This window comes from Mirounga leonina, unplaced genomic scaffold (assembly GCF_011800145.1).
Source record: "Mirounga leonina isolate KUSES-001 unplaced genomic scaffold, KU_Mleo_1.0 Mir_114, whole genome shotgun sequence".
Classification (NCBI taxonomy): domain Eukaryota; kingdom Metazoa; phylum Chordata; class Mammalia; order Carnivora; family Phocidae; genus Mirounga; species Mirounga leonina.
In genome coordinates, this window is record NW_023270265.1 from 47,631,066 (window position 1) to 47,700,887 (window position 69,822).

General features: G+C 46.5%; 3 protein-coding genes across 9 annotated transcripts in view; 1 reads left to right on the forward strand and 2 right to left on the reverse strand.

Moving 5' to 3' along the window:
- The first annotated feature begins 1,573 nt into the window (after positions 1-1,573).
- EDRF1 (erythroid differentiation regulatory factor 1) lies at positions 1,574-43,032 on the forward strand. Of its 4 annotated transcripts, none has more exons than XM_034985915.1 (25): positions 1,574-1,800; positions 2,834-3,042; positions 4,873-4,939; positions 5,596-5,721; positions 6,655-6,779; positions 7,019-7,175; positions 10,522-10,623; positions 10,891-11,012; positions 11,714-11,825; positions 14,577-14,724; positions 14,801-14,909; positions 15,203-15,314; positions 16,962-17,222; positions 19,813-19,884; positions 20,161-20,311; positions 22,330-22,518; positions 23,111-23,377; positions 24,663-24,881; positions 26,855-27,078; positions 29,206-29,364; positions 29,524-29,673; positions 30,880-31,033; positions 32,669-32,784; positions 33,675-33,826; positions 42,198-43,032. In XM_034985915.1, the coding sequence occupies exons 1-25, from the start codon at positions 1,693-1,695 to the stop codon at positions 42,352-42,354; spliced, it is 3,768 nt and encodes a 1,255-aa protein (XP_034841806.1). In that variant the 5' UTR covers positions 1,574-1,692; the 3' UTR covers positions 42,355-43,032. The 4 variants fall into 4 exon arrangements, with proteins under 4 accessions (XP_034841806.1, XP_034841813.1, XP_034841812.1 ...); XM_034985921.1 differs by having other exon boundaries at positions 1,693-1,800; positions 23,111-23,311; XM_034985922.1 differs by lacking the exon at positions 10,522-10,623.
- Positions 43,033-44,711: 1,679 nt separating this feature from the next.
- On the reverse strand, positions 44,712-51,589 carry MMP21 (matrix metallopeptidase 21). The gene is made up of 8 exons (XM_034987393.1): positions 51,428-51,589; positions 51,088-51,226; positions 50,575-51,048; positions 49,581-49,720; positions 49,170-49,311; positions 48,026-48,283; positions 45,336-45,508; positions 44,712-45,082 (listed from the first exon to the last, which is right to left on the reverse strand). The coding sequence occupies exons 1-8, from the start codon at positions 51,587-51,589 to the stop codon at positions 44,783-44,785; spliced, it is 1,788 nt and encodes a 595-aa protein (XP_034843284.1). The 3' UTR covers positions 44,712-44,782.
- A 7,552-nt stretch (positions 51,590-59,141) lies between these two features.
- UROS (uroporphyrinogen III synthase) overlaps positions 59,142-69,822 on the reverse strand; it is a 31,080-nt gene continuing 20,399 nt past the window's right edge. For all 4 annotated transcript variants that reach the window (XM_034985927.1, XM_034985928.1, XM_034985925.1 and 1 more), the window contains 5 exons: positions 68,551-68,625; positions 63,615-63,695; positions 63,171-63,256; positions 62,143-62,241; positions 59,142-59,438 (listed from right to left, as the gene is read on the reverse strand). In XM_034985927.1, coding sequence (XP_034841818.1) covers positions 59,304-59,438; positions 62,143-62,241; positions 63,171-63,256; positions 63,615-63,695; positions 68,551-68,625 — 476 coding nt within the window. In that variant the 3' untranslated portion in view covers positions 59,142-59,303. The remainder of the gene's footprint in view (positions 59,439-62,142; positions 62,242-63,170; positions 63,257-63,614; positions 63,696-68,550; positions 68,626-69,822) is intronic.

A 69,822-nucleotide genomic window follows, 5' to 3' on the forward strand; every position in this document is an offset into this window, starting at 1 on the left:
GATCCTGGAGTCCCCGTATCGGGCTCCCTGCTCAGCGGGGTGCCTGCTTCTCCCTCTGACCCTCCTCCCTCTCATGCTCTCTCTCTATCATTCTCTCTCTCTCAATAATAAATAAATAAAAATCTTTAAAAAAATAAATAAAAGTCTTTAAAAAAAGGAAAATAATGCATATTTGTTTTTTAAAATTTTATCATTTAACATCATATGTACAATGGAAATGTTCTTGAACATTCCTGAAAAAGAAGTTAATAGCTGCACAAGTTAATGGTATTACATACCAAAAAAGACTTAAACATCTTCCTAAAGCTAATTTAAATTGTGCTCAATTTTTTTACTACAGTATTACCTTGCAAAAAAAGGACTACAAAATACAAACAAAAAACGATAAAAAGCAAAATCAATACGTTGAAGTGTCTACAAAATGTACTATTAAGTATAATTCATTGTTAAATATTATTCATAAGAATGTTTCGTTACATTTGAAAGCAATTTGTAAATTGAGCTTCCTCAGTCACAAGGATGTCACAAGGACGTGTGAATATGCACATAGTGAGTTATCAGGGCCAGATGTAAGTTACAAGTTGAGATAGCCAAATACTGTAAGGCAAAGTTAATTTTTCAAAAACTTTCCAATGTTTTACCACAAAACAAAGCAAATTTTTATGAAGGATGTGGCTGCATTTAACTATGCTTGGTAAGACAGTAGATGCGGAGTCTGAGCAGAAGCGAGCCTAGCATCTCCCAAGCCTTCACACGGCCCTGGCTGTTTCTCTACTTCCTTACAACTCAAAGCACTGGCATCAGCTCCTGGAAGTCTGTTAGAAATGCAGAATCCCAGGCCTATTGAATCAGAATCTGCATGTCAACTAGATCTCCAGGTGTTTCCTCTGCACAAAACGCTGGAGAAGCCCCAGGACCACCCAGAAAGCCCTTTGCTAGCTCCCTAGGACCTGACAAGTAGCAGGCTTTCCGCAGATGCTTCCCGAGGCACTAAACAAACCCTGCACCTTGCAAAACCCTGTGGAGGTGAGGCCGCCGTTGAAATGCGTCCTTCAGTAAAGGCGGGGGGCCGCGGTTCCAACACTCCGGGCCGCGGGCCCAACCTCGCATTGTGATGCGGGGGCAGGACGCCGAGCCCGGGCGCGCTCCAGTCTGCACTGCCCCTCACCTGGGCACCTGATCTCTGCCTTCCTGGGGCTGTGAGCCCGTCTGTAAGCCGGTGGGGGAGGCAGGAGCACTAGGACCTCGCTACTTTATCTCACTGGACCCGCTGGTTACACGGACTGCAGCACCTCCCCGCCCGCGCTGCGACGACCTCGCCGAAACTGACACCCCCGAGCCCTAGTCGCCAGAACTGTTTGCCAACAAAGGCCAGAGGCGTGCAAAGGGTGGAGCCTGGGAATCAGCTACCGCGAGACGTGGTCCCCTGAAGAGGCTCCGACATGCGCAGGCGCACTACACCGCCTGCCTCCGCCGCGAAGGTGGCTTCCACCGGGGAAGACGGGGCCGGGCCTCTGGCACAAAGATCGCGAGATTTGAGCGCGTCGCCGCGACGCCTTCCGGTCAGAGACCGGAAGCGCAGTGTACGGGGCGTCTCTGGAGCTTGCTTTGCTGTGCCGCCGAGCCGGTGGGCCCGGTTTCTGTCGCGGCTCCTCGGGTCCCGTTCCGCCTCGCCTACCCTGGGCGGAGGTGATGGGGGACTCCAAGGAGGCTGGAGCGGAGTCTCCGCCGGCCGGGGCCGCCGCTCGAGGAGGGCTTAGCCTCCTGTCTCAGGGAGAATCCGAGGAACCTTCTGCACAGGTGAGTCCGTCCTGGGGCGGGACCTGCAGGGCTCCGGGGGCTGCGGGCCCGCTCCGCGGGGGAGGCATGTTACGGTTCCCGGAGGCTGCTGATGCCTTCTCTGCGTCTCCCGGACAGTCCCCCAAACGGAGTGGAAGCCTGTGTGTCTGTGGTCAGGCATTCGGATATTTGCATCCAAGTCACTCGTTATCAAAAGCAGTTCTGGCTCCCCCCTCGGTTATAACCGACGGGCGAGTTAGGCACGATCTGGGCTGTCGAGGAGCGTACATGTGAATATGTGGTTCCAAAATGTGGCACAGTCGTGCAAACCTGGAGGGAAAGAGCGGGTGTCAGCGGGGAGCTCACCGAGTTGGGATCGAGGTAATCCTTGAAGGGTTCATAGTGTTTCCCGGGCCGAAAATGGACTGCGTGAAAGGTTAGGATAGTGAACTCGGACACTGAGCTTCCTTGGGGGAGTGCAAGTGAAGAGTGTGGGGAACCCCCAGTGCCTTCCTGTGAAGGTGAAGGTTCAGGGTGTGTAATGAACCGACGAATCAATTACTAAACGTTTGCTTGAAAACAAGCCCCAGGGGCGCCTGGCTGGCTGAGTTAGTGGAACGAAGGATTCTTGATCTCTTGGTGGTGAGTTCAAGCCCCACGTTGGGCGTAGAGTTTACCTAAAAAAACAAAAACGTCCCAGATATCCTACCACGAACGACTTTCTAAATGATACGTTACTGAAATTAAAAGAATACATCTTTAATAACAAGCAGAGGTTTTATCAGATTTTGCATTTTGTTAATGTGATTCTGTTGACTGTCCTTGGCTTTTGCTTGTCCAAACATTGTACTTCTTGACTCATGTTTTTCTTTGAAATTATGTGAAAAAGAGCTAAGTAAATGCGGCAGTGTGTGGTGGCATTTATTGCTATTAGAATAGTGTAGCATATATTCTTGTGAAGTCTGATGTGGTGGGGTTTTTTTTCCTTTTTATAAAGGTGGGATTTTTAATTCCTAGTAGTGTTATTAAAAGTTTTGTTCAATGTGTTAATTAGGGATCAGCTTTATTTCTTGGAGGCAATGAAGTGAAGAGCCGAGCTGTGGTGAAATACTCTTCTGCCCCTCCTAGAACAGCATTTGCACGCCTTGAAGAGAAAACAGACTTGAAACTCCCACCTGCCAACTGGTTACGAGAGAGTGCCAAACTAGGGCCAGCAGGAACTACCATTCTTGGCAACAGTAAGAGAAGCAAGCCATTTTCAAGGTAAATATTAATCAGTGGCATTTTTACTTGTCTCTCAACGCTTCCCCCCGCTCCCCCCCGCAAGCCCCCAGACTCTAATGTTTGCTTTTTTGGTTTAATTGGTAATGCTTATCATCTTGGTGAGATTTCTCTTTAGAGAAAGGTTGTATTTGACTTTCAAAGTCCTTTCCGAGTAGGATTCTAATATGAAGACATCAGTTGCGTATACTTCTTTCAGGTCTGCATCATGTTATTAACAAAGCTGAGTTTGACCACTTAAATTCAGTCAGCTGTTTTATTTTTAGCCAATCTACATACCTTTTGAGTATGTGAATACAAAGAATCAGGGTGGCACATGAGGAGGAGAACCCTTAACACTACCTAATCTGCCCTGTAGAGGTTTTCATTAAATGGTGGTGGATGGTTTCATCTGAAAAAGCCTGATGTAGAAACCCACCATGTTGGGTGACCTACACCCTTGACTGATACTTGCTGAGACAGTTGCTGGAAATTCTGCTGGTGGTATTTAAGTGTGAAAGAGTGGTCTGGGTTTGTACAGAGAAACATATGCTAACATTCATATTCTTTTTTTTTTTTTTTTTAAAGATTTTATTTATTTGACAGAGAGAGAGATAGCGAGAGCAGGAACACAAGCAGGGGGAGTGGGAGAGGGAGAAGGAGACTCCCTGCCGGGCAGGGAGCCCAATGTGGGACTCGATCCCAGGACCCTGGGAAAATGACCTGAGCCGAAGGCAGACGCATAACGACTGAGCCACCCAGGCGCCCCATAACATTCATATTCTTGTAGACTACTTAATGTGTAGGATACTCTTTCTTTCCCTCTCTGTGACTGAACCTAAAATATGTCCACATAACCAACGAGAGCCATAAATACGTTAAAACCTAATGATTTAGTAGTTTAGAAATTATCCTAATGCCTCCGAAGGTAAAAGTTGTATTTGCAAAACGTTGTTTGTAGCATTATTTATACTAGCAGAAAGTTGGAAATAGTCCAGATATTCTCTTTTAGAAGAATGGCTTAATTATATGTCAACACAAATATTATGAAGTGATTTAAATTTTAGTTATATTGACTATGTGCAAACATGTGCTAAGTACTTTATATGTTTAGCTCATTGAATTCTCACAACAACCCTTTGAGTTAGGTTCTGTTAACTAATTTTCACATGGGAAGACTGAGGCTTAGAAAGCGTAAGTAACTTGCCTAGCCTGCATGGTAAATCATCAGAGCATCCTTTGAAGTGAGGCAGTCCTAGGTAAGTGTTCTGATCCTCTGCCACTTACTAACTGAAAAATGGTGACATCAGCTGCTTTTCAGGCTTAGAGATTGTAGACTGCCTCACGTGGCACCTGACACAACATTTTTTTTCTTTTCTCCTTTGGGCTGAATTGGGGTCATGTTCTTTTTTTTTCCCCCCCGAAAAAGTAGTATTGTGTATCACTAGCAACACAGTCCTAGAGACTAAAATCCTGATAAGAAAAATACAAGCAGAAACACTTATCTCTTTACCTAAAAAGTATACTATCTTGAACTGCTTTCTCTTGGAGATTTTTTGGGGGATTTGTAATTATAAAAAGAAAGTAATTGCTATTAATTGCTTCTAATGATTATTACTGTATTTTACCCAATTTAAGATGTGATTGATTTAAGTCTTTGTACCACAAAGAAGGAAAAACTATTTAATTCTAATGGTGATAGGCATATTGATTGCAGAGATGTAAGAATATGGAAGATGGGTATCCTGGAAGTGATGGGATAGTGTATTCTCTTATAAACTCTACTTGTATCATTATGAGCATGACCTTTGTGGCCTTTGTTCCCTTCATTAGCTTTGGTATGGCGTACGACTTTATTGATTCTGTGGGAAATGATGTAGACGTTGTCTCTGACTCTGAAGTAAGTGTCCTTATTGGTGAATGTAATTGGGGTGTTTGTCAGGGATTTATAACATGCTCTATTCTGTAGTCTGGAAAAATTGCTGATGAAATAAGATACAACTGTCTGATTATCGAATACCCTTTCTGTTAGTAAAGTAACACTCTGCCGCATCTCCTTTCAAAAAGGAAGGAGCGACACCCAAAACACTGGCAGTGGTAAATAATTAATATTGATGGCTGTGTTTTAATAACAGCAATTATTATAAGTCATTAAAATGTGTGGGATGACTTATATAATGTTACCAGTTGAGAATTAGAAATGATGCTTATGGCAAAATCTATTGCTCCTTAGTTGGTCAGTTTTATCTGATATGCTAAAAGCCTAGGTCTGTGCAAAAGTGACCTGTACGCACTTAACTTTAGGAAATTCCATTGTGTAAAAATAAATCTTTGTCCACCATTTACATTAACATAGGATGACAGCTAAAGTGTAGGTGATCCTGGTTTTAAAGTTTTATCTTCACGTGTTTGTATTTAGCTATTTGTGTACAGTACAGTTACCTTAGGAAAATAAAGTTTATTATGCTTTAAAATTGAATGAAGTTAAAATTTGAAAGAGTTCAAGTCACACTAAAACGGTCTTTTTTAACTATTTTTCCTCTTAATTTTTTAAAGAACATAAAAAAGCTCCTGAAGATTCCCTACAGCAAGTCCCACGTAAGCATGGCTGTACACCGCATAGGAAGGACTCTCTTACTCGATGAGTTAGATATTCAGGAACTCTTCATGAGATCATCTCAGGTGATACTTTTTGTGGAAAAACAACCATTAAAGCACTCTTTTAACAACCTAAGGGCACTAGCAATATTGTTTCAAAGAAAGGCTGAAGGGGAAATGCAGTTCGGCAACTGAGAAATGAGACGTTTTGTGGAATATAAAGAAGTTTTAATAACAAAAAAATAGAAAACAGAGTGAACGGGGAAGAAACTTACTTATAACCAACAGCCAGGATTCTTGCAAAGAAAAGGATGAAACCAATGAAGAAAGTTGTGAAAAATCAGAAATCTAAGGGGATAGTTAAAATTTTTGAAAAGTCCTTTGATGTCTCCATTAAAGAGATTCTCATGAAACATAACTGCCAGGAAATGTGAAAAATGTTAGAAATTATTCCTATGAATACATAGTTATTAGAATTAATTGGTTCACTTAAAGCAGAGCTTCTCAAACTGTTTTGGTAAATGACTTTCCCACCCTCCCATGTGACGTTGGTGGATACTTTTTGAAAAGTGTAACAGTAACGTTTCAGTTTCTCAAGGCTTACTCTCCATTTCTGTACTTGGACTGGGGACTGTTGGCAGTTTAGTGTATATTATGCTTGCCACTGGTCAAGCTCTTGAGATGTGACAGTAAATCACAGTCCTTTGCTGGCAGCTTACAGTTTTGGCATTATATATCTGGTATATACATACCCAGATAATTTCAATATGGTAGGCGTATTGGGACTTACTCCAGGTACTAAGGAATGTGGTAGAAAGAAAAACCACTTCTCTTAGCCTGGCTCAGGGAGAAAAGGAAGACAGATTTCCCAAAAGAGGTGATAGGACTGAGTCTAGAAAGATAGTATTTGAGTATGTGTTTATTAAATAGTATTTATATTTTCTGTAAAAGAGGAGTGGGTAACAAATTGTTTTGATTACAGGTTTGTTGTATTTATAATTTTCTTTTGTTACTCAGACTGGTGATTGGACATGGCTGAAAGAATTTTACCAAAGACTCATTGATCAGAAGTGGCAAAGGAAGAAAAAGAGCAAAGAGCACTGGTATCAGAAGGCTATTCTTTCCAAGTTTTTATATTATAGGTACTTGGCTACTTGATTATTTTTTATCTTAAGGAAAATGAAATTCTGTTCTGAAATTTAATTTTAAGCTAATAAAAGTAATTTAAGTTTTGCAACTATTGATGACATTTCAGTGTCTCCTATTCTGTTTTAAATAAGATTTATGGTTGATTATGGAATTTAGCTTTTAAAAACCGGTAGACTATCACATAAAGTTAACTTTAGTAACAGTGTGATATTTTTATTTCTGATTTGGCCAGTATCAATGGCGATGGAGCCGCTCAGCCCGTCCCATCTGCTGCAGAACAGCAGGAATCCTCCAGTTCAGATCAGACAAATGATTCAGACGGGGCTTCGTGGCCCGCCCCCTTTGAAATGCCTTCTTCAGTTTCTGAAGATCCCAGTGCTTCCAGTCAGGTTAGTTAGTACTTAGATGTTAATTCAGTAAACTCATTTAAGAAGACAAAACCAATGATCTTGTTAATAAAAATAGAACAGGAGTCAAAAATACTCTAATTATGTCTTATAATTAATTGGAAAAATTACTTTAAAAAATTTTTCAAAATAGAATTTATAAAAACTATGAATAGCTAGATTAGATTTTTAAAATTAATTCGAAATATTTAAAGATTTTTATTAGCTTTTAAAATAGCTTACCAGTATGTTTATCAATACCGATTATCTCCTTGAAGTCATAAGAATATTATGTGATATAGTGATATAGAATATTTTAAGCTTTAGACTTGCAGTAAATGCTTATCAAATATTGAGACTCACAGGCCTGTTTGTAATTTAATACTGACCTTCTTACCTTAATTTTTAGATTGTTAAGCCTAAAATTGCCCTTAAGATTTTCTGGGTGAAGTTCCTGAGACTTAACCCACATTAATATTATAAAGCTTTTAGAAAGGAAGAGAAAGTAGTATGTCTGTTTTGTCTCTTGTATTCTTGGGTTTTTTTCTTATTTCTTGTTTAGTTTATATTATAGAGCTTTTAGAAAGGAAGAGAAAGTAGTATGTCTGTTTTGTCTCTTGTATTCTTGGGTTTTTTTCTTATTTCTTGTTTAGTTTACTGTGTCTATCAAAGAGTAAAGTAACTGCATCTATGTAAATTTATGCATGTCTGTTTTTAGGAAAACATATTGACAAAGTCGAAGAAGATAAAAATGAGATCTTTGGTAAATTGTGTTTTTCCTCTTGCTATGTGTTCTCACATATTGAACATTATTTGTCCAGATTGCTGCTATCCTCCCAAACTACAGGGTTACAGGAGGGAAATACATTTAACTTGATTTTAGTTTTAATACGTTTTAAGATAGAGAAAGCTCATTAAGCTATGTAATGAATTTAAATTTTTTCCAAAGTTAGGAAAGTTATAAAGAAAAAGAAGTAATTTGCAGGTTCACATAGTGCTAACCTCCAGGAGGGGGGGTGTTGTGTGACTGAGAAGGGGCGTGGGTGCTGGGTGCTAGCACGGACCAGTGTCATGACCTGGGTAATGATTACATGGATAATTTGCTTTGTAATTAGTCATTTTACTGTATGATTTCTTTTATGCATTTTCCTATATGTGATTATATTACATTAACGGAGTTTTAAAAAATTCATTTAGTATTCCTTGACTTCAAAACCCACACATTACAAAAAGACCACATAACAGAAATAAGAATCTCCTGCCACCTCTCTGCTCGTCTCCCAGCCTTATCATTTTGTTCTTACCTTGTTTAGGGCTTGCTGTGAAAAATCAGGGAGGCTGGAATCTGTAGACTTGTATTTGGAGGAAGTAAACCGGCACCTATTTAATGCCTCTTATGCTATGTACTTTAAGCCATGTATGTGTATGTGCATGTGCGTACGTATACATTTTTTTCATCCTTGGAGCTGTACATGTATTAAGTGTTGATGGTACCATTTTGTAAGTGAGTAAAGTTTATAAAGAGTAGATGTTTGCTCATGGTCACACTGCTGGTGAAATCTGAAGATTGAAACCTTGAGCTTTCTGACTTCAGAGACCTGTCCTGACAAGCAGTACTCCGCTGCATCCGTGTGGTCCACACGTTAGTTTAGAAGGGCCGTGTACGCAGTAGGATTGTCATAGCAGTGCCGTGGTCCTAAGCAGAGCTAGCCTGCCATAAAAAAAAATCATCTTTGACAGAATATTTTATGTAACATTATACTGCCTAAATTTCAAATTTAGAGATTGTTGTGCACTCTATTACCTCATGAATTCTTTTTTTTTTTTTAGAAGATTTTATTTAATTTTTTTGACAGAGAGAGACCGCGAGAGAGGGAACACAAGCAGAGGGAGTGGGAAAGGGAGAAGCAGGTTTCCCGTGGAGCAGGGAGCCCGACGTGGGGCTCAATCCCAGGACCCTGGGATCATGACCCAAGCCGAAGGCAGATGCTTAACAACTGAGCCACCCAGGCGCCCCTTCCTCATGAATTCTTATTCCCAAAACTAACCTTGCTGGTTGGAGGCCTGTGTTAAGCAGTGTTAGAGTTTAAATAGGTGTCTGTGGTTGGCCTTGGAGCCAGACTTTTATTGATAACATTATAATCCAGAGCCCAGACTCCCACTAAAGCTGCTACCTCGCAAATACAGTTTAGGGATTTGGTCCACAGGTTGGTGACTTGTCCGTACAAACAAATAAAATAAAAAAGCTTGAAGTTCTAGTGGGACTCTTTAAGAAGAGTACAAGGCAGAGCAAAAGCACTGGAGATTGTCCCCCACCCCCACCGTACTTGCAGTCGAGTGTACTCACTTCACAGGCAGGGGCTGAGCTTATTAGCATGCACATAGGTTGAGAAGTAAGAAATTTATGGAATAAGCTGTGCACATGCACATACACATACCGATCTTGGGATTAAAGGTTTAAAGTAATGTTTCTTAAGACAACTGTCCCTAATGGTTGGAAATTTGAGTGGTAGATTGAGTTTACCCATTATCAAATGTTCCCCTTCCTCAAGTGTTTTCTAGAATATATTTCACAGAATGTATTAAGAATAAAACGTGTTCCAAGATTAAATAAGTTTGAGAACATTGGATTTTTACAGAGGGGAAGTTGATTTTTCTACTACAGAACCTTTTAGAGGCTTTTTTAATGTAATAAGCATTGTTACTGTCCAAAAGCAAATCTGTGGTGAGCAGTGGGTTTCAAAGCTTACCCTGGACGTTCTTCACTGAGTACCTCAGGGACTAGTGTTCTGTGAAGCACATGTCAGACAATGGCAAACGTCGGGGCTGCTCTGATGACCGATGTCTCAAGAATAATATGGCTGAGGGGTGCTGGCTGGCTCATTTAGTAGAGTGTAGGACTCTTGATCTTGGGTTTGAAAGTTTGAGCCCCATGTTGCATGTAGAGATTACTTCAAAATCTTTTTAAAGATAAAGGAAAAATAAAAAGAATCCGGCTGAGGTTTCTTAGAAATTTTTTTAATTCAGCAGAGACGGGGTGGGCTGAAATAGCAGTGGTATTCAGATTTATCCAAAAAGGAAAAAAATGAAAACTTTGAAAGCTTAAAATAATCTTTAATCTTTTTTGAGTATGATCTAAATGTGATTAGCTTATTCGAATAACTGTGATAATTAAGAGCTGAAGTAAGCCACACATTAATGAGAGTTCATGATTTGCACATTAGTCCTAAATTCACAAAAGTAGATTTGAGGTTTATACTTTGAATGTTTAGGGGATACTCTTGAAAAGTAGGCCATTTGTGAGAAATTACGGCAGCAGAGTCACTCCTTATCCTTGCACTTTTCACAGGGAAGTGAGCCTCTTGAACCCTCATACATAGTGGGGCATGTGGCCTCAGCACCCAAAGAACAAAACCTGACTACTTTATTCAATGACGGGGAGAACAGTCAGGTATGCTTTCCGTGGTGTCCAGATTGGGACACCTGATCCCCAGTCTACTTTGTCATTTAAAAGCTAGTCTGAATTGGAATTTGTAGGGAAAAAAGTCCATTTGATACTGAAAATCACTTTCTAAACATCTCTGTGATCTTATAGCTCTTTGACTTTACTTTGTCTCTTTGTCTTTCCTTTTTCTAGAATTTCTGTGAATCATGGGGGGAAATTATGTATCTCCTGTGCATTACATAATAACCTCTCCTATTTTATTTTTAATCAAAGGGTCTTAAAAATGATTTTGTTCGGAATATCTTATGGACATTTGAAGATATACATATGTTAGTTGGCTCCAACATGCCTATATTTGGAGGAGGCAGATATCCCGCAGTCAGCCTACGTCTCAGGTAAACCAAAATGGTATTTCTTTAGAGTCAGTGTTTTATCTGCTTTCACTTAATCTGTTAATCATCACCTTTATCTGGGTTTTTCACCTCCCTCCTCCTCCCCCCCCCCCTTGATACAGCACAGTAAGGACGGGGCTATTATCAGCAAATGCTGAAAGCCCTGGGGCTGGCTTTGCATTCAGGACCTTAACGAATGGAGTCAGAGATCTGTTGTACCGGCTTAATCTTATGTCTGAATTCACAACGAGTGTGAATATAATAGAATTTAATTAGTTAAGGAGATGGTTTACCAGCTTCTTGTTAACTAATTGTGAGCACTTCTGTTAGTGCTCCAGCTGTATGTGTTCCTATCAGCCAGTGTGAGCTACAGCGTGGGCATTATTATACGTGGTGGTCAGTCTTTCACCTCAGGTTGTATGAGGAGCGTGCAGTAGGCTCACAGTAATCTGCTATCCTATTTCCTTCTACTCTTACTGGAAACTTGTATGGATTCCAGTTAGGAACGCAAGCAGAACTTACGGAAAGATGGTAAGAACACACCACGTGAGCTACATGTGCATATTTCATCAGGAAATAAAGTTCATACAGCATTTTTCACCTAGGGGAGAATAGATTAAAATGATTAAATGGTGGAAATAAGTCTCAGATGGTTTATTATGGAACATCTTAAACTCCATAACACTAGAAATGTGTATTTTTAGGGACAACAACAAACCAATTAATGTGCTAACTGGAATTGACTATTGGTTGGACAACTTGATATGCAACGTGCCGGAACTTGTGATGTGTTTTCACGTAAATGGAATTGTGCAGGTAAGTAAGGTACAGTGTGACTTCTCTAATTTTCTCCCAAATGAAAATCAGTGCAGAGTGCCTCACCAAAGTTTTTGAGGCCCTTAAAATTCTAGGCTGTCTTTTTAACAAGGAAGATTGTTGTGAATAAACTGAAGTTTGAGTGTTTTCACATTTGATTGGGTAATATCAGAATTCTAGATGTTACAGGAGTATAATTGTACAGGTCATTTGTGGGAAGTTCATAAATATACTGCAACCTACATTTGTAGCCATAGAACTCTGATTTTAATGCTAGAGATTCATAGTAATTAATTACCTAAAAGTGTCTATACAGTGGAGGTATCCATTTAGTATACAAATATCTACAGGGTATATGCAGAGTCTTAGGGGAAGGTTACAACAATAACGTGTGAAGTCAATAGTTTATATAGCATATTGTTATTGAGCTTGTTCTTTTTGTGAGGTACTTTATCCTCATTATAAGTATTGAGGGAAAACAAAGAATAAAGTTTGGTCACTACCGAGGAAGGTAAAATACTAAAGGGAAATAACAGGTGCAAAGAGAAAGATAGGAGACCATCTGTTAGAAGGGCAGGACACCCATGTAGGTCTGGGTGGTCAGGGAAGGTGAGATCACTTCTGTTTTGATCTGAAAGAGGCTTCTGGAAGAAGTGGTCTCTCTGCTGAATTGTGAATGATAGCCTCTCCAAAAACAAGAGATGAATGTTAGAAGACTAGTGTTAAGTAAATGAAGGGATTGATAACAAATGCATCTAGGGACACAAGATTCATGTAACAAAATAGCAAATAGATTAGAAAAGCCGAAGTGAAATAATGGAGAATCTAGGATACCGAGTGTGGGCTTAGTTCGATTGGTAACCTGGGATCTGCGAAGGCTTTGCATCTGGGAGGTGAAATTCATTGTGTTGGAGTCTTAGTTTGGAGATGGTTTGTAGGATAGGCACGGGGGGCTCGGAGACAAGAAGCCTGGGGAGGGAGTTACTTTTGCAAGTAACTTGATGGACTTAGACTGTAGAGAAAATACTAAGAATCGACAGTGATAAGAAGGAGCTAGCGTTTATTGAGTGCTTGTTTTTTCCGGATACTTTGCTAAGTGCTTTATATGCATTACTTACTTGATCTTCTTAGCTGCTGGAATACCAGTATTCCCTTTTGATGAAGAGGGAAACTTGAGGATCAGGGAGCTCAAGTGAGTCGCCCAGGGCCCCATTGCTAGTAAGTGGTGGTGCCAGTATTTGAACCTGTATCTCGCTGAGGCCATGCTTCTAACCATTGTATTCCAGCCCAGTGATTCTTTTATTTATTTATTTGTTTGTTTGTTTGTTTGATGGAGAGGGACACAGCAAGAGAAGGAACACAAGCAGGGGGAGCGGGAGAGGGAGAAGCAGGCTTCCCACCGAGCAGGGAGCCCGATGCAGGGCTTGATCCCAGGACCCCGGGATCGTGACCCGAGCCAAAGGCAGACGCTTAACTGACTGAGCCACCCAGGTGCCCCTCCAGCGCAGTGATTCTAAACCTTCAGTGTTTATCAGAATCACTCGTGGTCTCTAAAAAGACAGTTTGCTTGGCTTCCTAGTGTCTCAGGATAGGTGGGATCTATGTATCTGTCAAAGAAAGAAAAAAAAGAAAGCTTTGTAGATGATTCTGATTCGCACTCTTGGTTGGGAAACACTGTTGTACCATTACCCTAAACAGCAGCATTTAATGAGAGGCTGTGGCCGGAGGGGGTGGTTACAGGGCATTCCAGGGCTTAGGCTCTAGAGTCGCAGTGAAGTCATTGCCAGAGATGTGGGGACATTGAACTGGTTTAGGCAGGGAAGGTGATCAGTCTTCATCATGTGTTCCATTTGAGGAAAGCATTGAAATGTCCATGAGCAGTTTGAAGTTATAGGCCTTGGAGAAGATGGGGCTAAGAAAGAACCTGAGGTCCATCTCCCTGGATACTGTTGGATGTCATCATCACGGGAATCTATTCAACTCAAACGTTGGAGCCTTTCCCCATGTGGGTGAAAGGGGAGGGGGGCCTGAAGAGTGCAGTAGAAAATCCAGGATTTTAAGGAAGGAATTATGATGTGGGGCTTTAGATGAACCGAGAAGGAGGAAAACCAACCTTAGGAGACCATTTGGTCTTATTTTCCAATCGATTTGGAGTTTCTTGTCTTAGAGTTTTCAGAAAATGTGGTCGGAGACATTTAAGGAAGTGTGAACAGAAGACAAACTAGAAAGAAATTTGGAGGTACTTTAGAGGTCGTGGCAGTGGTGTCCATGTGGCCTCTGCTCTTGCTGCTGCCTCCAGTCCCCGTCTCTGCTTCTGTAAAGGAGTCGTGTCCGTAGCTCAGGGGAAGAGTAGTGTCTGCTGGAGGGACTTGCCGAGGGAGTCTGCTGTCTGGGGGAAAAAGGCTGGGTGAAGTCTGCCTTCATCTACCGTCCTCCCAGGTGAAAACCACCGGGTAGAACGGAAGGTAGTATATGCTGCAAGCCGTTCCTGTGAGAACAGAAGCAGGAGCGTGCCTAAATTTGTGGCTCTGAATTGGTGGTGATTCTGTCTTGAGACTCGTTCCTGTGGTAAGCCGACGGCATTGCTGACAGGTGGGTCGGGTTCCTTTGGAATGTTGGAGCAATAAAAAGATCGAAAACCAGTGGGTTCAGCTCTTCGGGGCTGCATGGATCTCTGATGGTAGGATTTATATACTTGGTTCCTTTTTAATAAGAGAAGTTTTCTCTGCAACTGCGTTCTATGTTTTACAGAAATATGAAATGATAAAAACCGAAGAGATTCCCAATCTGGAAAACTCAAACTTCTCTACGAAAGTCATAAAAGACATAGCACAGAATATTTTATCATTTCTAAAATCTAACTGTACGAAAGAAGGACATACCTATTGGCTGTTTAAAGGTAAATTCCTTCCTGAATGAACAACAATAATTGATTTGAGTGACCCTGGTACACTAAGGTTTGTTTTTCTTTTCAGCAAGTGGCAGTGATATAGTGAAGCTTTACGATCTCACTACTCTTTGTGAAGAAACTGAAGACAAGTACCAAAATCCGTTCACAATGCCGGTGGCTATTCTCTTATATAAGTGAGTGCTTGAAGAAGTAGCCTTATTTAAAATTTTAAAGTGCACAGCCACACTGTCTGGGTCAAAGCTTTTAAATACCTTTTAGGTTTTTGTAGCTTAAGAAACAAAGTATGTACATATGTTTACAGGCTGTACCAGAGTCAACCTGGGGGGGGAAGTAAATACCATATTTTAAAATACAGTATTGTTTCTTACATCCCTCATTCTATTGGAAGGTGAGAAGGGCATGCTTGTACTTGAGTCTTGCAGAGAAAGAGGAATGGGGTGTAAAGTTGATACAAACATTTTTTTAGGGTTGCTTGCAACATGATGATGAAGAAGAATCAAAATAAGAAACACTACGGGACTATTAGAACATTGCTTCTTAATTGTGTTAAATTGTTGGACAAAAGCAGACATCCTCAAGTAAGATTAACATTTATATGCTCTTTAAAAATATTCTAGCATTCTGAAAGATTGTTAACTAGACTTTAAAGCCTCTTAATTCATAGTCTGAACCGCCCTGCCCATTATGGTAGCCAGTAACCGCTTGTGGCTGTTGGGTGCTTACAGTGTGCTTAATTTGAATTGAGGTGTGCTTTAAGTGTAAAGTACACATTGAATTTTGAAGGTTGGGTGTAGATATTGCATGTTGAAATGATATTTTGTGTTATTGAACTAATATATTAAAATGAATTTCACCAGATTTTACCTTTCATAATTTAGCCACAAGAAATTTAAAATTTCATACGTGGCTGGCTGACATTACATTTCTGTTGGATAACACTGTTCTATAATTCTAGAACTCGTCATTTTAACAGTGGTGCTGTTGTTTTCCTTTGTCTTAGCACTTCTAGAAGGTGGAAAACTATTTTACAGTATTTTTTAAAAGATCCATTTACACAAACAGGCCTTGTTAACACTTTGTTGTATAAATAAGGTTCACACTCTGTGCTTCTTCAGTATATAAAGCATCTCTTAAAATAATCTTTTAGTCATGTGCCCCACAATTTTATACCACCCTTACCCTCAGTTGTCTGAATCTGACAACTCCTTTTTGATGTAATGCTAGTTGTATTCCATTTAAATTAGGAAAGGCATGGAGCGGGACGCCTGGGTGGCTCAGTCCTTAAGCGTCTGCCTTCAGCTCAGGCCATGATCCCAGGGTCCTGGGATCGAGCCCCGCATCCGGCTCCCTGCTCCGTGGGAAGCCTGCTTCTCCCTCTCCCACTCCCCCTGCTTGTGTTCCCTCTCTCGCTGTGTCTCTCTCTGTCAAATAAATAAATAAAATCTTTAAAAAAAAAAAAAAAGGAAAGACATGGAGCATATGCAATGTTTTTTTTAAAGATCCAAGTTAATTGTAATTGCAGCCACATCTAGTTGGATATAAAAGTTTGTTCTAGAGACCATACCAAGAGAAAACGCTTTTTGAAGAAAAATGGCAAAATAATTTCTGACTTCAATATCTAATTGCCGATTGAGGTGGTGGTATTTAGTGGAAATTGAATAGTTTATGTGAAAGTTAGGAAAGGGTGTTGAAACTATTGAATGTCCGTGATCAAAAGTAACAACAGATAATAGAGTAGAATAAATAATATATAAATGCTAATTTTAAGAGATGCCAGGATGGACTTTTCCTTCATTAAGCTAGTGGGGGTTCCCCCCCCGGAACCAAAGATCATGTAATAGATATCAGTTGCTTATCAAACCCTTATTAATTAATAGCTTGTAAAGAGAAATTCTGGTTTCTCAGTTAATATGGAGTGTTGTCTTGCTAATATTTTAGTTATGACACTCCCTGTGAAAACTTTTATTTCCAGTTGCCACCGTTTTTTAAGAACAGGGGGCTGGGGATGGAATAATGGCAGGAAATAAACATAACCCATGAAGATTTTATGGAGAACCTTCACAGTTTTGATAACCTTGACTTGAGAACAGTTCTGTGTGTATTACAGTGTGGAAACAGCCTGTTTGCAGACCTCCTAAAATTTGTTAGTACAGTAGTAAAATTTATTCCACTTTAGAATGCTCAGTTTTGATGACAATCACATGTATTTCTTTTTTTTTTATAAGATTATTGCTTCAGCCAATTACATGCTTTCAGAACTTTTTCAATTAGATGAACCTAAAAAAGAAGAAAGTTCAGAATCTCCTTTAAATGAGAATTCTGATGAAAGTTACAGTGAAGAGGAGGAAGAGATGCCGGACAGCGATGAAAATGGATCCTATAGCACCAGTTCTGATCCCTCAGATGATAACAAAGCAGTAGCTATTATTAAGTCTGTTGGAGAATTGTCAGTTCCAGAAAAATACAAATCCATTCATCAAATCCGAGTAAGCATGGTAAAATTGTATTAAAGTTTTATCAGTGGAAAAACAGTTATTAACTGAATACAGCTAGCCTCTCAAAAGATGGCATTACTGGGACGCCTGGGGGCGTACTCCGACTCTTGGTTTCAGCTCAGGTCATGATCTCAGGGTCTTGAGATTGAGCTCCGTGTCAGGCTCCGTGCTCAGTGCAGAGTCTGCTTCAGAGTCTCTCCCTCTTCCTCCACCCCTCCTGCTTGTGTGTGTGCACGTGCGCTTTCGCAATCGCTTGCTCACTCGCTTTCTCTTTCAAATCTCTAAAAAAAAAAAAAAAAAAAATTCAGTAGATCCTTCATGGTCCAGGGCCTAGTAATCATTAGCTTTATGAATACTAAAACCTGTTTTATAATTGCCCCAGGGCAGCTGATCCACATGCAAACCAATGGTAGATGATGTGTAAACCACACATCAGTATATTAATTTTTATGTAGGAGATTTTCCTTTGCAGTGACCAGTTTATAGTCCTGTCTCCTCACCGGGATATTCATTCTCAGTTTTTGGGTTACTGGGAAACTGAATGTGTAGATTGCTTGGTAAATGTAGAATAAGAGCAGACAAGGGGTGGCTTGTTGATCCATTTGTGGGAAGCTGGTACCTTATCCCGGTGCTACAGGACAGCACTTTTCAGTGACTGGGCCATATCAGCTAGATTGGACACATCTCTAGCCTGGTCAAAGTCAGATAGACTCTAACCACTTCCTACCCTTTTAAGTTCTGTTGACATGGACTGCACTGACTATTCTTCTCCCAATTGGTCATTTGCAGACAGTAGAATTACGTTTCAGGGTGCCTGGGTGGCTCAGTCGGTTAAGCGGCTGCCTTCGGCTCAGGTCATGATCCTGGAGTCCCGGGATCGAGTCCCGCATCGGGCTCCCTGCTCAGCAGGGGGTCTGCTTCTCCCTCTGCCCTCTTCCCTCTCGTGCTCTCTGTCTCTCATTCTCTCTGTCTCAAATAAATAAATAAAATCTTTAAAAAAAAAAAAAAAAGAATTACGTTTCAGTTTGCTAAATCCTAATTACTTTCCAGTCCTACCTCCCTGTGATCAGATCCAAGTCAGCCTTAAAAGACTGGCTATTCCCGAAACTGAATATAGACATATATACAGATAATCTCTTAACGTAAGCTCTGAGTTTGACTTTCAGATGGAAACTTTATATCCAGATAGATTTTTAGAGGACACCTCTGTCGCCCAAAAACATTGCTTATCTTTTTGACTCTTCACTTTCCCTTGTCATTTACCATAGCCACATTGCCTTTTTTCCTGCCTCATGCTCATCAAGATCATGCCCATGTGAGGCATCTGCTGTTGCGTGTGCTCGGCATGTCCCAGAAGTTTTCATGGCTGCCTTTTTTAAACCTAAAATCTTGATGGAAATGTTGCTCCTTCTGAAGATTTTCCCCTGACCACTCTAGCCAGAGCATGCTGTATTTTTATCTCCTTCATGGAGATCATAATCTGTATCTAAAGCTTGTGTTTGTTTCCCTTCATGAAAACAGAAGCTCCCTGTACGTATAGACATTCTTGTATCTCCCATGTTGAGGACACGTAATGGGTGCTAAGGAAATACTTGACTAAATGACTCCAGGACAAGTTCTTAACTGTCCATCTGAGTTTTAGTGCACTTTCAGCTTGAACCCCCCAGTGGAATTTTAAAAAAAAAAGTTTTTCCTGATTATAAACAAGATTACTGATGGCAGAAGTTCTGTGTATTTGGGGAACTGCATTGTAACACAAGACCCTAGATTTATGGGGCAAGTAGATGACAAAGACGTAGTGGTATGTTAGTTTACAATTTTTTACAAAGATGGCACTTTTTATCAATATCTGAAGCACTCAAAAAATGCGGTCCTATTATTCATATAAACAGGTCTTTTGTTAGCTTTGCCTTATTAGTGTACTTTTGAAACTACAGTCAGCGTGGCTTCAGCACCTCATTTCCAGCTCAGTGACTGTGCCCACGGACAGGTTACTTAACATCTGTGCTTGATGCACAATGAGAACAGTCATTCCAGCCTTGTAGGATTCACCGAAAATGAACTGCCTCGCAGAGGCCCTTACACATAAGATCACTTAGTAGATACAGGTTGTTAACTGGTTCTGCTCATAATTAAGCATATAACTTGTGCAAATTATGCAGTGAGACCATTGGTGATACTTACTGCTAACTTGATGATACTGTTAACTGTGTGTTACCAAGTATCAGTGCTAATTAGGGATTAAACTCACCTATTAGATTAGGTATACATGTATCTAAAACATTACTCACATTCTTGTTTTTTTCTCATAATAGAATTATTTTTAAAACTTTAAGAATTTAAAGTAACATATACTTTGGAATATCTTTTTATGAGGCAAGGTTTTTGTGGATGCTTATGTCACTTTTATCTGCAGTGAAAGCAGTACATTAACCTTAGTATCAGTTACCTCACAAAGCTGAATACACAGCAGATTTTGAAATTATTGATGTGTAGAGTTTTAATAATTCCCAGGAGCTGAGAGCTGTGGAGTTTGTCACGTGGGCAGCATATTAATAGTTTTAAATGTTTGTTTCTGAAGCCCAGTTGCACGTTTCCAGTTTGCCATGACACAGAGGAGCGCTGTAGACTCGTGCTTAGCTATGTTCTGGAGGTAAGTCTTAATTTTGTCTTCACTGTTTCAGTAAACTTATATTTGGTATGCACATAGCGCTTGTTTATTGGTGTCTAAACATTATTCTGAATGATTCTTTTTTTCCCCTTTAAGCATAAAGTGAAAATTAGTTTTTCCCAACCGTTTCAAGTAAAATGTAGTCTTTTCAAGTCTGTTTTCAAAATTTAAATACTCCTAAATGTGTTCAGAGCCTTATATTTAGTTTCTAGTTGACCTTCAGTTATGCGTATAGTAAATGTTTCTCCTTTTTTAAAGGGGTTAAAATCTGTGGATAGCAGCATTAAAAAAGAAAGCGACCTTCCTGCAGCTGACCCCAACACCCCAATCCCATTAAAATATGAAGATGACTCCACAAGGGGGGGTCCTGAGGGTCTGGAGAAGCAGATGGCCTTGTTTTTGGACAAAAGTAAGTTGAATTGATGTGCAAATAAGGACTTTTCTATAGAATAGTATATTAGTCCTTTATCAACAGCAGACTTATGTCAATTAAGGCATTCATTGAAAGGAATTCAGAAGGATATCGTGTGAATGGAAAGTAGGGGAAAATACCATTTCATTCAAAATATAAAACAAAGGATAATTTTGGCCCTTTATAGATATTCCTAATAAGTTCCGCTTCTTCCAGTTCCCTGCAGCGAGCTAATGCCCTCAGCTCAGTGCCCTCAGCTCAGTAGGGTTCTCATAAGAAATTACTGCTTCAGTAAAAGCAGTCGTGTGTTTAAGAGCAGACTTCGGAACCAAACTGCCTAGCCTCAATCTTGGCTTTGCTAAGGCAAGTTCCACGTTCTTGAACCTTATTTTTTTTTTTCCACTCTCAAAATGGAGACAATAGTGCCTACTTTAAAGTTTTTATATGGATTAAATGAATTAATATGTGTGAAGTACTTAGAACTGCACGTAATAAGCGCCATGGGATTGTTGGCTTTTGTTACTGAGTGGGCCTTGAATAAGCTAGAAAGGTCGCTTATGAATTGTCTAATTTGTTCCTCAGGAAAGTCACTTCATGAAGAACATGTGGACTTTTAAAAAATCACTTTCAGTTGCTTAAAAAAAATGTTTTGGAAGCCTGTATGAAATACCAAGAGCTTTCCTGATTTTTCTCTTCATGAATATAAGTTGTATGTGGGGGGAGTAAATTTATTGCCCTAGCATTTAAGTACTGCTTCCTGTGTGCCCGGCTTCAGCCTTTATACTGTGAGGAGAACACCAGGACTTGAGACATCTCTGCCTTTTTTATGGTATTCTTTTTTTTGAAATGCCTTTTCTCTCTTTCTTCGTCCCCAGCTCAGCTGTTGAAATCCTGCTGATGTTCAAGAGATTTATGCTCACCTCTCTCTCTAGTCAGAATTGATTCTCCTACCACTTTGTCCTTGAGCACTTAACTGAAGCCTGCCTTATGTCATAGTTAGCTGTGTTGAATGGTTTTATGCACACACACCAATACAATTGTGAGCAAAAATTGTGTCTTATTCAATTCTGGTGTTCTCACCAAGCCTCACACACAGAGAATGCGTACAATAACAGAGGAAAAAGAAATACATGCACAATTAAAACCATAAGAGAGATTATAAGTACCTTTCATTGGTTTGAAAGATTCATGTTGTCACTGATCAAAAAATGAGAAATCTTGAGGCTCAGAGACTGGGGAGGAGGATTCCCACAGCATTTTGTTCTTATCTCTGTCATTGCACTTAATAATAGATTTTGCTGTGGTTTGTGTTAGCAGCCTATCTTTACCTCTAGTGTGCGAGATCTCTAAGGATGGAGAACAAAGAATTTCACGTCACGGTTTCTGGTGCCTAGCATAGTGCTTTGCACAAAAGTGATCATTTGTTAGATGAAGAAGGTAGTAGTAGGCTGGGCTTTATTAAATAAAGCCTGTTCCTGGTGGAGGAAACAGTTCACTAAGAGAGGAGGTGGGAAAAATAGGCATCTGTGCGGGCAACAAGCAGTAACTTGACTTTGGCTGATGAGTAGTAAGGGTGGAATACTGGGGAGGAAGACAAAAATGTCACCTAGGAAGTGGGCTAAGATGCTTAGACAGGACTTAATAAGTGGTACGGAGCCATTTCAGTGTTCTAGAACAGGGGTCCCACTATAATTAAAGCTTGTTTAAGGAAGGTAAACCCCCTGGCAGGTTAATACATAGACTGGAGAAAGGACATGCCAGTCATGAGTTATGTCAGTGACCCTGAAAGAGCATGACAGAGTTGACGGCAGCAGGGAGCAGAGAGCCTTCAGAAATCCCAGTGAGGGTCTATTGAAACACTGCCATTTTACTCTGTGGTTAAGTAGTAAAGCACAGTATTTACCAGTCTTGTAGCCATAGTACCTAAGCCTGGACTGTCTGTCAAGAAACGTTATTTATAGTGAGACTTACATTCAAATAAAATGTGCTTCCTTTCTCCTCCTCCATTGTCATAGTGGGCTCCCTTCAGAAGGGTAATTATTCCAGTCAATCTGGAATGATCCCTGGTTCTTGGCAACATAAAATGAAACTCCAGCTGATTCTCAAGTCATCAAAGGCCTATTATGTTTTGTCTGATGCTGCCATGAGTCTTCAGAAATATGGAAGAGCGTTACGATACATTAAATTAGCTTTGCAGAGCCACGGTAAGTCATTGTAAAAATTAATACACTTCATAGACATTGGGAGGGGAGAACAGAAAAGGCATCTGAATCACAGTGAAGTTTTATTCCTATTTCTGTTGTAAAATTTAACTTTGAAATAACTTTTTCCAGTCTTGAGTGTGTTACTTCGTATTTTATTTTCTGCTCTGGTTGATTATCTCTTCCTTTTTTTTTTTTTTTTACTTTACACTTTTTTTTTTATTCTTATGTTAATCCCCATACATTACATCATTAGTTTTAGATGAAGTGTTCCATGACTCATTGTTTGTGCACAACACCCAGTGCTCCATGCAGAACGTGCCCTCTTTAATACCCATCACCAGGCTAACCCATCCTCCCACCCCCCTCCCCTCTAGAATCCTGTTTGTTTTTCAGAGTCCATCGTCTCTCATGGTTCATCTACCCCTATCTCTTCCTTTTGAGATACATAAAGCCATATGTGATATCTGACATAATATAAATGTAGAATAGATATAGTGGTACAAAGCTTTCAGCTAGTAACAAATTAATATTCACTGTATTCATTAATTTCTAATACACCGGTGTCTTTTTCTCTTGCACCCCTTCTGCCCAGATACTTACTGCTGCCTCTGCACCAACATGCTTTCGGAAGTGCTGCTATTTCTGTCTCAGTATTTGACGCTCTGTGGCGACATCCAACTGATGCTGGCCCAGAATGCAAACAACAGAGCAGCACATCTTGAGGAGTTTAATTATCAAACAAAAGAAGATCAGGAGATACTACACAGCCTCCACAGGGAGTCCAGTTGTCAAGGTATGCCAGTGAGACCCAGCATTCGATTCATGTGGGGATTATTCCGTCCAGCTTATGCTTATCCGGGTATGTCCAGGAAAGTGGCGAAAATATTAGTGTTTTGATATTGCAATTTTGTTTCATTGATTGCTTCATTTTAAAATTGAACATGATCCCTCGTGTATTTGTGTGTAAAATGATTTCAAAGTATTTCGTAATTACTAATTATACAACTAGGACTAAAGATAAAATAAGCTCTAAGACAATTGTGTTGACTTTTTTACTCTTGTCTTTTCGTGAGGTTTTCCTAGGTAACCTTGTAGTCAGTGAACCAAGCCATGGTTTTCTTTTGGAAAGGAATAACAGTTGGTAAAAGGGAGTGAATTACCTTCTGAATGATTTTTGGGGGCCCAGATCCAGAACTTTTTTAAACTTAGTTCATGGCTGACTGTCTTACTGAATATATTACTTTGTTTTAGAGTTGTTTGATTTTAAAACTGGGAGATAGAATTAGTCCACAGCGACTATATCCTTAGTTACGGTTGTAAGCTCACTGTGGTCAGGGTGGTAAATGAGCTCGGAGATCCGTCCTTCTATCATGGCATTGTCGTATTTTGCTCTTAAAGCGTTGATGTTATTTGATATCCACCTCACCAAAATTTTTGGACATTTACACATCTGGAGAAGTACATTGGGGAAACGTAGTATTTCCTCACTTTGGCCCTCTTTCTTCCTCTTCTCTCTTGAGTTTCTCAAATGATCAGTTTCATCAAGTTAATTTCATTTAAAACACTTCTGTGTGAGAGTGACATCTCTCGTGGATGCCAGTGTTAGCAGCAGGGGTGTTCCCTTTTTTCCCCCTTGAATTTTGGGCCCTGCACCTGAGTTTACTCCAGTCCCACCAGATGGCCTGTTGGAGTCTTTGAGAGCTTATGTAGCAGCTTCTTCAGTGAGGTAAACGGACATTGCAAACTGTAAGGTACGTAAGTAGCCTCTTGTAGCAGTCAGCTCTATTTCAAGAACTATTTCCATTAATTAAAAAGGAAAAAAAATGTTTTATCTCGTATCAGTGAACTTCAAGTCTGTACCAATGAGCAAGTGTGCTTGGTAAAATCCAGATCATGGAAGTTGTTTGGTATTTTTGGTCAGGAAAATATTTCTTTATTAAAACATTAATATCCCAGGAAAACATAGTTTTCTAAATTAAAAGATCTTTACTTTAAAACGTAAAATTTTAGATGTATTGATTAAATCCTAGTAGGATTATACCATTTTGGATTTCTTTACTGTCTTAAAAATAGGAGATTACATGGATACTAAGGAAAAAGGGTTCTCGGGACTCATGGTGATGTTTCCTTCTTTTTCTTTCAAGGGTTTGCATGGGCAACTGATTTGTCTACAGACTTAGAGAGTCAGCTTTCAGTCAGTTGTAAATGTTACGAAGCTGCTAATGAAATCTTGCAATTTAGTGACTTAAAAAGCCAGAACCCAGAACACTACGTACAAGTATTGAAGAGAATGGGTAACATTAGAAATGAAATTGGTGTGTTTTACATGAATCAGGCTGCTGCACTGCAGAGTGAGCGAGTAGGTGAGTATCTCTTTGGAGTCCTCTCTTTATTGCCTCTTCTCTTAGAAAATCATGCTGATTTTATGGTCTGAGCAAAGAATTGTGGCACTTGACTTGATGTAGAAAGGGGTGCTCTGTTGATGAGTCTTTTATTCTTAAGTTCTTGAGAAATAAAGATAGGAAAATACATTTCCCTTTGAGATTCATCATTTCATTGTCCTCCATTCTCCATCTGATCAGTTCAGAAGTGAAGCGCACAGCCAGCCTGTGCTAGGCTCTGTGCTGCATGTGTAATTGACTAAAACATAGTCCTCTTTCATGTCAGGAAGCCAGAGAAATACAGATCTTTGGGGTGCCGGCCTGGCTCTGTTGGTAGAGCATGTGACTCGATCTCGGGGTTGTGAGTTAAAGCCCCATGTTGGGTGTAGAGATTACATAAAAACAAAGTCTTAAGAAAAAATAAAAGAGGGGCACCTGGGTGACTCAGTCATTAAGTGTCTGCCTTCGGCTCAGGTCATGATCCCAGGGTCCTGGGATCGAGCCCCACATCGGGCTCCCTGCTCCGCGGGAAGCCTGCTTCTCCCTCTCCCACTCCCCCTGCTTGTGTTCCCTCTCTCGTTGTATCTCTCTCTGTCAAATAAAATATTTTTTAAAAATATAAATAGAGAAATACAAATTTTTGAAAAATGCCATAAGCACAGATGCAGTACAGTAGAAGAGTGGGGAAAGGAGATGTTTATTGAAGTTGTAAGGCTTTTTGAGGGCTTTTGGAAAGAAGGTGTGGTTTGAGCAGATTGGTGCATGACGTAGGATATCAACAGGCAGATATGGGCAAGGGTGTGCTGTCCAGACTGAATAGGCAATATTGAGAAGGACTAGAGACGCAGCGTCCAGTGGACTGTGAGGGTAGCAGCAAGTGGTCTTTTGTGATTCGGGCAGAGGATGACGGATTCAGCTGGGCCTGTGTCAAGTTGGAGATACGGGTAGACATGTGAGTGGAAGGTCTGGCTCAGTTGTTGGTTAGAAACCTGTACTTAGAGCTTTTGGGGTTAGCAAGACATAGGTTGGGGATCACTCAGATGATATAGGGAGGGGATAGTTAGATCCATGAGAATGTTGGAAATGTCAAGACCACCCAGCGTAAGGAAGGAATAGGGCGCAGTAGTATGGAGGACAGCGGGTAATTTGACGAAGTGTGCGTGTGCCTGGTTGTTTGTGAACTGTGCTTGGCACTGGGGATACAAAGAGGTCATGCTTTTTAAAGTGTTTTGTTATGTAAGAACCTGTGCTTTTGAGGTGTCTCTGGAGGGGGGAGTCCTTGAAGGAGCACGCAAAGTGGTAGAAACCTAGGAGAATTAGATACAACCCAGATCATACCTCTTACAACTCCATGGGACCACGTGTTTTGAATCTTTATAAAATAGGGCTTTGCTCAGATGTTTTTATTTGCTTGTTTTCATATCAGTTTATAGTGAAAGAGGGCCATGTTTGAGTATTGTATGAATCTGCTCAGGCTGCCATAACAATACCACAGATCGGGTGGGTTAAGACAGAAATCCTGCTTCTCACAAGTTGGAAGCTGGAAGTCCAAGATCAAGGTGCCAGCAAGTTTGGGTTTTTCTGAAGCCTCTCTCCGTGGCTTGCGGATGGCCACCTTCTTGCTGTGTCCTTACCTGGTCTTCCCTGTGCGTGTGCCCCTTGTGTCTGTTTCTCTTAGAAGAACACCCGTCATGTGGGATCCGGGCCCCATCTTATGACTGGTCTAACTTTAATTACCTCTTTACAGGCCCTGTCTCCAAATACAGTCACATTGGGGTTAGGGCCTCGCCATGAGTTTGAGGGGGGTATGATGCAAGCAGGTCACTGCGATGGCTGCACACAGCTGGTTCCTTAGCTGTCCTGTCCCTGTCCTCCTGCCCTTGTCCTTTCCTGGGACGTGCAGAGGGTTGACACTGATGTCTGCTTACATGTGTTTTTTTCTCTTTTTGGTGCAGTGAGCAAAAGCGTGTCTACCGCGGAGCAGCAGTTGTGGAAAAAAAGCTTTTCTTGTTTTGAAAAAGGAATTCACAACTTTGAGTCGATTGATGATGCCACGAATGCTGCCCTTCTGTTGTGTAACACGGGGAGACTCATGCGGATTTGTGCGCAGGCGCACTGTGGTGCCAGCGATGAATTTAAGCGGGAATTCTCACCAGAAGAAGGCTTATATTACAATAAGGTAACACACTTGCTTGCGTGTCGGACCTCATCCATTTACACCTAATTGCCATTTACCTTTGCCATCGCTCCCTGAAAATATTATAAAGCTAACTAGAACTGTGGTGATGGCACAGGAAGAGACAGAACACTCAGAGACCGGCCCGAGAATGCGAGAATGTAGTGTTGAGGGTGGCATGTTGAAAAGATGATTATTCAGTGAGTTGTGTTGGCGTAAGCAGAGGAGACATCAGGTGGATTAAAGGCTGACGTGGAGAAGGGTAACTGAGAAAGTGCCAGGAGAAAGTGGAGGAGAAGCTTTGTGTGATGAGACCAGCACAACACAATAGCAGGGGTCACAGAGTAGACGATGGATACATTTAAATGTGTAAAAATAACAATTCCCAAATGCACAACAGAAAGCAAAATTGAAAAGCAAACCCCAGTCTAGTGAAAATATTGATAACACAGAACAGATCAGAGGTGGATAAACCCTTCATATATGAAGAAGAGTTAAGAACCATTGAAGACAGGGGTGCCTGGCTGGCTCAGTTGGTAGAGCACACGACTCTTGGTCTCCGGGTTGTGAGTTCGAGCCCCACGTTTGCACATAATGCTTACTTTAAAAATAAATAAATAATCACTGGAAATAAACTGCCACAATAGACAAAAGGGCAAATAATCTTTTTTTTTTTTTTAATTAACATATAATGTATTATTGGTTTCAGAGGTACAGGTCTGTGATTCATAATACCCAGTGCTCATTAAGGGGCAAATCCTTTTTTTTTTTTTTTTAAAGATTTTATTTATTTATTTGACAGAGAGAGACACAGCGAGAGAGGGAACACAAGCAGGGGGAGTGGGAGAGGGAGAAGCAGGCTTCCCACGGAGCAGGGAGCCCAGTGCGGGGCTCAATTCCAGGACCCTGGGATTATGACCTGAGCCGAAGGCAGATGCTTAACGACTGAGCCACCCAGGCGCCCCAGGGGCAAATAATCTTGAACAAAAAATTCATACACATTAAAAAAAAAGTGGTCAATATGTAAGAAATTTTAAATTTTTATGAAATTTAAAAATTGAGTTTCTTTTGTTTATCGAATTGCCAAGTATTTTGGCAAGTGGTAACATCCAGTGTTGGAACAAGAGCTCACCTTTTTTTTTTTTTTTTAAGATTTGATTTATTTTGAGGGGGGGCAGGGAGGGGCAGGGGGGAGGGAGAAGGACAAGCCAACTCCGTGCAGAGCCAGCGGTGGGGCTCCATCTCAGATCATGACCTGAACTGAAACCAAGAGTCAGATGCTTAACCGGCTGAGCCACCCAGGCAACCCAAGAGCACTCCTTTAACAAGTACTTCACAGCTATGTGAATACTAGTGAAGAATGTTTGTGGCATAGGAGATTTTTTTTTTTTTTAAGATTTATTTATTTATTAGAGTGCGAGTATGGGAGGAGGAGGGAGAGGGAGAGAGAGAACAAGCAGACTGACTACCTGCTGAGCACAGAGCCAGATGCAGGGCTCGATCTCACGACCCTGAGATTATGACCTGAGCTGAAACCAAGAGTCAGATGCACCACCCAGGTGCCCCATGGCATGGGAGATTTTAAAATCCTTTTTATAGTTTTTTTAAGTTTACAGATACACAGAAAAATGTAGATGATACACACAAGAAATGTAGAAATTATTGCTAGGTGATGGAATTAAATGTGATTTTATTTGCTTAAATATAATGACCATGCCCTTTAGGCTGGAGGTGGGAAAGGGTGGAAGGGGTTGCTTTTTACAGTCAGATCCAGCAATTTTTTATCCTTGGGCTCATCAAGTTAGTTTTTTCTAGCTTACTAGTTATATAAACAAATTTTCATTTAGAAAGGAAAAAAAACCAAAGGAAATGCATCTTCGTGCATGAGCATGAGTCAGAAGGCACTAAGGCTTATGCTGGACTCGCCCTGGAAATGGGGAGGGCTTGCAGTCCACTTGAACTGGCTTGCCTCATTGCAACAGTTTCATTGATACGGTTTTTTCCTTTCCTCACAATATTGCCCTTCTGTAAATTGTTCCCACACCAAATTAACATCTGGGTGATTTTAAAGTATGTTTTATTTTCATATGTTGTTGGCGTATCAGAACTGGATCTTTCCCTCCCTCGCAGGCTGTTGATTACTATTTGAAAGCTCTGAGGTCACTGGGGACACGAGACATACACCCGGCTGTTTGGGATTCAGTGAATTGGGAATTGTCCACGACTTATTTCACGATGGCAACTCTACAGCAAGATTATGCTCCATTATCTAGGAAAGCTCAGGAGCAGGTAATAATATTTGCGGGGCTATAAAAGAAGTCTTCAACTTTATGCCTTTAACAGATATTGAGCATATTTTCCATAACAAGCAGGATTTAAATATTTTTATTTAAGATTATAGGCTTGTCATTTTTTTCTCCTCCCCCTTAAAAAAAAAAAAAAAAACAGATTGAAAAAGAAGTCAGTGAGGCTATGATGAAGTCCTTGAAATACTGTGATGTGGACTCAATCTCTGCTCGACAGCCTCTTTGTCAGTACCGAGCCGCAACCATCCATCACAGGCTGGCATCCATGTACCACAGTTGTCTGAGAAATCAGGTATTGCCATTCCAAACTTAAGTTCAATGCCAAGTCCATTTAAAAGTGTCTGGTTGTTTTTCTTATATTTCACTATCTATTTAAATGCCATCTATTCTGTTAGCTGCTTTAGAAAAACTTGCAGTGTAGGTGATTTTCCACTCTCGCCTCTGCTGCATATTTTTCTCTACAATAATTGATTGGGTATTATTTTGTGAAATTACTTATCTTCTGTGCGCCACCCCCTCCCCACCAAGTCTCCCTCCAGACCCACCCGGAGTAACTACTGTCCTGGATTTTCCAGTATGTCCGCACCTTTTCTGTTTTACCACTTAAACATTTTACCTGGTGGTGAACTTTATAGGAGAAATCATACTGTACGTATTCTGTGGTTTATTGCCTTTCACTAGACGTGGTGTTTTTGAGATTCCTCCTGGTTGGTGCATTTTCTTAGTTCACTAGTATTCATTTAATGAATATATCACAGTTTATCCATTTTGTGATTTCTGAACTTTTGGATCGTTTTAGTGTGAGGCTATTAGAAGTAATCTGCTGTGAACAACCTTGTACATGAATCCTGGTACTCAGATGCATGTGTGTCTAAGAATAAATAGAGGCCCAGGTTGAAGGTACCTTCCTTCAGAATGGTTGCCTGGCTTCTGCCAAGGAATCTTGTGTTTGAAGTTTCTCAGGAATGTTTTTTTGTTCGTGTTGCTCTTTCCCTTTACTTAGCTCAGGACCAAGACAACTTACCTTGCAGTCCCTTGGGTATGGGCCTTCTTCTGGGTGCCCTTATCCTGAGAATACTGTCCTTTGAGGTCCAGCTTAATCAGAGAGGATTTCTTTTCACTTTAAGCTGGCCCCTGGACACTCTTCCCCTTGCCCCAGGACATCCTAACCAAAATTCAGGCTTGCCCAGATGGCCTAGTATCCTCAAGGCAAAAGCAAGCTTTAGCATTCCAAGACAACCCAATGGGGAAAGAATTGTTTTTTCAGCTGATAGTGCCAGGACAGCTGGATGTCCACATACTGGAGTTGGACTCCAGCGCCCCATATACAAAAATTAACCAAAAGAGGATTAAACAACTAACTGTAAGAACTAAAACTATAAGACTTCTAGAAAAATAATGACACTAAATAACATTTAGTGATCCAGAGACTTGGTTAAGTAGTTATAGTGAAACCCAGGCTTTAAGATTTGTCTTTTTATTTTATTTTTGATTCTAGGTTGGTGATGAACATCTTAGGAAGCAGCACCGGGTGCTGGCAGATCTTCATTATAGCAAAGCTGTTAAGCTTTTTCAGCTTCTCAAAGATGCTCCCTGTGAACTACTTAGAGTACAGTTAGAAAGAGTGGCATTTGCAGAATTCCAAATGACCAGTAAGTCTTAACTTTTTCATTTTACAGATCTGTGTGCACTGACTTCGTGTTGGATTGTCTTAGAGTGAGACAGACGTGGGGATCTCTCTTGAATGTAAATAATGTTGTTTTCTTTTTAACTTGCCCATAGTTAACGGCTTTGGGTAGGGGCCAGGAGAAGTCTCTATACTTCTTGAAGTTTAGAAAATGGGTTTGATTGTGTTCTGTGACCTATTTATGTTCGTAGAAATACTGAAATATAGCCCATGCTCTCTTACTTGGAAAAAAAAATATGACCGGTCACTTGAGGCCATTAGAGATATAAATCACATGAACAACATAGAGAAGCAGTGGTCCCATTGAATTCTTTTAAACCTACAGTGGGTACTGGCAGCTGTAGATTACAGAACTAGAACTGTAGATCCTGAGCAAGGTTAGAGCTATGCGGGAAGGGAAGGGAAGGAGGCAGGTGGAGGAGCTGGCTTTGTTAGGGCAGGCCACAGCAGGGAAGGAGTCGCTGCCCCACGCTGAATGTGTTTGCCTGAGTTCTCCCGCTCTTGCCCACCTGCTCCCCTTCTGCAGCAGGGGTCTTTGGAGAACTAGCTCTCATGTGGTAAAGAAACAAACATTTCTTTGAAGTGCAGCTGTTCATTTGATTTTATTTCAGTTGTTTTCTTGTATAAAATTAAAATAAATGTAATACTTAACCAGGTAGATGAGACTCTTTCAGTAGAGTATCCCTGAAGGATGCACAAGAAAGTGATAACATTGCTGTCTCTGGGAGCCAGGAGGAAGGCTTTCACTGTTTTCTGATTCAGATTTTGTACATTTTGAGAATGTATTACCTATTCAAAACAGTTTTTGAAAATACTTTTTACTGGGACACCTGGGTGGCACAGTCAGTTAAGCATCTGGCTCTTGATTTTGGCAGAGGTTGTGACTCAAGTTCATGAGATCGAGCCCCATGTCAGGCTCCACTCAGTGTGAAGTTTGCTTGAGACTCTCTCTCCCTTCCCTCCCCCCACCCCCACCCAAGAAAAATAAATCTTTAAAAAAAAACACACACACACAAAAACTTTTTACTGAAAGTATTTTTAACTTTTTGCCAGTGTATACTAGATGGCAGGATTAACAGTAGCTCTTTCTGGGGGGTGGGTTTTGGGTGACCTATTTTCATTTGCATCTTTGAATTTTCTGCCATGTTTGAATTCCTTCAAGAGAGCAGGCATCATTTTCATAGAAACAGACGGGAACAAATTTGCTAAGATGATAAGTATGGTTAATTTTCCTTCTAAAAGATGTTTAAAAATTGAGTACCTGAAAAAAGTAATGTAAAGATTTGGGGGCTTTTGGACCAGACTTGTCCCAGCTGGTTTCTTTGACCTTACATTCCGGTCTTATTTCAGATAGGCTGTGTTCTCACCCTGACAGAACCAAATGGTAAGGCAGGGAGACAATTGTTACTTATTGTTTTGTAGACTTAATATTTTTATTTAGGGATAATTATTAAAAGTTGAATTTTAGAAAATTTGTTGAGATTCTCGTGAGCTACTATTATAGCATTTGAAAATCCGTTTTCATTAATACATTGACATTGGATGGGTTTCTAGATTTATATTTAAAGGAATGATCATTTTTGTGTTTTTAACACTCTAGGTCAGAATAGCAATGTTGGAAAATTAAAAACACTATCTGGGGCACTTGATATAATGGTGAGAACTAAGCATGCATTCCAGCTCATCAGAAAGGAGCTTGTAGAGGAATTTGACCAGGTAAATGGAGAAAATATTTATCTTTGTTTTTTGTGTGTCTTAAGCTAAATGGTGAACATACATAGTGAGCATGTGGGGTATATGTGTGTGTGAGGTGTATGATGTGTGTATGTGTATATACGGACATATATACATATATGTGCTTTGCATAAAACCCATTAACAGTGATCTAGTATATTTTCTTGGTGGGATTATTAAACTCTTTAAGTTGGAACTATATCTTTTATATTAAAATTTTTTGTTCTTTAACCACATAGAGCTTAGTAAGACCCCAGTAGCATAACATCTCTGTTGTGTATTCCTTTTGCTTTTTTTGTTCTTTTTTGTTGTTGTTCTGTTTGTTTTTAAGAAAGAAAGAGGTACATAGCTCTTTTATAATTTCTACTGAACTGCTGCTGGGGAGCAGTTGAACAATGAATAGGCTTAAGCTCCTTGGAAAGCAGTTCTAGTTTGCCTGGCATTCCAGCGTTCATGCTGCCTTCTGCTGTTGCTGGAAGCTTCCCTGAATCCCCCGTGGTCCACCAGCCTGTTACCTCTTCCAGCCCCGGTTTGTCCAACCCTGTAGCGTGCCCATTTCCATCTTGCTCCTTTACTGCAGTGTTGCAAAGTGGGAGATTTCCATTCGGGATTAATTTCTTCTATGTAAGTGCCTGTTAGGTGTGAGGCATTTTTCACAGGTTTTAGTCTATCAGAGTGATCTCCCGGGTGGGAGGCTCATCACATTTCAACAGGCTGTGCCTGGAGGAAGACAAATGACCTGGGGTTTCCTTTTGTTGGTTTTGTTTTTGGCTAATAAGTTTATGGGGTGAGTGCAACTGTGGTCCCTTCACTTCACTATGAAGCTGTCACTCTCGGGCAGCTTGGGTAAACTAACTTCTTGTTGTTTTCAGCCTAAGAGTGATGAGTCCACTCCAGCTGCGGATTCCTCTCCTAGTCTTAATCGAGAAGAAGTGATCAAGCTCCTCAGTATATTTGAATCTCGGTTGTCATTCCTTCTCCTTCAGTCCATCAAGCTGCTGTCTTCAACTAAGAAGAAAACAAGGTAAATCCAATGGTTCTTTGTGGAAATTTCTTTTCCAGCAGCTTAACCTGTAGAAAGGTAATAATCTCTACTGACCGTATGAAAAGATAGATAGGTTGTATTCATTCTTGTCTTTTATGTGGGTAATCAGGGATTTTAAGTGGTGCTCTTTCCTGACTTGGTAAATCAGATGAGACTCCTCTCCGTGTGGCCTACTACGTATTGAAACTATAGAAACAGGTCTTGCTTCCTAAGAGTAAATACCCTACTGGTTATAATGTTTTCCCTGAGTGAGATGTGACTGACCCTGGAATGAAGACCTCGACTGTTTCTAGTAACTCTCCATTGTCTTTAATGGGAAGGCAGGAGTACAGTTTTGATATTCAGCACCGAATACACTGATAGGAAGGAGATGACAGAGTATTGAAATCTCTGTAAAGCCCAAGAACTTAGTGAAGAGAAAAGTGTGAGCATCTCAGCAAAAAATGTTCTCATACACCCATAGTTCTTTTGTTTTTGCCAGAGTTATTATGTTGGCATTATTAATTTAACTTAAAATTCTAGTAGTAGGTACTAGATCAGGAAGGTAATATAAATAATGTCTTCCTTTTTTTAAAATATAAGTACAGTCTAGCCATCACCCTACACATACATTGTTATCAGTTATTCTGTGTGTGTATTTTATCAATTTATAATCTTCAGGTGCTTTCTCTCTATATTTGTTTTAGTTTACATATAGTAAAATTTACTTTTGGTGGTGTATAGTCCTTCAAGTTTTGAGAAACACATACAGATATGTGTCTCCTGCCAAAATCATGACGCAGAACAGTTCCATCACTCCAAAAATTCCGTCTTGCTACCTCTTGGTGGTCAGCCCCTGCTCTGCCCCAAATCCTTAGATCTCAGGGAGAAAGCTTGCTGTCTTTTACTAGGAAGTGTAGCATCAGCTGTGGGTTTTTGTAGATGCCCTTTATCAAGTTGAGAATGTTCCCTTCTATTCCTAGTTTTTACCATGAATGGATGTGGAATTTTTGTCAGTTTATTGGTACACACATTGAAATGACCACATGGTTTTCCTTCTTTAATCTCTTGATGTGCTAGAGCTCGTTCAGGTTTTTTGAATGTTAAACCAGCTTTGCATTCCTGAGATAAACCCCACTTTGTTGGCATGTGTCATTCTTGGGTATCCCTGGGATTCCGTGTGCTAATACGGTGTTGAGGATTTTTGTGTTTGTTTGTGAGGATGGTTCTCTCCTGTAGTGTGATCACAGTTCTGGTCTTGTAGTGGTTTTGTCTGCTGTCAGTACTAGAGCTCTGCTGGCCTTATTAAATCCCTTTGCAAGTGTTTCCTCTTCTGGTTTTTAGGAGTGTAGAGTTATTGTTTCTTCCCTAAAGGTTAGAATTTACTAGTGAAATTATCTTAACCTAGAGTTGGCTTTATTGAAAGTTTTTCACAATGAGTTTAATTTCTTTTCGTAGATAAAGTTGACTTTTTCTTCTTGAGGAATGAAAGTGTATTTTAGCTGTTGTCAGATGTATAGGTTCACAGTGTTCCGTATTATCCTGTTAATGTCTTAAGGTGTTTGTTGTGGTAGCCCTCTTTTCATTCCTGATATTGCCAACTTTTGTCTTTTTTTTTTTTTTCTTGGTTAGTCTGATTAGAAGTTCATCAATTTTATTGATCTTTTCAAAGAACTGGTTTATTCAATTTTTTTTCCCATTTTTCTATTTTCAGTGTCATTGATTTATACATTTATCTATATGCCTTTCTTTCTGCTTATTATGGGTTTCTTTTACTGGTTTCTTTAAGTGGAAGCTTAGATTATTGACTCGAGACCCTTTCTCTTTCCTAATATAAGCATTTACTACAAATTTCACTCTGCTTTTGCTACATCTCACAAATGTATTTTCTTTTTCTTTCAGTTTAATTTTAATTTTTGATATCCCCTGAAACAACTTCTTTGACCCCTGTGTTATTTAGAAGCATGCTGTTTTGGTTCCTAAATAGTGGGACTTTCCAGGTAATCTTTATTATGGATTACTAGTAATTCCATTATGTGCTGAGACCATAACTTCGTATGATTTCTCTTTTTTGTGTACGTTTGTATTATGGCCTAGAATATGGTTTGTCTTTCCATGTGCACTTGAAATATATGGGTATCCTGCTCTCTTGGATAGAGCATCCTGGAAATGTCAATTAAGTTGGTTTATAGTATTATTCAGGTCTTCTGTATTCTTACTGATTTTCTACTTGTTTTATCAATTACTAAGAGAGGAGTGGAATTTTCCAACTACAGGTGTGGATTCGTCTATTTTTCTCTTCGGTTCTGTCAGTTTTGTTTCCTCTGTTTTGATGTGGACACATTTAGATGCATACACATTAAGGATTGGTCTGTCTTGGAGAATTGACCCCCTTACCATGTGATATCTGCTTTTTATCTTAATATAACTACTCAACTTTCTTTTGGTTGATAGTCTTTTTCTTTCTTTTGACCTAACTATGCCATTTTAGTAAAAGTGAGATTCTTATAAATGACATATACCTGGGTCTTGCTTTTTTTAATCCAAACTTACAATTGGTGTCTTCAGACCATTTACATTTAAGGTGATATAGTATAGTTAGATAAAATCTGTCCTCTTGTTAGCTGTTTTGTCTTTTTTGCCTTCTCGAGTTAATTGAACATTTTCTATGATTGCATTTGATTTCACTATTGATTTATTATTTATACTATTTTTTAAATGTTTTGGTGGTTGACCTAGGGTTTAGGTTTACATCTTTAATCAGAGACCACTTTCACGTGATATTCTGTGGCACCACATGTTGTATGAAGACCTTCAGATAGTCCCTCCCAGTTCTTCCCTCTCTTCAGTTGTTACCATTCATTTCACTTTTACATGTTACAAACACAATACACTACTACTGTTTCTGCGTTAGATAGTTACCTTTTAGAGCAATTAAGAATAGAACAATTTATTTTTATGTGAATTTATTTTACCTTCATTTATTCCATTTCTAGTGCTCTTCTTGGTATAGATACCATTTTCTGTCTGGTGTCCTATTCTTTCTGCATGAAGAACTTCCTTTAACATCTACCAGCAAAGAATTCTTCCATTTTGATTGTCTGAGAAAGTCTTTATTCCTCCTTCAGCTTTGGGAGATGTTTTAGCTGGGTATAGAGTTCTAGGTTGACAGACATTTTTGTCCCACACTTACGGGATGTCCCTCCCTTGCCTTCTGGCTTGCGTGTTCTCTGACAGGAAACCTGTTCTGATTCTTACCTTTGTTCTTAGGTATATAATGTGCCTTTTTTCCACCAGCTGCTTTCAGGGTTTTCTCACCCCACCCCCCAGCAGTTTGAACATGATATTCTTGGGTGTGTTGTGATTTCTCCTTCCTTCCTTGGTATTTTTACTTCTTCTGTTCCATTCTCTCTTCTTTCTCTGTGGTTCCAGTTGTACCTATGCTAATCTATCTTTAAGTTCACTGATTCTTGATTTTTGTCACTTACAGTTGAACTTGTCAAAGGCATTCTCTATCTCTGTTTACTGTGTTCCTCATTTCTGGTATTCCCATTGGGTTTTTTCTGTAGGTTCCATCTCTCTGCTGAAGTGACCATTCTGATCTTGCACATTGTCCACATTTTCCACTTGAGCCTTTTAATGTATTAATCATTGTCATTTTAAATTGCCGATCGGATAGCTCCACCATCTGTGTCATATCTGACTCTGGTTCTGTTGATTTTTTTCTCTTGGTGTGTGTTGTTTCCTTACCTTTCTACATCTCGTAGTTATGGGAAACTGGACATCTCAGCCTGAGGGAAGTAATTTTTGTGCCTGGAAAGTTCTTACACCTGTCCCATGCTAGACCTTTAGTATGGGGGGTTGAGTTCATTTTTCTAGCCTGGAGCTGAGCTGTGGTTGAGATTTTTTTTGTTGCTGTGGTTACTTTTCATGTCCAGCAGCCTTCAAGTTCCTCAAGCAGTGCCTGTGCTTAGTCTGGAGCAGGTCTGCAGAGGGTTTTTCTGAATGTCTCCTCCGCCTTTAGTTTTAGGATTTTCCTAAGGAAGGTGTGTGGTACCTGAGAGAGGGTCTGTCTTCACACTCTTAGAGTTCTCTCAGCTATAATTCCACTCCTGCTTGTCCTTCAGTGCTTCTAGCCTGCTAGGGAGGGGAAGAGGGCGGGCCAGGCCTTCTCAGTTGTTCTAAGCCTCAGTCTTAGGCAGACACTGGGTCCCTGAGGGCCAGGTGCGTGGCCTTACACTGCTCCTGCCCCAGCCCCAGGGTGGAGTGGTTTCTTCTGTTCACTGCTCTGTGTTGACTTTGACCAGTGCCCTAAGACTGCCATAGCTTGTTGCCTTCCTGTCCCTCGACTACACCCTACAGTTAAGGCTTTCATTCCTTGGAGAAAAGGGTCTGGGTGGGGTTGCCTGCCCTTCGTAGCTCTAGCTAGTCCCCTTGCCTAGCCTGCACGAAGGTTGCTTTCTTTGGGCTCTCGCCAGATTTTTATGTGAGCGTCTGGTAGGGTCTTTGAAGAAAAGCCTACCAGACAAGGTAAACTCATCCTATATCTGCAGCCCCCTTCACTCCCTCACCAGCCCTCACTCAGCCTCTACCAGCTCATTAAATTCTTAGCAGTATCTGGGTATCTGGCTGCATCTGCTGCAGACGAGGAAGTACTTCGCTATCTCCCTGTCTGTCCTTAGTTTGCAGACTCAGTGCTTACCCAGCGACCCCAGCTCTTTGACAGATTCATGCAGAGTCATGTCCTTGTAGTTTGTCCTGCTTTGTATTGCTGTGTTTGTCAAAACGGTGGGAATGATACTTTTTCCTGCTGTCTACATCTGAGAAGAAACCCTCTCCAGTAACGCTTTCAGATAATTCTCTGTGGCCTGTGGAGAGCTTTTGTTTGGGGCGGAGCACTCAGTCTTGGGTGCGCTGCCATCCCAGCTGCCGTCCATCCTCGGCGCGGCTCTGCATGCCGTCCCCGTACGACCAGGGCATATTGGCACGTGCGCTGTGTTCTGAAGAACCAGAGAACTAAAAGGCACAGGTCGTGCGGGTCGTGACACGCAGTTGAAAAACTGACGGCTTGTCCTGTTTAACAACAGCGGGTAAATTTCAAATTTTTTTCTTGGTTTCCACAAGGTGGCAACATAAACATAGGCTACGCGAGAAAGAGTGATTCACTGATTTGTCACAAATCGATGGTTTGAATACTTAGCTAACAGGTGATGGTTTGGTCTTACAGTGTCTTTTATAAACATAACTGTCGGGGCACCTTGGGTGGCTCAGTCGGGTAAGCATCCAGCTCTTGGTTTCAGCTCCGATTGTGATCTTGGGGTCGTGAGATCAAACCCCCAGTCCGGCTCTGTACTGGGCCTGGAGCCTGCTTAAGATTCTCTCTCCCCGATCCCCACACGCTCGCACACACACTCTCTAAGAAATTAAATCTAAAAAAAAAAAAAACCGTCATATATATGACTTAAGGAATTTTTATTTTAGTGGAGGGTCTTCTAACCTGTTTTTTCAGGTTATTAATATCCTCTCGAAAAAAATGCAATCTGAAGTTTTCATGCATGATGTGTAAAGTCCTGTTTAGCTAATTTGTGTTCATTTTTCAAGGTTTATTAAGTAAAAAGACTGTTAAATGTGATATTTATGTTTATACAGTTTATATGTTGATAGGCTTCAAAACAGAGAGAAACTGGTTACTGAGTGACTGTGTCTCCTGTGTCACTAATCACACATGAAAACATGGGATTTTATCGTGAGGAGGGAGGCCTCCTGCGCTGTCTCACCATGAGCTGTGAGCATTCCTGTTTGGAGTAAAGGGAGATCAGAACTAGACTTTTTTTTTTTTTTTTTTAATTTATTTATGTGAGAGAGAGCATGAGTTGGGGGAAGGGGGCAGCAAGAGGGGGAGAAGCAGACACAGGGCTCCACCCCAGGACCCTGGGATCATGACCTGAGCCTAGGCAGACGTTTAAATGACTGAGCCACCCAGGCGCCCCAGAACTAGACTTTAAAAGAGAGGAAATAGTATGTTTGTGTTTTGTTTTGATTATTCTCTACCTACCACAACCCTGCCTTAAAAAGAAAACAACTTAGTAATTAAAAATCTTAATTTTCTTAGAATCCTCTTATGACAACTTCCTCGTATGACAACCGGTGTTGTCCTGCTAGAAATGCTTGTTTTATCTGTTGGGTTGTGTTCTCTTTTTGGATGAAGAATTTATTTACTCTTGTACTATATGTTAGTACTCACTGCTTTAGCAGATTGGAACCTCTTGACCTTTTTTGATGGCTTTGGGGTTTCATAGAATGAAAAACTATGAAAAATAGAAGTAATCTCTGAGGGTTTGGAAAGCCCTTGACCATAGTGCAGAGAGCAGATCTTTTAGCTTTATGGGCTGTTCCTGGCCATTTAATATGTATGTTTAATATTTGGTTAAGATTATTAAAAGGAAAATAGAGGAATGTTAGTTGCCTTTGGAAAAAAGATAAGCCAATGAAATGTTGAGACCTTTCTTGTTAGAGTTCATGGTTCAATGAAACTGTTGATGAGAGTTGATTAAGGATGGGAATCATTTGTAGAAATTGGAAGATGGGGCACCTGGGTGGCTCAGTCGTTAAGCGTCTGCCTTTGGCTCAGGTCATGATCTCAGGGTTCTGGGATCGAGTCCCGCATCGGGCTCCCTGCTCAGTGGGAAGCCTGCTGCTCTCCCTCTGCCTGCCCCTTCCCTGCTTATGCTCTCTTTCTCTCAAATAAATAAATCTTTTTAAAAAAAGAAAAATTGGAAGATGGAATATTTAAGATTCAGAAATAGGATCAGAACAAATCTCAGAGGGTTTTAAATTTATGATCCCAGCAGCTATCAGTTATCTTTAGGCCCCCAGCTAAAATAGGGTGTCATTGTCCCTGAAGAAAAACTCATTTTTGGAGCACTGATTAAGTACTACTGCCTTCATTTGTCAGGAGTTTAAGTTTCTTATAAGATTATCAGAGGTTTTATAAACGTCAGCCCCACCCAGAAATTAAAACACCGTGCTCTTAGGCCCAAACTGTAGACAGTGAATGCATTTTGAATGATCACTTTTACTCTGCCACAGGTGGTTTGAAAGGAAGAGAGATTTGCCTGATAAAAGAAGTAGGACTAAGAGGGAGAAGAGAAATGGGTTTCTAGAGAGGGGTGTGCGGGGTCCCCCGTGGTCGGCCCCAGCATGGACAGGTGGGTCCTGTTGAGGCCTCCTAGCCCGAGCCTTGATGTGCGCCAACGGGAGTCTCTAAGAAGGCTGCTGGTTGGCTCTCTGGCCGGCCGGACGGGCACTCAGGCAAAAGCAGAACATTTGTACATTGGTGAATGGAAAGAACATAGCATTTGAAGTCAGAATATAATGTTTTGACCTCAGTACAAATTATTTAGCCCTTCTGGGCCTTGGTTTTTCCATCTGTAAGGTAGGAATATTCTAAGTCCTTGCCCTTCTGAGGCGATGGTTGTCACACGGCTCAGATGCAGACACGCACACTCGGAGATGATCCACTGTCCACAGGAGCCGGTCCCGTGTGGCCAGAGGGTCTGTATTGCATCTGGACTCGTTTAAAAGGGGACGGGGGGGAAGGATGCTAGAGGCTAGAGATGAACTGCCATGTAATTACTAATCTTTTCTACTAGTAACATAAATATAATCTATTGATCTTTCCTGTGGGGGACCTATTTTCAGGACAACTGAAGTCTTTGTTAAAACAGTTTTTAAGTGGAGTATGTCTAGGACCCTGCACTCAAGGGGCATTCTTCACACGATGTTGCATGGACAGTGTGGATACGTCAAGGTAGAGTGGCTCCCAAGTCTGGGGTCTGGGCTTCAGTCCGGTGCAGTTCTAGCCCCACGGAGAGCATCCCCATATTCAGGCTGGTTGATCTGAGGGTTGTCAGGCTCAGCACAGAGAAGGGAGGAAATACTGGACAGCTCTGTGCCGTACTTAGCCTGTCTCCGCTGGATTTTCTTCACAGCGTGTCTGCTCTGACACGCTGTTTCCTTCTTGTTCAATGCACGGCTTCTCCCCTACTCCTCCCTCAGTGGAACGCAGGTGCCGAGAGGGCGGGGGCTCTTGGTCTGGTTTGTCCACTGCCAGGAGCCGTTTCCAGTACACGGGACGCACTCGGAGACTCAAAGAGAAGGAGCATTGGTTCTAGTTGATGCAGTGAAGTAAACGTCCACAAACAGGCCTCTAAGCAATAGATGCAAGAAGGTTAAGTATGGAATAAACATGAATAGAACACCTGCTTCCCTGTGAAAAGTGACGGGCTATTCCTATTTACTTTTTTGGATTTCTTCTTGAATTGGTGGGCATTGCTGTGTACTTCACGTCTTTGTTTTTGTTTTAATGCAGCAGTAATACTGAGGAAGATGTAGTCCTCAAAACCAACAAGCAGATTTACTCGCAGCTTTTGAGAGCTATTGCTAACAAAAATGCAACTCTTCTGGAAAGAATTGACATTCTCATCCATTTGCTGGATCAGCTTGCTCGCGGCAGCGGCGTGCAGTGACTCGTGCCCGAGGCTCCGGCTGAGGAGATCCTGTCAGTGCCTTCTGCTCCCGGGGGCTCGTTTGTCCATTCGGTGCTTCGTTTCATTAAATATGAGGGAAATCTCCACCTACAACAGGCCCGGCAGTGGAAACAGTTCTCTTTTCCCATGACAGACAAGTCATGGCTGAGTTCTTTGACTTTTTCATTGGAAGTGCTAAAATCAGAATCAGACTTGGGGCTCCCAGCATTTGTTTCTTTGCGAAGTACACGGTACCTCAGTGTTAACAGACTTGCTGTGGTGGCTGGTACACTTGTAGACATTTTTGAGGTATGTTAAGCTACGTGGGTTTAAGATAATAATTATTTTGGATGATGTTACTTTGGTCAAGGGAACTTTTCTCCAAGTGATTTTAGTGGTTCACATGGGTTAGAGAAATGTCCTGTGCATCTGCAGCATCTCCTCAGTTGCACAGAAGGAAGCCTGTCCTCCTTCAGCTTCGGTGCAGGATTTGATGGAGACTGGCCATTGTGCGAGTTTCTGTATTTAGTGCATGTTCTGAAAGGATCCGCTTTTCTTTGACTTTGTATGACAGTTGATCAAGAATAGGTACTATCCCCCCCTTTTTTTCCATTTTAAACTTGAAACTGTGAATAAGGTAAGAAAACTATTTTGAATAAATAAATTATTTATTTAAAATGTCTTCGTATTTTTCCATTTCACGTTCTTGACTTTGAGTTTTGATTTGAACTGGTTTAATGAATGAATTTTACAAAGGAAAGATTAAAACATTAAAAATAAAATTGTGCCACTCACTAAGTTCTCACTAGAACGTCACACTCATTTCTCGCCCCTTTTCCTGCATGGCTCCTGTCTAGTTGCGTACACATGGCCTCTGTTTTTTTCCGTGCCTACATACATCGTGCAACGCTGTGCTTGTCCTGTCCTACTAAAATCCGTTTCGAGGAAATGGAACAGAAATCAAGCATACGCTTTCCTGTCAGGTGGGTGGATGGGACTTAGGTGCATGAGGCCTTTGTAGACAGCCTGCCCTGCCTCCAAGTCCGCTAGCCTGGCCCCGAGGGCCACTCCGACCTCCTTCATGCCATCGGCAGACCCCTTTCCCTGCAGATCCTGCAGAACCCCTCCATTCAGCAGCCACACCTCTCTGGAGGAATCTGAACTATAGGGAAAGTTGTCTGGAATAAGCTTGTTTTAAGCGGAGTTTTTACGGAGTGCTTTCTCATGCACCAAGACTTTGGGGTGTTTTCCTTGGCGGTGTGTTGACACCTGTCATAGCTCGGCAGAGCTCCTCCTGGCCGCTGGCCGTTTGTCCACTTCCTTGGGACAGATTTGCATCCATTTTCAAAAATCATTGAAGCATTTAAAGTTTTGACTAAGTCATGAAGCCGGTGCACAGACTCAGTCTCCTGTCAGGACAGCGTTCACTCTGCTCCCCCATCGGCAAGCGCTGTCTCCGCTAGTTAAACCTGCACGCTTCCGTGGGGAAGATCTGACGCTGAAGTAAGCTGGCGTCAGGGATGTCGCAGCCCCGGTCTTGTTCTCTGGCCTCTCCTTGGCTGAACAGCCTTTTCGTCCAGAGGAGTATTTGTTTTTAAGCAAGAAGATACCAATTCTAGCTGTCTTCCCTTGTCTGAGCAAGAATATGAACATCCCTACAGGGGGAGAGAGGTCTTTTTCAATGTTTTTGTAGTCTGACTTTTAAGTTCGTGCTGCTTAAAGTGCTCGTGTCTTAGCTTTTACTTGAGAAGAATTGTGCCATCTGTGGCCTGATCACCGAGATGACTTGTTTTGCAGTTAACTTCAGGGCAGGGATGGAGAGCAGGTTGCCTGGGCACTGGGCTGGAGCGAGGAGGCGAGGGTCGCCAGCAACCACGGCATCTGACTCTGGGAAGGACGCAAGTGTGAACTTCAGCTTCCTCGACTAGAAATGTGCACAGGAGTAGGTCCCCTGGCACTCTGCCAGACTTGTGAAGCTCGAGAAATACATGGGAAAACCTTCTGTACACAGTCATGTATTAGAAAAATATAAATTATGACAGGAATTGTGGAATGTAGTCAATTTGAAATCTGTGACCTTTTCCACTGAATGCCCCCAGGGAGCTGCGTTTCCTTCCATGACTGGATCCTATGGCTATAGCTACGCTTCCGTCCATCCATGAAATTAGGGGGCGGGGGTGGAAAGACAGGGATTCCTCAGGATTCTTTTTTTTAACCTTTTCTAAAAGATTGGCAAAATTATTCAGTGGATTTTTTTTTTTTGCCTGAGAAATTCACTTTCAAATCAATTATTTTAAAAGTTCAAGTAATGCTTTTCCCACCGGGTTTTAGCCTTATTTGGTTACTAAAAATCTGGTTTGTTTTCTTTGTAAAAGAAATCAGACTTTCTCTTAGAAATCCTTTGACTCCCGTTTGCCCGTTTTTCTCATTACATGTTCAGGGTGGAGGTATGGACGTCACAAATGTCAAACCACCGCTCTGAAATCGACTGCTTCGGAAATAAGCCATTTGAAGGAAGCCAAAAATGCTGTTGTCTGTCCCTGTCGCTAACTACTTTCCAATATGCATTGCCTTTGAAAAAGAAAATGGCGTTGTGTGCGTAGGAGTAATAGGCTGAGTCTATATTCCTGAAGGGATGGTTCTCTGGCTCTATTCCCGGAAACACTTCAGTGATCTTCATCGGATAAGAATCAAGTACTTGATTTCTGTTGACATCAAATGCAAACACCTGCAAAGCAAGGAAGAGAGTTAAGGCTGGCTTTTCTGAAAATCATTGATTTTTAGGTTAATTTATAGGAATGAGGTAAGTAAATCTGTGGCTTTGCACCAAATTCTCTGGGCTTGAAGTTCTTCATTTTCCATATGATGGGATCTGCCATGGCCACCGAGGTCTGAGGCAACTAAGAACAACTTTTAACTAAGACCTTGAATTTCACGTAGGGGTGAAGAAGCAACACCAGGCTGGAAAGCATCCTACTTACGAGGGACTCTTTGAAGAAGTAAATTAACTGCTTTCTTCGGTCATAAAAGGCAGTGTCCAGGGGACTTGGGATGCCAGGAAATCCTTCTGAAATCAATTTGGGGTAGCTTCTTCCTTGTTCATCTTCTGTGTAGGCCTGATCCTTGTCACTGTCATATCTCCAGTACTGATTTCCTGAGGGCCAAACAAAAAATGCTAATATGGTTTATTACCATTTAATTATAGCAAACCATGAAGAGGGACTGCTTTCAACATAGATCTCAGCCAACCACGATGTTCTCCTGTGATCCCAGGACAAGGCAGGACCTCAGCCTCTAAGCAAAGCCTCCATTTAGATGAATGATTCCCCAGGTCTTGAATTACTTCTAGATAGATCCTGGCAATCACTGCTGCTATTGAAATGTTGGTTGTCAGGGGCGCCTGGGTGGCTCAGCTAATCATCTGCCTTCAGCTCAGGTCATGATCCCGGAGTCCCGGGACCCTGGGGTTGAGCCCCGAGTTGGACTCTCTGCTCAGCAGGGAGTCTGCTTCTCCCTCGGACCCTCCCCTCTCTCGTGCTCTCTCAAAAAAATAAAATCTTTAAAAAAAAAAAAAAAGAAAATGTTAGTTGTCTTCTGTCGGGCACTCCAGCCCACTGGCACTCATCAAAAGCAAAAAGCAAAAACGAAAGGACAAAAATCATGTGGTCTTTTTCACAGAAGATTCTTCTTCTGTTTCTTCCTATATAGTCTCATGATCTGCCTTTTACATGTTAGAGACCCATGGGTTGTCCTGAGTCATTTTCCTACCATAATCAACCTAAGCCCTCTTTTTACAGAAAACAATCCTGAGGCTTATGATGGGGTTTTACTTTTTTTCAGGATTTTAGAATTACATCATTTTAGAAAAGAGCTGAAGTGGTCCGTCCAGATCACAGCCCAGGTGGACCCGGTGCAGGCCCCTCTTCCCATGTTCCACTCACGTGATTCCACCCACTGCCCTCTTCCTAATGTCATGCTCTGAAACACCACAGGATTATTCTAAATTCTCCTTAATAGTTCCTAATCCTGACTATTTGGCATATTGTCAGCAGAAAATAGAACAAATCCACGGGGTTAGATATTTTTGTGTTCACAACTTACACCACGCCACAACCAGTTACACTCCTTAGCCACCAACCATGTGAGCTCCCTCTCCCTCATTCCCTCCCCGCCCCTCGCCGCCTCCCCCTGCAAAGGTTTGCCATCGAGAAAGAACAGTGAATGACGTGTGTCCAGCCAGGGGGTGCAATTCACTCTAACTGGAATACTTTTTGAATTCAAAGTATTCACACAGCAAGTTAACTTTAAGATGTTTTTAAAGCTCCAAGAATAAAATACAGCCATATGATAGCAATCCCCCACGATGACCTAATTCTATAATTAAGAGTCTTTGTTGCCAGTATAAATTCTAGTCCAGGGCTTCTAAAGCACTGAATGTTGTGCTTCCAACTCTGAAAGATCTAAACCAGACAGGTCCACCCTGGGCAATTTCTTTATGTAACTGAACCAAAATAATTCTTCCTTTGTGTGATGTAAGGAAAATTAAGACCAAATTCATACGCAGGTTTCCTACGGCCAAATCTGCATGCAGCATCTTTTTGGTTGGGCTCTTGCCTCACTGAGTCCTGAGCGGTTTCAGACAATAGGGTCGTATTACTAGGGAGCTGGGCAGAGACAGGGCGCACCCCTTACCTCTCGGGCGAAAGTCTGGGGAAGGGAAAGAAAAAGCAGCCACCCAGAACCTTGTTTGTGGTTAGGCTCCACGCATTTGGTTTGCCAAGGCAGCCAGCCTCCGTGACGGGCACAGAGGTTCTGGGCCAGGTGGTCTGTGAGTAAAGCAGCAGCAAGAGAGTCTTGGCCGGCCTGCTCTGCGTGTCCCTCCCACCACCGGGGCCCCCCACCTCAGTTTCTGCCTTCCAGCAAAACACTGATCCTCCCTGCTTGGAAACCACCGATTCCTGCCTGCCTGCTGGATGACCTCCAGCCTCTGAGCACAGAGGCTCTCGGTGCTCAGGGTGACCCTGTCTTTCTAACCTAATCTCGCCCCGTGTGAGTGCCCTGTCACACCTCCACGGGCTCAGCTGTCTCTCCCATCTGCGTTTTCACCCTCGCTCACCCTAAAGCTTTGCTTCTGCCTCCTGTGTCTCACCGCCCCCTCACCCCCATGCGCACCTCCCCCATCACGCTATTCCCGGTGTCCCTTTCGGGGCACCCGGGGTCCTACGCATCCTCTGAGGCTGGGGCAAGCCCTGAGTTCTGGGTGGCTCCAGCATCTGGTTCCAGGGGCAGTGGTCACCTTGTCCGCTCTTCCTTCCCTTCACCACATAATTCTAGTGGTCAGCTTCTAAGGTCTTTTCTCTCCAGAACTAGTTAAAACTTCTCTAAGGAGGGCCCTTTCTTACGCAACCACCTCAGGGCCTGGCATAGTTGGTCTACTCATTCATTCACTCATTCATTTGTTCCTTTGACGAATTCAGTGCCTTCTTACAGAGATCAGGGGATGCAACACAGTCCCTGTGCTCACAGAGCTCACAGTCTGACAGAACAGACAGAAATTAGGTGAGTGATTGCAAGAGCATTATACTAAGATTCTTCGGTATGGAGCTCAAAACATTTGTTCTGAATGCATCTCTGTAATAAAAGATATAGAACCGTCCCGAAGAAGCTCTACCTTTAAAAAAATAACGTTCGTCTCTTCTCCATGTCCAGAGGTGGACAAAAGCGTCGATGTTTTGTGTTGGGATTCCGTGCCAGCCACGGAGGATTTGGATAGGATCCCCGTAGCGCGTCCGGTTATTTCGATTTTCGTAAAGCCAGTACCAGCTCTTGCGGAAAAAGTAGGTGCTAAATCGCATCATCACGGCTCCATGTTGGTTTCGCTCTTTGCGAATCCAGTCAAATGCAGTATCAAATGATCCTTCACATGAACCTGAGAAAGAAAAACAAAGTCCAGCCCCTGGTCACCTGGTGCAAAAACCAGCAGTCGCTATTTTCACATGTGACTCGAACAGAGACAACTGCGAAGCTGGAGTGTTCTGTCAAGCTGTCTCAAAGCAAGATGCCCCCCAAGACTGAAGTAGGCCTACCCAGCCGAGCAGGAGGAGTTGGAGGGGCCCCGGGAACCTGCAGCAGTGCCGGCTCACGTGGGCCGTTCTGGCTAATCTTTGTGCAGAAGATTACTCTCTTGAGGTGTCTCGATTTGGGATGCTGGGTATGTGATCACCCTAAATATAACTAATGCCTCTTGATGGCTCGTCTGACTTCATGAGAGGCAAGCAGTTTGGTTCTGGGCACACACAAGAGTAAGATTTCCTCTGCAGGAAAGAAATCCATCCTGGCATTTGTCACTCTCCAAACGTCCGGAGAGCATCTTCGCATAGAATGGCTGGAGTGGAACAGAAATGGTAGTGCTCTCCGTTTTAAATGGAAAAGGGGAGAGTAGCTTTCTTTCCCCTCAGCCTCAACGCTAGGTCATTAATCACTTCCATTAAATAATGAACCGTTAACACTTTGGCCTGAACAACTGAAGAGAGATTAAAGTTGATCCTGGCAAGGCTCCCGCTGTTCTTTGCCTTGGGACGGCAGGGAACTTCTCCCAGGGGCTTCCAAGTGCCTGCGGCGCCCACGGGAGGCCACCGCCTGGGTGGCCCACTGCGCTCTAGGAAACCACCCTGTTACCCTCCGTCCTCCCAGGGACATAACGTAGCGCAGGGAAGAGGGAACATCCACGGGAGTGCTTTGCTCTGCACCGGTGGCTACCCTTGGGGCACGGCCACCTTGAAGGAAGAGCTCACGATCTTCCAGAACAGTCTTACCATACAGCTTTTGAACTGCTTTTCTGTCTGACCAGTCCAACTCAAACACAGGCTCCTGGGGGATGTAATTCGGTTGCATTATGGATCCTGTCCTGTAGGTGTGAGGCAAGCCGAGTACGTGGCCAATTTCATGGACGGCCACCTAGAAGGGAACACAAACCACGCGTGCGGTGCCAACCCTGGGTGTCTGGGAGTCACGTGGACCCCCCCCGCCCCCGCCCCCCACTCCAGGGGCAGGCCTGTGCTTTAGGAGGAACGGCACTTGTTAAGGAGAAGGGGAGCGATGGGGAGACTCGGGGAGCTTTCTCAGAAGGCTGTGGACACTGCCCCCGAGAAGCCCTGGCGTTCTGCGCTCCAGCCCATGCTGCGTGCCCTTTGCCTGGTCCCTCCGCACAGCTGCAGACCACTTACTTTGAGAAGGCTGATGCCCGCGTCACTGGTGGGAGGTGTGAAGTGTTCATCATCGTCAAAGTGGATGTCGCCCAGGCGCCAGGCATGTGCAAACTCCTGCCCGCTGCCATCAAAAACCCGAGGACAGCCCAGGTGCCGGCCTGGCAAGGGGAGAGGGAACACGGACACCCGAGGGTTCGCGGCCTCCGGGGGCTCACAGTCCAGGAGCAGAAGCAACCACTCCTGGCTTGTGCAACAGTGTGGTGTCGAGTCTGAACACCTGGAGATAGCTGCCTAGCAAACCTGTGGGAGCCCAGAGGAAGGGGCGGGGGGTGCCATCCAAAGGCTGAGGGAGGAGACAAGATCTGAGCTGGATCCTAACAGCTGAGTGGTCAGGACATGAAGGAGGTGCTGCGCGATGGTCCCTGCCCTGTGTACGGTTTTCAACAAGCCTCCTGTGTAGGGCTCACAGCAGGACAGTCAATCCAGTCAGACCAGCAGGGCAGGCGTGAGCATCCCTAGCTCCCAGACGGGGTGCAGAGAAGTTACCCTCTCCAAACCCACCCAGCTAGGAGGTGGTGGGGCCTGCTGGTGGGGCCAGCAAACCACCACGCGCTAGTTCTCCCCAGGAGTGGCGGGAAGGGTGAGCCAGGCCTGGCTCGCGCCCTGCTGGGCTCGACGGGGTCCCTGCAGCAGGGCTCACTGGGCTGATCTGCTCAGAGACAAGCGGAGGGCCCGCACGGATGTCCCCATGTGACCGCTCCCCGGTGGGCGCAGGGAGACCCGCCGTGCCCTTCCCAGTGAGTGGCAATAAAGCAGCACCTACAGAGGGTTTGCCATCCGCCCATGCCCCTGGCAGGTGCCACCTCGGACACCCCGGAGGCTTTGCAGGTGACCGGGGCGGGGTTCCCCCCGTCGGCCTGTTGGCCCCGGGGCTCCCAGTGAACCGGGCCCGCCGCCGGCCGTGCGGGAGGGCAGTGGGGCTCAGCCCGCCTGCAGTCTTCGCCCTCCTCACCTCGTCCGAAACCCAGCTTTATGTCCACGGCGGCGCCGGGGGCGGCGAGGTCCTCCCGGAAGTCCAGCGGCATCACCTCGCTCCACATCCGGAAGGCCAGCCTGAGGATGTGCCTCTGCTCGCCCACGGCCAGCTGCCCGCTGGCGCCCTCCCCCAGCAGCCGCCAGGTGAGCGTCCTCTTGGCGAAGGCCCGGGTCCCCCCGCGGGGCGCGGCGACCTCGGGCTGCGGGTCCCCGGGCGGCGGCGGCGCCCGCAGGAAGCGCTTGGGCCGGGCGCGGGGCGGCGGGCGCGGCGGGGGCCCGGGGGCCGGGGGCGGCAGGGGCCGCGTGTCGGGGACGCCGCAGCGCGGCCTGTTCATGGCCGCCAGCGTGGCCGCGTCCAGCCGCCCGCTCGCCGGCAGCGCGTTGACCCTCTGGAACCTGCGCACGGCCTCGGCCAGGGCGGTGGCCCGGGGGCCCGCGCGCCGCGCGTCGGGGCTGCGACCCCGGGGCCCCGGCCCGGGGGGCGCGTCGGCCCAGCCGTACTTGGACAGGAATCGCTGCGGAAGAGAGAGGGCCCGACCCGCGGGGCGGGGGTGGCGCGCTGAGCGTGTGTTTGCGTCACGTACTAGGTTCCCGCGGGAGACTGGACGCGCCAGGCCCGTAGGCCCTCCCTCATTTCTAGCGGGTGGTTATCGTTGTCCGGGGGAGGCCCCTCACCTCAGGCGGTGCGGCCGCCTCGCACGTGCCTGCGTGCGCGCGTGTCCGCGAGCGCACGTGCCCCCGACGGTGTGCACGGCCCCGCGCCTGCGCGTGCACGCGTCTTGCGTGCGCGCGCGCGTGCTCGTGCGTGGCGGTGCCGCGGGGGCGCCTACCTGCGCGGCGACGGGGTCCGTGATGGGCTGGGCCCGGCGCAGCGGGGCGGGCTCCGCGTCCGAGCGGTCCCGGCTGTGGGAAAGGGGCTCGGGCCCGGCGGGCCGCGGGGCAGCGAGCCAGCAGAGCAGCAGGGCCCGACGGACGACGGAGGCGGCCAGCATGGCCCCGGCTGAGCCCCGCGCCCCCGCCTCGCCACCGTCCGTCCCGTCTCCCTCCCGAGGCGCAGGCCCCCGCACGCTTTTATACACGCAGCCCCGGGGCGGCGCGCGGTTCCAGGGCCTCTCACCCAGGCCCGAAGTGTGCCCACCGGGAGGCCCGGCGGGGCCTGGACGCGCAGCCCTTTGAAGGCCCCAGGAGCACGCTTCTTGCTGGGGCGAGAATGTTTGCGGCCCCCGCGGGTGATTACATCCCGACCGGGCGGCCACCTGCGCGTTGCATCTCTGGTGGCGGCTCGTGGGCAGGCTGCCGCCGAGGGAGCTGCGGCTGGGCCTGGTGGCGGGGGCGCCGAGCCTCGCCCTCGGCCTGCTGGGGCCCGCCGCCCCTGCGGCCTCACCGCCTGAGCCTCCGTTTGCTCGGTTTGCGTCCGTCGTCTTTCTTGGTCAGCCAGGGTTGGGATGATTTGTGTCTCTGATCTCTTGTTGTTGTTGTTTTAGGAGACTGACGCGCTACCTACGGCGCTAACGAGGCACCTGTTGTTGCGGTTTTAAGTAAAGGCAATAATCAGTATAGGAAGATGTAAATTTCGGCGGAAATCCGGTGATTCAGATGGTAACATTTTGGTGAACATTCTTGCGGATCCATGTATTGTGTACGTGCGCAGGGAAGGATTTGTGTGTGGATGATTTTATATAAGTTATATTCTCTACGCTATTGCCACAAACCCAGTGGAAGGTCATGGATGCCTTTGTGTGTTCGTGAATGTAGGTATTTACCATCCTAGTTAATGGCTGTGTGGTGTTCGAGTCTGTGGGCCAGGGATTTGTACATGAGGATGAAGTAGAATCAGCTCAAGTTCTAGAACTGCCCCTCTCCGTTCCCCCTCATGAAGGAGTCTACTGGAGGAGGGACAGGGGGAGAAAAAATAAGCTCAGCTGCCTGGAATTTGTAACTGGTCACGTCCAGGGAGCCTGAGGGAAGGGAGTAAGGCCCTTCAGGCACTAGGGCTGCAGGTGAGCGCCTGGAGTGCCAACGTCACAGGTCTGATCACAGCAGGGGTGCCGGTGTGGGGGTGTCCTTTAGCTACTCATTCATCCATCAAATACTCCTTACTGTTCTAGGGACAGGGAATACGGAAATGAACATGATGGACTCATTCTTTGCCCTCGTGCAACTTACATTCTAAGTGGAGGAGACGGACAATAAACAAGACAATGAATGAAAAATTCAAATAGCGACAGGGACTAAGAATGTAGATCAGGAAAGTGAGTGCCTTGGAGGTGGGGAGTCAATATTAAGGTGGCCAGGAAAGACCTCTGGCAAAGATGAAAAGTAAGCAATGAAAGAAAAGTAAGAGGGACAGTGTCACATGTGATTGGGGATTCATGGGTGGTGTGGGCAAAGGAAAGGACAAGTGCAAAGGCCCTGGGGCAGGACCCAGCACCTGCAGAATAACAGAGGGCAGTGTGGTAGATGTCAGTGAGGGGGCGGGAGGAGGGAGGTGAGGATGGAAAAGAGCATGGATGGGAAGATGATGAAGGACCTGGAGGTCAGATAATTTGGACTCCACCCTAAGTTTAGTGGTGATATTTTGAGCAGGAGAGTGACTTTATTGATTCATTATTTAAAGAATCAACCTGGGGCGCCTGGCTGGCTCAGAGGAGCAGGTGATCCTTGATCTTGGGGTTGTAAGTTCAAATCCCACGTTGGGTGTAGAGATTACTTAACTAAATACATAAACTTAAAAGAATCCTCCCAGCTGCTCTATGGAAGATAGATAAAAAGGGGGGCATCCCAGAGACAGGTGTAGACTGCATCCTCTGGCCTGGCAGTCCCTCCGGGGTGCCCCAGCAGCCCTTCTGTGCCGGGTTGGTCTGATGGCCCTGAGACCCCTCATGGGGCTCCAGGATATTGGGGTTTCTGGACAGGGCACAGTACTAGACTGTGACCCAGGGGGATCTGTTCCTAGTGAGGTCCCTGGAGCAGGTGTTTGGCCTCACACCCATGCTGCAGTGACAGGGCCAGCCCCGGTGGTATCAGGGTATTGTGCTCACAGGGAGCTTGGATACCTGTCAAGCTACCTGCACAGCCCCACTCAGTTCCTGTCAGCTCAGAGGTATTTGGGGCCAGCCACGTACCAGGTGGGGACACAAGAGCGAGCGGGGGGTGGGGGGCATGACTATGGAGTGGGGGCCTGTTGGTTCGAAACCCTCCCAGGGCTGTCCAGGTGTAATGGGTGCCTGCACCCACCTGCCAGATCTTGAAAGTTTATCAAGAGGCCCTCCCTGGGCTCAGTCCCATAAATTCTGCAGGTGTTTTCAACACCACATCACCTTTCAAGGCTGTGTCCTTGGAACAGCTTCTGGGAGCAGGAAAGGCAAGCAGAACAGAACCCACATTCCAAGGACTGGGAGGGGGTGAGGAGCATCGGCGTGCCCAGGTCCAGCTCACGGGTCAGTCGGCAGTCACGTCTTTTAGATGACCTTCCCCGGCAGGGCCCTTCTGATTACGAAGGGCCGCTCACCCTCAGCTGTGTCCACAGACCCCCGCTGCTCCCCTGTCTCCTATGGACGTGCTCTCCTAGCCCCCCAAACCAGCAGCACTGGCTCCGAGCAGTCCGAGGTCAGTCCTGCGGCCGGGGAGGGCACCCGGGCCAGCCTCAGGAGATAGGTGTGGCTCAGGGCGTGGAATTTCCCATCATTACCCTCACACCCCCTGCGCGCTTTCTATATTCAGAAGCAAGCCCCAGGCATCCTATATAATCCTGTGCATAAATATGTTCGTATGGGTCTGTGCAAGATAGACTCTTGGGGGGAAAAAAAGCAAAGCATACCACCATTATCACGCCTTAAAACTGAGCAATAGCCCTCTGATAGTGTAACGCGGACCCAGGCAGAGTTTACGTTTTCAATTCCAGCCTCTTTCATTACATTTTAAATTAGCTTTCGATTGTTAGGTACATCCTGAATACTTTCTGTAAAACGGAACAAAGAAGATGAAAAGCGCGACAAAGTGACTCCCAGTGGCACGCGGGTACCTCTGCTTCCCGTGTGACTGGGGCACACGACATTTACATAGAGCCAGAGGGGGGCTGCCCCAGCACCGGGGGGCTGCCAGTCCCCCGCCCGTGCCCGCCGGGCCTGCTCTGCTCTGCCCTTGTCCCTGGACTCCCGTGAGGGGCCCAGGAAGCTCATCCCCTCATGCCACAGAGCTGGCCTGGCAGGCTGTCTGCACCGGGTGGCCAGAGATGCCTGGCCACCACCAGTGCCCTACTCTGGTTTCTTCCCACTGTGCCCTGTGTCCTGTTGTGTATGTGTGTCATTTACATGTATAATACGTATAAGCACATATATGACTATGACACATGTCAGTCATGCATCGGTGCGTGTGTGTCAGCTGTATTTATCAACATACTTCACGTATCCACGTCAGTGAACACGTACACCCCAATACATGGCTACAAAGAATTATCGCACCTTGTGGGCAAAGCCAAGTGCAACTGTCAGGTGTAAGGGCAGTGTTCACCTTCCCACATGATTGGGTTTAAATTGAAATCTCAAACTGTGTGTGTGGTTTTTTTTTTAAAGATTTTATTTATTTGAGAGAAGGAGAGAGCCTGCAGGAGCAGGGGAGAGGGGCAGAAAGAGAGGGGGGGCAGACTTCCCATGGAGCAGGGAGCCAGACCCAGGGCTCGATCCAAGGACTCTGGGATCATGACCTGAGCCAAAGGCGGACGCTTCACCGACTGAGCCCCCCAGGTGCCCCTCAAACTCTGTTTTGATTAGAAGATAATCCTAAACATTCTCTCTTGGGGAAACAAAAACCTGCACAGGTACAAGATTTAGAACAAAATTATTCGAGATACCATCGAGACACTGTATTTCCTGGGAGGCTAACGTTCCGAACGTGGAACAGAATTGAGAACTCTGTGGTTGAGCGCTGGTGTCCCGAGGGCTGATGTCACACAGCCTGAGTTCTGCCGGGTCTGAAAGCCAGTCGGTGCCTGTCCATCCCCTGAGCTCTGGCTGAAGACAGCGCTTCTGAAAGTCAGGTCTTCAAACGTGCACGGCAGGTCTCTGTAAAGATGGCAGGGGGCCCCGCTAGGGCTTTATGACAGCAGGGTCTTATTCCCTACCATTGTTTTCTCCTGTGTTGTGCAGTTGGCCTCTCGCGGCTCGGGGATTGTCCACCCTTCTCTCAGAGCGTTCTTCTCCCCGATTATTTCAAAGCCTCTGAGTAGCCTGACTGGCGACACAAGGTTCCCACTGTCTGATTAAATTGCTCATTCCAGGTAAATTGGATTTTAAGGAAATCAGTTAGATTTAGGAGGAAAAATGGCAGAGAAAAGCGGGTGATCTACAATACAGACAGGAACGACAGGGGTTCCCAGAGAAGCTGGGTCCTAGTCTGTACAGGGCACTCCTCATCTCTGTGCTTGGGGGAAGGGTTTGGCTGGAAGCTTCCAGATTCTTCTTAAATGCTGAGATGGCACGATCCACTTGTCAGTGGGAGGCCTGAAAACTTTTTTTTCCCTCAAGTACATGTCATTTGCAACATGGGTTTACATATTCTCAGCACCACACAGCATGACATTTTGAAAAAGACTTTCCCTTAATTGTTCCCACGGGAGATTTTTGAGCCTGATGCACAGGGAGGGGTCAGTCCTGACTCCGAACGGGGATCGATCTCAGGAAGCCCAGGTGTCTGGGAAACCACCTGTGCAAATGCAGGCCTGGGTGTGACTCAGACGCACACTGCTGCCCGTGAAAGGGAGGAGAAAAGATTCTTCCCACGCCTGCCCTTCTGATTTCCTTCTCTCTGGACTGTGCCTTTCAGTCGCTTCCCACCCACAAAGAAACCCCTTCTCTCCGACGGCCAGCCTCGGCTCCTAGGCCTGCCCGGGAGCGTTCACACACGCTTACACGTGGAAGGCTCTGTGGCTTGGGGCTCCTGGATCCCCCGCTGACCGAAGCGCGCTGAGGCGGCGAGGCGGCTGGGTGGGGAGGGAGGCCACGCTCACTGCTTGCCTGCATTTCCCTGCCCAGGTGTGTGGGAGACGCTTCAAGATTATAATGGCCATTGACATGGAAATTATGATTGCTGTTGGCTGTTGCTTACTGCTTATTGCATGGTTGCTGATTTGCTGTGTCCTCTGTCTTTGCTGCAAGGTGTTCAGAACACTCAAGTGAGTGGGGAAGGGAGGAGGGCAGAGAGGTTTGTATAATCAGTAGTGTGGCTTGCCCAGCTGAGAACCTCCAGGCAGTTGTAAGAAATGGGCTTAAAAAAAAAAAAATCTGGGGGCACCCGGGTGGCTCATTCGGTGGAGTGTCCGACTCTTGATCTCAGCTCAGGTCTTGATCTCAGGGTCATGGGTTTGAGCCCCATGTTGGGCTCCATGCTGGGCGTGGAGCCTACTTAAAAAAAAAAAAAAAAAGGAAAAGAAATCGAATCTAATGCTTATTATAAAATCTCCGAAGGGACATATGACAATCAATGGCATCGACACAAAAGGCAGGTGATTGGTTTGGAAGAAGGCTGTCCTGAGACTCTGCTGTCTCCAGCTCCCCGCTGTCAGGCTCCCCGCGACAGAACCTCAGAGAGGGGTTCTCTGGCAACAGTCGTCCAAAGACAGGTGGCCTCCCCGCCCACCCCGTCTCCTGGCCACAGTCCTGTTGTGTGAAATACAGGCTCTTTATGCTGAGCTCAGTTGCCTCCTGACTTTGTTCTTTCAAGGTGTTTGCAGGCCCCTTTGGGGCAGGTGCCGTGCTGTCTCTGATCCCCAGGTACCCAGAACGCTTTAGGTGTCGGGGCCATGACCCCAGTATCACCTTTGCCATTCCGGCAACACTTTCCACCAGATAAACCGCTCAACTCAGATGGAGCAGGAAATGCTGAGCAGTACTGTTTGTTTATGAGAATACGTGACACACTGCTTATTACCCGCCAACCTAAGCTCTCCATCCAGATCTCGAGGTAGCTTCAGACGTAGTTTTCTGAGCTGCGGTGCACACATTCAGGAGGCAGAAGCTCCTCCCCTCCTGACAGACAGGCAAACTGGAACTCAGAAGGCAGGAGTCACTCCCCTAGTGTCGGGGAGCCTGGGGCTCTGAGAGTTTGATGCCAACAACCCCTCTGCCTGGGCCCATGCTCCCCGACCCCAAGCTTCCCGAGCCCTCGGGGCTGTTCACTCGCTCCCTCTCCCTGCAAACAATCCTGGCACTGTCCGTTGTGGGAGGGCTGGTTCCTGTCCTCACCCAGGTGATGCCTCCGTGGGGGCTCGTGTGTGGCCACTTGGCAGGAGTGTGGGGGTGATGGCAGCCGGGGGCCGTGTGCACACAGGGGACAGCGGGCAGCAGGTGGGTCAGAGGGAGAGCGGTAGTTTGGGGGATATAATCTGGAGCAATCCGGCAGGGCTCTGACCTGCAGGCACACGGTCGGGGGACCGCCTCGGCCAGCGCAGGTCCTGTAGCCATCCCGGGTCCCGGTGGCGATATTCTGTCCCGAGGCTGGCCTCGAGACGCAGCCCCGGCGTGGCGGGCCCTGCTTTGTGGGGGCCTGCATGGCCCGGCCTCTGGGCTCCTCGGCTGCGGGGCTGCTTGGGGCCGGGCTCTTCCCCAAGCTCAGGAAAGGTAACGCCGGCAGAAAAAGGCTCCTTGGGAGTGGCAGGGATTCTAAGCGCACCTCATCAATCCAGACCTGACGTTCAGATCAGAAGGAAGTGGTGGGATGGATTCTGACCCATATTCAGAAACATGACTACAGACAGAAAATACGGGGCCATCACGGAACCTGCGGAATTTCCATTCAGGTCACTAACGATTACCAGGTCCTTACTTTTGTACTGAGGTCACGTGGAGGCGAGGTGGCTCAGGAGCGCCATCAGTCTGGGCCTCCGTGCTTATGTTCACAAGTCCCTTTCAGAGCGTCCTGGCTGGTCACTCACTCGCTGGGTGACCCCGAGCAAAGCATTTAATGCCCCGAGTCTCAGGGTCTTCCCCAGAGAAACGGGAATCCTAGTGGCGTCCACTCCTCAGGGCGTTAAGGGGACCGGGGAGGAGAGAGGCAGAGCACTGCGCGCGGGGACTGCCAACGTGACACACCTTCCGGGGAATGCACTCGTGCTGGGCAGACAGTCCTCCTTCCTGCCGAACGACGGACACGGTTTCATTCCACCCAGCTCAGGCTCCAGGCCAAGATTTTAAAAGCGGAAAGAAAGTTTGGGGGCAGACTCCCCAAGCCTGTCTGCAGGGCACTGCATCCTGCGGGCAAAGCCCTTCTGTGTAAACCAGCCTCCCCACCTCTCAGACGCCCTGCCTGGTCTAAGCTGCCTTTCATTTCTGAAGGAAAGAAAGTCTCTCCGTATTTGAATGGCAGGTGTCCACAGCTCACAAAGCCGGGACTTGAAGGTCCTTTTTATAGGATGCATAAAGCTACTTCCTACACAGCAGGTGTTATCATTCCTACGGGGTTGGGCAGTTCTCAGAATATGGGCACGTCTTTTTCCTCCACAAACACAGCTCTGCGTGGAAAACGATACACAGCGAGTGACAACTCAGCGCGAAGAGCCAGGTGGTTTATTTGGTTTTCTTCCCTCTGCCAGAGGAGCTCTCGCCGGGCCCATGTGTCCCAGGGGTTCCGCGGAGGCACGAGGCAAAGGTGTGGGGAGCCCCGCCGATGCCTCGCCTCCCTGCACCAGCAGCAGCGGGACGGGCCACCGACTCAGCAGCGGGGGGCCTGAAGGGCCAACCGGAGGCCCTTGGCCAGGGCTGGCGGTGTCGGGCTCTCGGCCAGGCAGCTCACAGGCAGGCCCTGGGCGGTCAGCGCGCGGGCTGTGCTGGGGCCGATGGCGGCAAACTGCAGGGGGAGAGAGAGGGAGCTTCAGCGCACCTGCGGGGCCGGCTGGGCGGACGGGGGCAAGGCCTGGGCCCGTCAGGTCGTCACAGCTCCTAGCACGTGTGATCACCCCTCCCGATGCGAACCCAGCCCTACACCCGCAAAATGCCTTTGCCTGCATGACCTCATTATAGCCTCCCCGCCGGCCTGCGGCTCGGGTGCAGGGCAGGGGCGCCAGGCCCCTGCTCCGGTGCCCGCCGTCTTGGCTGCCTCTCCATAAGCCTCAGCCGCCCACAGTTCTGCCCTGGGTGGGGGGCCAAGTGGAGCAGACAGCAAAGTCTGAAAGGTGCTCTGGGGGTGGCAGGGGCCCCGGCTGCGCTCCCCAGGAAAACGCAGCAGCCGAGACCGGGACCTGGAGCCGGAGGCCAGGTTCCCATCCTAGCTCCACAGGATAGTGGCCCTAGCGAGTGACCCTCCCTCTCTGGGCCTCCGTCCCTTCATCTGTAAAACAGAGGGGAACAGCCTTCCCCATTGGGCTGCTCTGAGGATCACGTGGGGGCAATGTGAGCAACCACGTGGCCAGGGGCCCCGGCACAGAGAAATGGTCGGCGGCCACCAGTGGCTGCCACTGATGGGAACACGGTTACTCCAGATGAGAAACTCCAGCGGCCTGAGGCTCGTCAGCCGGATGCCTCTCTCCAAACATCGCACGTTTGATGGTCATATGCAGAGCCTCGCTTGGGGCTGAATGTGGTTTTTTGTTGTGGTGACCCCGGCCCTTGCTAGGTGTCCTCACAAGTCACTTAGCCCCTCTGGTCCTGTTTCCTCATCTGTCAAAGGGGTACAATTACCCTTGCTTGGCAGGGCTAGTGGGGGGGTAAATAAGATCTGTTGCTCTGGCAGGGAGAGCACTCCCATCACTCCTACCCCAGCACTGGGGTGCACGCACCCCTGCCTGGGAGTAGGTCTGTGAGGATGGCAGCCCTTACCCTGGGCCGGGTGTGGTGCAGGGAACAATCTCAAGACTCGAAGCCCCTCTTTCTGGGGCATGTCAGAGCCACAGGACAGAGGCTGCTGCCCCCCCGGAAGCCCGAGCTCCTGTAGCCCTCCCCCACCCCTGCCACTCCACCCTGAGATGCAGCCATTCCTCAAGAACCTCCCTGAGGAAAAGACGGTGCCGGACCCCTACCTCAGAGCGGGCACAAACGTGAACTCAAAGTGGATCACGGACCTAAATGTAAGAGCTGAGACTGTAGACACAGAAGAAACGTGGGGGGGCCCTTCATGCCCTGGGATTGGGCAGTGGTATCTGAGACACAAGTCGCAAAGGAAAAGATAGATGAGTGGGTCTTCACCAAAACGGAAAAGCCGTCGTGCCTCTAAAAGGGCACCGTCTCCGAAGTGAAAGGCAGCTCACGGGATGGGGAAAACGTATCGGATGGGGAACTTGCATCCAGGAACCCGTACGGCCCAGCAACAGCCGCAACAAGACACACGGCCAGGACGTGAACAGACACCTCTCAGAAGATACAGAAGCAGCCGACACGCACAGGGAAAGACGCTCAGCGTCATCGGTCACGGGAGCAATCCAAGTCAAAACTCCCCCACAGCCGCTGGGGCGGCTGTGATCGTGAAGACCAAACTTACAAGTATTGGTAAGGGGGGGCAGGAAGCAGAACCCTCCTGCGAGCTGGTAGTCCCGATTTGGCTTGATTCCTGCCCCTGGACCGGTGGGCGAGTTCTACCAGATACTGCCTGGAAGTGCTCCGTCACCTGGCCACGGCTCAGGTATCACCGCGGCTAACAACATGGAATCCGTCCTCCTGGGTTCAAATCCCTTCCTCCTGTGAGGCCTAGGGCAAGACGCACTACTTCTCTGAGCCCAGTTCTCCACCTGCAGAACTGGGAACCGGTGCGGACTGCGAAGGTGTGCCGTGAGCCGCACCTGCAGTAAAAGCTAAGAGCACGCACTCTGCGTGAGTGCACACGGTGCTGGTGGCCTCTGTCCTGGGGCCCCAGGTGGCCTCCACCCTTTCCCCGGTCCCACTGGAGCCAGTTCAAGAGCCTTCCCGTTACAGGCCCCAAAAGCCTCGTCGTTACTTACAGACTCCTAGCAAATGCGGTCCCTCACAAGTGGGAATGCCGTCCCGTGCCTACGTCACTGCCCTCCCCTTGTCACGGAGGCACATTATCATCCCACAGCCTCGCGGGAAGAAGGGTGAGTGCAGTACAATAAGATATCTTGAGAGAGTTCACGTCACTGCTACCACAGGATATTGTTGTAACGGCTTTATTAGTAGCTATTGTTGTTCATCTCTTACTGTGCCTAATTTAGAAATTAAACTTCATCACAGGGATGTATGTATAGGAAAAAACACACTATATCAGGATTGGGTAGTAGCCGTGCTTTCACACATCCACTTGAGGGTCTGGGAACTTATCCCCTGCAAATAATGGGTGACTACGTGTCTATAAAAGCCACAGAGGGATAATCATCCTCATGATACAAATGAGGAAATAGGCTCAGAGAGGTTAAGTAAGGTGTCCGAGAGCACCAGCCAGGAAGTGATGCTGGAGAATTCTCGAGCCTGGTCTCTCCAGGGCTACGAGGTGACATCACGGTGTCTGCTTGGTCAGGAGTGCTTTGGCTTTACATGGGAACTCTAGGTAATTAGTAAGAATTTTTAAAAACCTTAAAAGACCAAAAGCCCACTGAATATCTCACCTTAATTTGATCAATGTTGTCGCCAGATAACTCTTGAATATGCTTGAGGCTGTAGGTAAGGCCAGAGGGACTGAAAAATGTGATGCTGGCCGGAATGCCCTGCAGGGAGAGCATAAGATCAGTCTGTCGCCACAGGCCAAGGAGAGAGAATGTTCCCCTGGTTCCCCCAGCCAGGCACCATCAGCCCTGGAGCCCCAGGAGGCAGCCCCCAGGCAGCCCCACGGATTCACAGCAGAAGGGCTCCTGGTGGACGTGGCCTTCTCTGCTCCCTCGAGGCCAGGGCCGAGTTCAGGCGAGGCACCGTTCAGAGGACAGGGTGCCACTGGGGAGGCTGGGCGCTGCTCCTCATCGCTCTGCGGCCCACAGGTATGTGTCTGCCTGGCCAGAGGACAGGGGCACTGTGGACCCGCATGCCCAGCCGAAGCAGACGCTGCCCCTAGCTCACGTGGCCAAAGTGGCCCTGATCAGTGAGGCAGCAGTCCAGGCTGTCAACTCTGCGTCCTTTCTCAGGAGACAGAAGGCAGACTGGCTGCGTGGCTCTCTGTTTTCGTTTGCACTAAGGGGACGTCCAGAACCAGCAAGGCATTCAGAAGCCTGTCCCAGGAGAGGGGGGAGGCGTCGCACTGAATACAGATATGGAAAACCTTAACTCACACAGGCGCCACCCACCCCCCTGCCCGAAGCCTTCAGAGGTCCCTGTGGCTTCCTCGGTGGGCATTGTGGGCCTTCCCAGTATGGGCCGAGCCTCCCGTCCCAGCCTCTGCCCCGGGGCTCCCCCAGTGTCCCACACATGCCGGACAGTCACAGCATGGCCCCTTGCTGCCCAGGCTCACTGTGTCTGGGGTGATATCCACAGGGCTTTGTGCATTTTCTCTCCTTTCACCCTTCTAAAAGCCTTCCGAGAGAGGTCTATTCCCATTTCACAGATACAGAGATGGAGCCTTGGGCAGTCATGCGGCTGGGATGGTGGAACCACGCACAGGGGTTTGGGCCTCCCCGCCGCCAAGTCTCCGGCAAGCACCACCCACCTGCTTCGAATAGTAGCTGTTGAGGTTCACTTGGATTCCCGGGTGTGGGATCTTCTGATAGACAGTTATGCTTTCCATGGGAATCCCTGGACACAATCAAAAGCAGGGAATAGGCTTTATTCCACCAGAACACCGGGCTCCATCCTGAGGCTCTCCTCTGCCCCAGGACCTGCCCCGGGGTCCGTCCACACCAGCACCACCCGCACCCGTGGCGAAGGCTGTGACACTCTGCGGGCTCCTAGCCGGAGCCGAGCGGGCAGACGAGCGCAGGGCTACGGTCAGGACAGTCGACTGCACCCCACGAGGGCCGCCCGCCCTCCCTCGGCCTGCCCTCCCCTGGGGGCTCTGCACGGCGGACCCCGAACGCGGACCACGAAGGCTCCCGGCAGACCCGAGGAGGTGGACCAGGGAGGCTGTGTCCACGAGCCAATGCATTGCCGTCACCTCTGTCCTTGAGCATTTTCGGCAGGATTTCTCCTTTGACGGTTCCACAGGGAAACAGAAGAGGCAATGCTGGTGACTCCCCTGCGGATAAATAACCAGACTTTGTCAACGCTTTCAAGAAGGGGGTGCATGTGCCCAGGGCACGGGGAGCAGCAGTTCCGGGCCGCCCAGCGGCTGTGCGTGGGAGGGAAGAAGCTGACCCTGCTGTAGGAAGATCACAGGGGATTCGGCCACGGCGCTCAGAAAACGGGCATCCCCGCAAGCCAGGGCCACTGTCCCCCAGGCCCCTCCAGCCCCTCTGGTCCTGACGCGGCGCCTGGGCTGCGGGCACGAGCTAGCAGGCGGCTCTGCACTTGGCTGGAGTCACAGGGCACTGCTGCAGCCACGCTGCGCCTCGGGAGGAGCCCTGGAGGCCACAGGCGGTGGCCGGAGCCAGGGCCCACACTCAGGAGGCGGCAGGGAAATGGCAGCCACAAGTGGCCCTGCGGCCGCCCCCAACACAGACGAGCTGCGTGCCTTCTGTCCCCTCAGGACGGCGGCCACCTGGCCAAGTGCCCACGGGCGGATGAGTGGCCGTGTAGGGGCCTGCTGAGAGTGGCCTGCCTCCCACCCTGCTCCCCGTCCCCACTCTAGGAAGACCTTGGGGTGCGTTCGGCTCCAAGCTCTCTGCAGAACGAAGACGGCATGCAGTCTGAACACCAACCTGAGACACTACCATCTAACAAAACCTATGGGCGAATCCTCCCCAAATGTGAACATTCTGATAGAACCACCCCCCCCATGTCCATCCATCAGTTGGAAGAAGTCTTAATGGCTGTTGGTCACACACAAACGCATTTTTCTGTACCCGTCAGATCTCCCCGAACACCTCTTTGGGGATTGCAGTCGGAGGAAGAACAAAGCAAGCACTTCCCGTCCAGCACCATCTCCCGGAAGGCCCAGACCAACCACAGGAATAACTTTCTTTTTCCAGGTTATTCGAGAACTACGTCCTGGTGAATGTGTTCTTGATTTAAGCTGCTCTGTAACTATCAGCACGGACGTAAAAGAACACAAGGAATTGGGAAAAATTCAAATGTAGACAATAGATGCCCACTGATTTCTCTTTTCCAGTGGGAGCAAAGGTTTCATGCACTGTAGATGCCATCCTTGGGAACATATTTTCAAAGCCATGTTCAGGTGCAACTTTCTTAACCAGAGCCCAGGCGTCCCTCCAGGTCTGTGTGTCTGTCCATGTGTGTTAGGTGCTGGGGTGTGCAGGATTCTAGAGACCAAAGCTGCTCCCACAGACCCTCCCAGCCATCTGCTCTGGGGCAGCTTCGGGAATGCAGGAGGCAAGCCAAGGGCCTGCCTTTCCAACAAGCCCAGCCCTAGAGGTGTGCAAGGGGCCTTCGGAAGATTCCAGAATCTGCCCTTCAAAGCATCTCTTCGGAAGGTTTAGCCTAGTATTGAGCTGCTCATGCTTATTCTCGGATTGCTGGCCGCTAACTCGGGGGATGGGAGCTTAGTATGTGTGTCCTGGTCCAGGACAGATGCCTGTCTTTTCTGACGGCATCACCAGTGCCTGGAGAGCCAGACCCTGCATGCAGGCCCAGTCAGCCCAGCTGACGTCATGGAAACCCGTGGCACTCTCAGGAAAGGGAGGAAAACCTGAAAATGTCCTGGTTAGAATCCTCTTCTGCTGGGCGGAGATGTACCACAACTATCCTTCCTGGGACCCACCCCCTTCAAGAAGTCAGAGGCAAAGAACCCATTCTTTTGGGGGGATAAGTTTACTGCCTGCGGATTTTTAACCCAACTAGGCCACTGCTAAGTAGGTCAATGCTAAAGCTGGCTGATTCTCTAGAGGTGTGAGAGGTTCCCCGAACAACAGGGAGACAGGGGCCTGCAGGGGTCTCACCCGACAGAGAAGACACAGAATGGGGACTCAAGGGGCTCAGAGGTTGCCCGTCTCTTTAACAGGAAGGAGGCCTGGACTGCTGGGCTGTGGGGGCTGAGGCCAGCAAGGGTGCTGAAAATCCCAGGAGAGGGTTGTGCTGAGGGGCTGGGGACTCCATAAGTAGTCACTGTAGTAATTAAGGTAACAAGGCTGATTTTTTAAAAAATGCCTTTTCACTGGAGGACACGTGTGTGGCTGGAAAGCTCCGACAACTGCCAGGTCTGCACTGATTTCGGCCTCCCAGGCGAAGCTGGGAGATGCGGCCGTGCAGAGAGAGATTCTCGTGGTGGAGAATCCGGACAACAGGGATGCGAGGGAAGGAAGGGCCGAGCTAGTCCAAGAGGCTGCAGGAGTGGCCATCGGCAGCCCCCAATCCAGGGACATTTCAAATAACTGCACCCCCCTCTGTCTGACTCAGGTGGACCCCTCTCTTGCAGAATGCTGTAATGCCCCCTTTTACCATTTATTTGCTGCTTTCTTTTCCATTAGAGCAGATCTCCTGGAAGGGGAGAATTTTCTATCAGAACAATGGGCTATCAGATTAAATGAGTTAATAGTTTTAAGTGCCCTCGATGGTATCTGTCACGTAGTAAAAAGTGTTAAGTAAAAGAAATAAGCAATAACTATGAATTGGCCTGTTGACTCCAAACACTGGAAGTAGATTCTGAGCTTTTAAAATCCAGTTTCAGAGCTTGCTGGGGCAGAAAATCATTAATGCCTTGGTAAAACCAAGGTGAAAGTCCTTATTAGCAGTCAAGAAGGATTCCTATTTGGATATTCTAATTGTGAATTCAAGATTTATTAGGACACACAGGCGTGCTGGTAACAAATGAGAAGTAACAAAGGCTTTGCAAAGAATGCCGCCCCGTCTCGCCGAGATAAGGCAGAGTACGTTCCCATCTCCCCTCTACGCCTCGAGTCAGTTAATTGAAACACCAGGGTGATATCTCAGAAGTGACACGGGTCCTTCCTGCCTTGTATACGTACGCAGAGCAAGGAACACCAGCCTGATGACTCTGGACCTGAAAGTGAGGAATGACTCAATTTCCTTCCATCTCTTTCCAGAACTAGTGTGTCAGCGGTGAGTACAGCCAGGTCATCTACCCTGGAGACAGGCTGCGGCCACCTGTTCATTAAGGAGCTAAATGTGGTACTACCCACGGAACCAGTCATTCGTCTTCCTAAACCAAAGCACTTAATCCCCCGGGGAATGCCAAGTTCTACCATTTACATTGATTTCCACATTAAAACAGAAGGGCTTTGTCACTGTTTAATGGTGACCATTGTCCTCTACAAATATTAGAAATAAAGAGCCTGGCGTTGGATCATTCTGGAACATATGCATCCCATGCCACAGACTGCTGGGGAAAAACCCAATCACATGACGTTCCTCTCGTCCCAGAAAAGGTGAGGCTCAGTGACCCTCAAAACAGTCCCATGGGCCTGAGGACCCTGAGGTGCCCAGGGCTGTGTTCACCCCCGGACCAGCGGCATAACTGCCCTTGGCTTCTCAGCAGCTTTCAACGCCTGGCCATATAGTATCAAGCGACTGGCAGGCCTGAGCTGATGCTCAAGAAGATGGCCGCTCAGCTTGGCCAGGCCTGTTGGCATGGACCAAGCCCTCTCTCGCCTTGCCCCCCGAATGCCCTCCTGTCACGCCAGCACAGTTCAGCGCTCAGCAAACCCTGCGTGAGAACACCTGTGTGCCGGGCCACAAGGCAGGAGTGGGTTCAGCGACAAGACGAGGCATAAACAGCATGTGTGTGGTGGGGGTGGCCAAAGGAGGGCCAAGGTCTCCAGGACAGTGGACATGGAAGGACCACAGCCTATGGCGTCCCTGTCACAGAGGAGCCTACGTGAAGGACAGGGCCTCTATAGGCAGCACCAACGGGAGGGAGGAGCAGAGACAGCTGTGCAGGAGGCGGGAGGTGAGGATGTGCTGGGAGCACCGGATGGCCAGCTGGAGAGCCATGGACCCGGCCACTAGAGTCGTGGGCCGGGCGACTGTCCTGTTGAACAGCCCCCGAGGCCTGCAGTTCAGGTGGAGTGGTGGACACAAGAGCCGGGGTGGGAGGCCCAGTGGTGCTGCCCTGGGACAGGAACACAGTGCTGGGTACTCGGTCCTCTGCTCCAGCCCAGGCCAGCACCTGCTTTGGCCAGGATGGGGCCCGGAGGGTCACTGGATTAGGGCTCACCTCCCTCGTCCCTGGGGCTTTTGGAGGGTCTCTGAAACACACCCCCTTAGTAAGAAGAGCATTTTTCAAAACTTAGAGACATGAGCAAACTAAAGCAAAGAGCTGGGCTGGGATACAGTGGCAGATGTGACCAGAAGGCAGGGAGTGCCTTCCCTCCAGCTGCCCTGCTCCACCGCCCACGGGCAGCCTCCAGCCTGGCCCTGGAGACTCTGTGGGGGGCAGAAGCAGCAGTGGGAACCCATGTCTGTTGAGTGTTGATGGCCTTCCCGCCCCTCTCGCTCCGAGAGCTCCCCCAAAGCTTTGTTTCCATCAGGGCTGCACCTGCACTGAAAGGCAAACACCTCTACAACCAGCGTCCTCTCAGGTCCCGGTCCACACGCTGCCCAGGGATGCACTCCCAGGGGGTGGGCCAGCCCTGAGAGGGCGCTCGGAGGAGGCGGCCCCCCGAGAGGGGGGACACAGACTCAGGGGAGGTGCCCAGCTGCAGTAGCCCGCCTCCTCTCCGGGTAGCATCACTGCAGACGGTCTCCCTGGATTTGTCTCCGAATGCTTTGTTTTGTGTCATGTTGGAGTTGTCTCAAGTCCTCTGGTGGAGGGGGCGGAGAGAGGCTGAATCTCAAACAAGCACAGACACACACCGGGAAAGGAGCCCGCGGTCCCACAAGCGGCCTGCACGCTGCGCACCAACCAGCGTCACCACGGAGAACGCGCCCAGGAAATGTTCCTGTCCCGGGGGGTCGGGGGTGAGGCCAACAAACAAAAAGTAAATGGGCTTCAGTTGGAGTGACCTTTTTCTACTTACGGGAACAAATATATTCTGCAAGCTTTTCTGCATTTCCGCAGTGTGCTCCTTCTGTATCCAGGCCAATTTTATTCACTGGAAAACAACAAAAGAAAGATGTTTTCATGTGGCTATTAAAGACCTCTGTTCTTGGGTTGTTTGCTAACGTGCAAATACAAAGGAACGTCTCCTCCTGAAGGCAGGTGCAGGGGGCGGCCGGCACTGTGTCGGACGTGAGGGTGCTGGGCCGCGGGCCCACCCTTCCTAGACGTGTGGCTTTGGGTCACGTGCCAGTTTCTCTGAGCCCCACTGAGCTCGGCTACACTAGGGGAAGACGCCACCACCGGGGACTGCTTTAAGGATTATACGAGATGATGAGAGCAAACCGCGGGCCCCCTAGGGGAGCTGAAGAAAGGCGGTTTCTTACCAGCCAGTACGGAGGTGGTGAGCATTTAGGATTTACTACTTCTCACAGGGCATGAGAGAGCCCTCGTCCTGCCGGGAAGCCAAGGCCAGCGCCCATCCAGAAGGGGGTTGTGGGCTGACGTGGCCAGACTGAAATGGCAGGGAGGGCAGGAGTGGTTCCCCGGCAACCTGCCAACAGCGACCCCCAGTACCGCGACTACAGGTCATCTGGGGCGAGGGGCAGACCAGCAGCTTTGAGAGACTCCTCAAGAAGTGAGGCAGGAGCAGCCCCCCCCCTCCCCGGGCCCCCCTGCACTCTTCCACACGGGAAACCCTGGCCACTGTGCAGAGGACGCCGGGGAGGAAGGGCCACGGGCCCCGCGCCGTCAGCGCTCAGCACCTGCGCCCGGGGTGTGGCACCTCCCTGACGGAGGAGGAGCTGGGGCCCTTCCATTTCGGATTCACGTGAGAGCGCTGGCTAAGAACAAACTGCAGCTTTCACATCCACACCATCAGCTCTTCACTGACAGGTCATTTCAAGGGTCCTGAGCCCAAGAGACAAAAGTCACATGCAGCTGTCAACTTTGTTCCGGAACAAAGCCCTTGTTACGCTGCATGGCCAGCCCAGGCCGGGCCGCCCGTCCTCTGACTGAACTGGGAAGGTCTCGGTGCACCAAGCCCCTGATGACTTCCCAGGAACGGAACTGGGACGTGAGTACCGCAGTGATGTTGGTATTTAACGTCGGCGCTCATCCGCATCGTTCCTGCGTTAACTAGACGGGAGGAAGCCCATGGAGACTCTCACGCGCGGCCTCGCTGTTCCGAGTGAGCACTGGCGCGTTACTTCATCCTCACACGACCCTGGGACGAGGGCTCCTGAGAGCAGGA

Excerpts from the sequence above, each read along its gene's own strand:
- EDRF1 (XM_034985915.1), top strand. The coding sequence starts at position 1,693 with ATGGGGGACTCCAAGGAGGCTGGAGCGGAGTCTCCGCCGGCCGGGGCC. Across the intron at positions 11,013-11,713 it reads GCAGTCAGCCTACGTCTCAG|GGACAACAACAAACCAATTA; the intron begins GTAAACCAAAAT and ends GTGTATTTTTAG. Across the intron at positions 20,312-22,329 it reads GGCCTTGTTTTTGGACAAAA|TGGGCTCCCTTCAGAAGGGT; the intron begins GTAAGTTGAATT and ends CCATTGTCATAG.
- MMP21 (XM_034987393.1), bottom strand. The coding sequence starts at position 51,589 with ATGCTGGCCGCCTCCGTCGTCCGTCGGGCCCTGCTGCTCTGCTGGCTC. Across the intron at positions 51,227-51,427 it reads CGGACCCCGTCGCCGCGCAG|GGAGGGCCTACGGGCCTGGC; the intron begins GTAGGCGCCCCC and ends GCTAGAAATGAG. Across the intron at positions 45,083-45,335 it reads ACTTCTTCAAAGAGTCCCTC|GTGTTTGCATTTGATGTCAA; the intron begins GTAAGTAGGATG and ends CTTGCTTTGCAG.